Source organism: Chamaea fasciata, unplaced genomic scaffold, assembly GCF_029207755.1.
Source record: "Chamaea fasciata isolate MVZ Bird 193981 ecotype frontalis unplaced genomic scaffold, bChaFas1.0.hap1 SCAF_1, whole genome shotgun sequence".
NCBI classification, from domain to species: Eukaryota; Metazoa; Chordata; class Aves; order Passeriformes; family Sylviidae; genus Chamaea; species Chamaea fasciata.
In genome coordinates, this window is record NW_027094086.1 from 10,882,954 (window position 1) to 10,955,042 (window position 72,089).

Below are 72,089 nucleotides of genomic sequence, written 5' to 3' on the forward strand. Positions count from 1 at the left end.
GGTTTGATTTCACTCACACACATTTAATGGAAAAAGGCAGCCGTGAAGGGAGTGCGACATCTGTGCTCCATGGGGGTTGCATGCAGTCCATGGCCAAGGTGCTGCCTGGGATCACAGGGTGCCCAAAAGGATGAAGGTGAATCTCCTGATGCCATTGTCACAAGGAACGGGTACCACTGTAATAGTGAAACTACTGTAACCCTCACAGTGAGTTATTCCAAGCATGATTTCTGCCTAGATGGACGTAAAGGTTATTATTTGCTCCTGTCTTGACACTGGGGATCATCTCCCTTTGATAGCAAGGACTGCTTTAATGTGCAGAAGCAAAACGTGCATCTGGGACAGGAGGGATCGGGGCACTCAAATGAGACTCCCCTTACACTTCTCCAGTGACATGTGCTGCAACTGGACACGGCGATGAGTAACCCCCCCTTCCCCCTCCCGTGCTCTCCAGAGCTGCAGTTGATGTGAAACCAGTGCTTGTTATGGCCAGTGGAAAGACTCCCATGAACAGCAGTGGGTTTGCATCAGCTGGAGGAAGGACTGAGAAAGGTTTGGTGCTGGATTGGTGCTGGCTTTCAAGTTATGGCCCCTTCCTACTTTTATCTTTTCCTTCTCCAGCAAAGCCTTTTGCATAGGCCCAGACTAGCTGCCTTTTAGTCTGGGGAAATCTCTCCTACTATGACCAAAGGCTGCAGGACTGAAATGTGTTGTACTGGCATCACAGCTAGCGACATTGTGGGGCAGGAGAAGGACAGTGCACTAACTTACGAACAGGAGAGAAACACTAAACACTTGTACAAAACCCCACTGCAACCAAAGGAGCTGCAGATTACAGAGACACAGCTTAGGCTCCTATTGCAGCCTTTTTTGAGAATATAAATATTATGTCCAGCAGTACCAGTCTCACCCATTTCAGCTCCAAACTGCATCACCACAAGAGCTCTCACAGAAGAATGGCAGACGGTTTACCCCAAGAGTCAAGCGTCATCAGTCCAAAGAAAAAAAGGAGGTGGGGAGATCTATTTGCTCGTCATAATTATCAGTTTGATCTTTTAAAACATGTGCAGCAGCTTCAGAATGTAATGGAGATTCCTTGTGTTTGCAAATGTGAAACCTAAACAGTTTCAGGCATGGAATCAGAGGATGCTTTTGAGATCTCTGCAGGAAATCTAATAGGAAAATTCAAATGAGGTCATATGCTTTGCTGCTTGTCTACAAGCTTCTCCCAAAGGTCTCCCTGCTCTCCCAGCTTATGAGCCTAATTAACCCCCTGCACCTGGTTGCCAGGCATGGAATTTTAAGTCATTATAGGGATGTGTGGCTTCCTTAGCAGCACGTCAAACTCTTCATGTCACACTCCAAGTGCTGGAATTTGCCTTGCATTTCTTTGTTCAGTGTTGCAGGAGGTGGCCAGCTATCTGCACATGCAAAAACTCCACTGAAGGGACCAATTTACAAGCAGTCTTTGGACCAAGGGGGATAACAATTCCCCCAGAGGGTCTTTCAGGTTTCTGCAGCACACTGGAGCAGGAGGTTTTGAGTCTGAGTTGCCCTTAGATGTTTTAAACTACTTCACAGGCATTAACTATGCCCATTTCATACACACAATCCTACCTTAACCAGCTCCCCTGAGCAACACGGATGGTGTGTGAGCTTTCTGCATATTCAGCTGGCAAGGGAGAGCCTGAAGAATCTACACTGCTCCCACAACTCTTTACACATTCCTCATTAGAGAGCCTGGATTGAAGGAATAAAAACAGTAACCAGGAAAAAAATTCTCAGGGCAGCAAGCAGAGATCCAGGAATCAGACAGGAGCTTAGGCACAGGCTGCAATGGAGGTTGCCCTTTCTGAACTGGTCTTTCCATTGCAGCAATGAATCTCTGGCTATCCTGTGACTTGGTGAAGTGTAGAAGGCACATTTGCTCACCCCACTGCCCTTTTAGACTCTGTTACACCCTGACGTTCAAGGCTTTTTCATGGAGTTCAGAAGTCACAGAGTCAAACCTCCTCAGGTGGAGAAGGACTTCAGACCTTCAAATCCCACCTTCTGACTGGGTGCTTTCACCACAACATCAACAGGCAAATTATGTCAGAAGTATTCTAAGAGACTACGAATATATGATCTTAGTTTAAGAGTAGTTTCAGACTCTGATAGCAGGACCAATAAGCCCAGATGACTGTCTCTAAAACTTCTTTTTTGATTTGCTTCTTGATTGGCTTGGAGGACCCAAAGCTCAGCACATTAGAGGTAAATCACATGGTACCTATCACAAGTATTTATTTTTCCCACCATTCATTACAAAAGGAATTGGGAAGTTGCTCAGTAATGTACTAAACTTACGCTAATTTTACTGCACTGTATTTTAAGTAGCGTAAATTCCCAGAGCCTGAGCCTGCTTGGAGGTGCTGCAGTCTCAGTATCATCATGCCCAAAGAAGAGCAACAGAGCTGAAGGGTCTGGAGCACAAGTCTTCTGATAAGCAGCTGAGGGAGCTGTTGGGGGGGGGGGTGGGGGGTGGGGGGGTGGGGGGTGGCTAAGCCTGAAAAAAAAGAGGCTCACCAGGCGCTTATCACTCTCTACAACTCCCCAACAGGAGATTGTTGCAAGGTGTGGGTCGGTTTCCCAGGTAACAAACGATAGGACAAGAGGAAATGGCCTCAAGTTTCACCACGGGAGGTTTAGATTGGATATAAGGAAAAATTTCTTCATGCAAAGGGTGGAAAAGCACTGGGACAAATTGCCTAAGTGCTGGAATTACCGTCCCTGGAAGCATTCTAAAATGTGTGCTGTGGCACATGGGGACATAGGTTAGTGGTGAACAGAGCTAGGCTAACTGTAGGACCAATGACCTTAGAGGTCTGTTCCAACCTTAAAAATTCTATGATTCTACCATTCTATACAATGCAGACATGAAGCACTCTCTGTCTAAATTTCTCTCTCCGCCTTAAGGAATATTTAGGCCACTCGTGTATAGCTGGGCATGGTAGGTTTCTATTTCAAGAGGAATCCTTATGTGTTGGAAATCCTCTCTGGTTGCTGTCACAAAAAGGCATGCAAGCCTTTTACTGAATTTGAAGACTGCCTTGTATGATGCAATCATTGCAGCAGCCTTCATGACATCTATTTTGATTTAACTCCCCTTTGCATTTTGTTGTCCTTTATATTGAGAGAGCAGTAGATATTTCTATGGCCAGTAATGCACTCTTAAAACAATCAAGTGTACTAGAACTGTTTTCAAAATGATCAGGAATAAGCTGAATAAAAAGGATGCCTCTGAGTAAAAAACTTAGTAAATAGCATGCCAGTTTCTTTTTATGCCAACATCTACTTTTTAACAGGAGATATCGCCACAAATTCTGACAGCACACAGCCTATGAAAGTTCCTAAAGTTGAACTCTATAGTTATGTGTATCTTAAGTTGGTCTCTATGAAGAGTTTGGGCTACTAAATGTTGACAACCATCAGAGATGCAAGTAACTCTTTATGGGTTTAAATATCTTCTAAGAAGATATCACTGTCCTATAGCATTCTGATGTAATGATTTGATTAATCAGTTGATTAACCATTTATTTCACGCACCTATTAGTCCTGTGACCTGCTGAAGAAGGCATATACCTTGACTCAGGAGTTTGCATCCACAAATCTTACTTAGTGATGACTTTTCCTTTCTCTGGTTCAGTTTCTGCAGATATAAAACAGGGATAATGATAATGACCTCCTTAGTAATGCCATCAGGGATTTACTAATAAGCTAACCATTATTGGGGAATAAAACTTTATGTGAGGAACCATTTATTAAAGCATCCCCATGGCCTATTCACACTCCAAAAGTGATTTATGAATGAAGCCTTAGAGGGAAGGTTGATGACAAATGCACCAGTCCTAAAGCGGCAAAGATCCAAAACTTACGGTCACAACTCCAGCAAATATGTGAGTGTCAAGGCACAAATGTGCACAAATGCTCAGTGGCTCCTTATCTTTATGTCCCTCCTCAATGTTCCTCAGTTGCTACTTTTTCTGGAGGAGGAGGAGGTGAAGGGTTTTTCTTTAATCCTTTTGGTGCAAAAGTATGGGATCCTTCCGTATTCAATCCTGTCACCAAATGAGTGGCAAACACTTCCCCTGCAGCTGTTTTTGCAATGTTACATCATCAGTAACAAGGTAAAACATGAGGAGGAACTGTCCTGGAACAAGAATATTGGATGCAGGAGGATGGTGGTGCAGGTGCCTCATATGGCCTGGAGTACACACCAAGACCTTTCAGACCATGACAGTGATGACCAGTATGCAGAAACTTCATCTCCCACCTTATTTTGCTTCTACACAGACAATCTGAAATGTTAATAATGTGTTCCTTTTTCTTTTCCCTTCTGCCTACTGAACTCTTTCTCTAAAAACTCTTTATCATGCATTCCCATTTAAGCCTCTGCAGAACACTTGGTCTTCTCAAGTGCAAAATTTACTTGGACTGTGAAACCTTGAGATCTGACTGGGTGCCAAATATGGCTCCTACCATCCCCTCAAATAAAGATTTTGGTCTCCATGCTTACTTCTAAAAGTAGGAATTCATCACTACAAATTACAGTAAGGTTGCAGTTGAACATTTGAAGCACAAGTAGTGTTCTCCTCTGTCCATCCAGTTGCAGGGAATGATGGGGAAAGAAACAGGAAAAATAGCAGCCCAATACCTGATTCTGAACCTGCTGTCACTGATTGAATTTTGGGTTTTCTGTTCATGAACTGGTCTACACTACACCAGGCCTGCTGGCAATATTGGGAGTGTTTGTCTCAAAGAGGGAAAAGGAACTGTGCAGGGCTCACTGAAAGACCTTCAAGCTAGAGTTGAAGGGGAAAAGAGATAAAACCAGGATCACTAGAGATAAGCCTGGCATCATGCCAGTGTTTGAGGGACAGTGTGCTAGCAAGGTCCTACAGTCTGCTGTCTCAGTGGAGGTAGAAATGGAGATCCATGTGTCAGCAAAGACACAAGGGGTATTGATGTGATTGAAACCGCAGAAGTTCCTGAGGATGGTCACATAGGAATTAGGGTTTCCCACTCAAAAAAGATGGTGGGATCAATAGCCCAGCTTGGCCAACAAGGCCAAGTGCTGAGTCCTGTACTTGGATCACAACAACCTCCTGCAGCACTACAGGCTTGGAAAGAGTGGTTGGAAAGCTGCCCAATAGAAAAGGACCTGGGTGTATTGGTCAACCAGATCAACATAAACCAGCAGATGATGACGAATGCCAGTGGTATCCTGGCTTGTATCAGCAATAGTGTGACCAGCAGGACCAGGGCAGTGATTATCCCCCTGTCCTCAGCACTGGTCAGGCCTCAAGTGCTGTGTCCAGTTTTGGGCCCCTCATGCAAGAAAGACATTGAGGTTCTGGAGCTCCCAGAGAGACGCAACTCAGGAACTGGTGAAGGGTCTGGGACATAAGTGATGACGAGTGGCTGAGGGAGCTGGGGGTGTTTAGCCTGGAGAAAAGAAGGCTCAGGGGAGACCTTATCACTCTCTACAAGCACCTGAAAAGAGGTTGTAGCCAGGTAGAGATCAGTCTTTTCTCCCAGGTAAAATGGCATGGCATCTTCTGACCCAAAAATATTACCTCAAAATCTGTGCATAGCATCTTCATCAACTGAAATTGCTATAATCAATCTGGAGGAGTTATGAAGGTCTATGACCAGTGAAAACCGGCTTAGATGGAACTACTATTCATTTCAAAGTTCATATGTATTGAATAGAAACCGACATTCAACTTCACTGTAAAACACTGGCCTTTCAAAGCTTGGTGGTATGAGAAGTGGCAAAGAGGGTCTGGCTTTTCACAGAGGCCATGTGCTGCAATTTGTTCAAGATGAGAAGACTGCTCAGAGTGAATGGCATTGGAAAAGGAGGTGTCTGGGCATTGTGCAGCCAGGTTTGCTTTGCAGCCACGTGCTGGACAAAGTTTTCCCAGTCAAGGAAAGGAAAGGAAAGGCTCTGATTCCCCATACTTTACACCAGTGAAAGTAAAATCGGCTGTGAACATTGGCAAAGAGAATTCAGTTTAGATGAGAGCTAGTCCAGAGAGAGGAAATTTGTCACCTGACAGTCTGCTCTGCAGGTGTTTCTTCTGTTAGAGATGTACAAAGCTCTCACTGCATTGCAGTTTGAATCCAACTGGGCCCAGGTAAGAACTGCTGTAAGAAACACAACTGCCTTCTTCCTTAGCTCACTGACATGCTGACAACACAGAGTTGTGTTGTCGGGATTCCCCACAGCACTCTTGGTAAATGACTGGGGAGGGACACCTCATACAAATTCACAAGACAAATTATATCAAAAATCAAGTGAAAAAATAACCTGCTCGACTGCGACTTAAAAGAATAGTAGCTGCACTGTGTGTTTTTCAGTCACTGGTTTTATGGCTGAATGGCTGCTGGAAATACTAAGGGACTAATTTTGCAAATCTCCCAAATGCAGAATCCCTGGGAGTTAGGACCACTCTGTCCTGACTGTGCAATTCTTACCCTCTCATTTCTGCTTCCTGCTTATATTGCAAGATGAACCAACAGCATATGTGAGCAAGCCCCAGCTGGCATCTTTTGCCCAAGGCAGGTGTTTAAGTGACACAAAAACCTGAAAGGAAGCACAAAAGCTCTAACTGGAAATCTTACTCAGGTTCCCATTCAGGGCCCATTTCTCTGGAGAGAACTGTTTTTCTGTGCTTTCTAGTCTGGTAGCAGTTACACAATGGTTTCTGCTTGAATGCTGCCTGTCTTGGAGAAATTGCCTTCACCATCAGCAAACTCCATACCAGACAGACAGAGATCTTCCCCACTTATTTCTGTGTGTCTATAAAATATCCCTCTGCACAAGATCACTCAGGCACTTCTTTTATTTAAAAAACAGGTCCCAAGATTTCTCTGTGCTGATAAGATATCCTGTGCTAGTTTCAGAAGCACAGAAACTGTGCTAGTTTCAGGGGGACTCCTCTGTGCTAATGAGTGTACCAGTATCTAGCTGAAGGTTTTTAGTCTTCAGAAATTGCCTGCAGCAAGGTCCCCATGCTCTGTCCTTCCCGTGATGCCCCTCTCTCTTAAGGAGAGAAGCTGCCCTTTACCCATGGGATCCTGCCACAACTCCAGCAGTCGAGAACATTTCTGCAAGAGAAGTTGATCATAAAAGTCACCTTGAATATCTTCTTAATCACTTGCCTCCACCATGTACCTGAGAATCCCATCTTATATGAAATCCAAGGTCCTGATGTAACTTCATGTTGAAGTACTAAAGGATTTTTTAAACTGGTGACTAAGCATTCATGAGAAAACGAAATGATGTTGGGAGAAAGTAGTGTAGGATCTACCCTTATTTTAAAATTCAATTAGCAGCACAACCATGAAGAACAGCCCTGTGGTTATGTAGATTTAGTAAAGTCATTAAGATCTAAGATTACATGGGGTCCTATTTCCCCTTACTCTCCCTTTTGCTGCCCCCAGCAATCCTGCCTGTTTTCAACCTATCACAATACAAACGGAAACAAATCACCAGGGGTTAAACAGTCTAAATTGGATTACAGTCACACTGTTCAGAAAATAGAGTATTGCTGGTAATTGCATTCTATTGAATAAATATCTCTACACTAGTTTGCATCACATTAGTATTCTGACAATGATTATTCTCATTGTAATTTCCCTGTCCATGAATAAGTGTAACACAGAGCTCAGAATACAAACAATTGATGTGTTCTGAGTGCTGGTGTTTGTTTTGAAGACTAAATAGCATCCTGGTTGGACATTAATAAAATCTTAGAATGAAAAAAATCCTAGACCCTTTTTCTTTCAATCTTGTTGAAGATTTATCAGCCAAATTACTCAAGGCCCAAACTTGTTCCTGGTGAAGTCAATAGGAATTCTGCTAATTTTGCTTGCTTCATGACCCTCAAAATTCCTTTTATTTGTATCACAGTTGCCTCCTAAACTTGCTGGTTCCAATATATTTATGGATAGTCTGTGATACCTATCTCAATATGAAAGAATTCCAATCTAAAACAGGCTGGCAGAGTTTTGGGTAAACTTCACACTTGATCACTTCTCAAGTATTTTGTTGCAGCTTCTAGATAACAGCCTGCCTTAGAAGTCTCCATACCTCCAGCTTTAGTGGGACTACTGACTGCAGCCTCCAAGCAGTTCAACCACTTTGATTTTTTTCAGTGCCTGCTATTCTTTAGTTTCTCAGGGACAGAGACAATGCCCTGACAGGCAGATAAAACAGGATATAAAGAAAAAAAATGTAAAGAGCAGTTTAGTCTGGCACTTCCCTAAGTTTCATGAGGTCATGGGAAACACGTCAAATTTCTCAGTTTCTTTGTTCCTCCCACTGACTTTAAGACATTTGATGTTGCCATGGGGAGTTTAGGGTCCCCAGGTTCAGCAGGTTGGCTATCTAGCAACTAAGAGTATCACCAATGTTTATGGGCCAGCAAGTTCTGGTGTGGAGCTTAAGAAGATAAGAGAAGGCAACACTGGCAGGTAGACATACTGAAATACCACTTCATTCTTTCTTGTCAGCTCAAGAACAGCTACATCACCCCACTGAGCACATTCTGTAACATAGCTTGTAGCCCTCCGATGAAAAAAAACCCAGTGGCTGGATATCTTAAAGTGGGCATTTGTGCTAATTATTCCATCCTTTCTCTTGCCATAGGTCCAGTAATTAAAAAATATCCCAGGAGAACTACAACATTTTTTTCTCTCTGCCACTGAGCAGCAGCCTGAGCTATCACTGACATGAAGATTCCATAGTATTATAGAACTGGCCCAAGTGACTATCTCATCTATCACATCAGAATGTTTTAGGCATTGATATGTCCATGTTTCCAGGAGAATATCTTCATGAATATGACTTCTTATGGCACTACTTTGCATGGAAAGTGGGTTTTCTTTGGAAGAGATCAGTTTTCTTCCATAAAATGAAAGAAAAAAAGAAAAAAAAAGACTGTGAGGGCAGAGGAAAAGGGGACTGACACGAAAGAACAGAGAAGAGTATGAAGAACAAAACTTGAATTAGCTGCACCTGTATAAGTATAAAGCTGAGAAGCTGGTCATTGCTTACAATATAAACATAATATTAGAATAAGGCTATCAATAATGGACAGCCTCTGGGAGGTAAAACCTACTGTGGCTGGCATTTTCCAAAGAATTATGGCACCTTGGAGTCCAATTTCCACAGTACTCCAGCCTGTAATCTTGTTGATAAATCACTTCCCACATGTAGGACTTGATGCTAAACATTGAGAACAATCCACATTTTACTGCCAGTTCCAAGTGCATAGGGGAAGAACAAAGCACTCTGCAAAAACTGTTATGAAACTGGAAACAGGAAGCAGTAAAGGGCTGCATGAAAATGAAGTGCAGCAAGGAGCCCAGCACTTCAGTCTTTTTCCTGGCAGCTGGCACCATATATGCCAAAGACTGAAAGTGGCTCTGTGCAGTGTTGAGTGTCTGAAAAACAGGTACAGGACAGGACCCACACAATCCCTCTCAGCAGCATCTTATTCTGGTGGCACTGGTGGAAAGACACCATTGCTATTGGTGTGAAGTTGAAGTGGAGAGTGAAAGACATTTCAGGGCATGGCAGAAGGCTCCATCCTGGCATGGGCACCACAAGGGCCCTTTGGCAATGCAGAAGCAGATCATGATGTTTGGAAACTGGTAGGCACAGGGAGGACTGCCCCAGAGGACTAAGGATGGTAAGGTAGTGGTGATGCTCTCTGAGGAATTAGCATTGCACCCTTGAACTTCAGGAACATGAATATCCATTTTTTTATTATACATTTTGTTTGTAAGTACATCTCAAGATCATGTGCATTTGAGGCTGGGGGAAATGAGCATGTATCTGTTCTCCACATCATAGGTCTATCTTCTTCCAGGCTTCCAAAGGGTTAAAGCAATCCTGCAAGATCTGTGAACATCAGCAGAAAACTTTCCTCTTCATGTAAGCAAAGGGATAGATACACCCTCCTGAAGGAATTCCACCAATCTCCTTCTGCTGAAACCTAGTACAAGCAAGCCCAGTGACAATCATAAAAGCTGGGGCCATGCTTCCCTGAATGGGGCATAATGCAACATTAATTCATCCTGGGTTTTAAAGAGGAGAGCTAATAACTTCAGTCAGGAATTTACGAAAATTGAACTTAGGCCACTGACCCAAGACACAGCAATTTGGAAGCTAGAAGAGAGATAAGAAGAACCTATTACATGGCAGCAGCATTTCACTATAGCAAGAGTGCTGATATCTGAGTCTTGGATCAGTAGCTACAGATACCATAAAACCACCATGTGCAATTAGACACAATCTGTGATGTGCATTTCATAATAAGGCCAGCAGTACCACAGCATGGTTACTGACTTCATTCACAAACTGCAAGCACAATTTTTCCAGGTCACAATTAAGGTCATTTTTAGAAACAGCAGACAACATTTTTGTTTCCTGACAGGTATTTACAGTCTTCTGAGGTCTTATTAATTAGTCAGATTCTATTTTGCTTATGACATTAGCCCTGGGGAGGGGAGCAGTGGTGAACCACAGAAAAAAGAGAAGGAAAAAAAAAAACAACTATTCCAAAAAAGAAAAACCCATAAATCTGATCATATTCCATTTTTTCATTAGTATGCAAAAATAAAACACATTCTAAATTTTTACTGAAACACAGTAGCTGGTTTTGCTATCTTCATTTAAAACAGCCTAACCTCCCAATATCTTAGTGGTAAGTACTGTTTTTCTTTTTTTTTTTTTTTCCATAGAGTTACAAACAAAAAATCAGATCTGACCCTTCCCTCCCCAAAACCATTATCAAAATCACATGCAAAACTGATCCTCCTGAAAGCCAAATTTACTTGAAGCACTTTTGCTCCACTTGGCTAAAGAAGAAGCAATAATCCATGTGCTGGTCTCTCTTATAAGCCATTTCTAAGAAACAAATACCTTAATCTTAGCAACAACAGGGTTTGGTATTTCTAACCAGAAGCTTTTAACAGAGAAACCCTTTTGGAAAAGTTAAAACCTAAGCAATCAACTTTTCAAAGCCTCTTTTGTGGAGTGAATAAGGCCAGCTTCAAGCCTGAGGAGCCCAGACATGCACAGCTCTCACTGCCTTCACCCCAGATGCCACCCAGTTGTTCATCACAAGCACTGAACACAGCAGTACCAAGGAGACCACAGCCCTTGAAAGCCTAGCTCCCACGGCCTTGCCTGCAAGAGCAGCACCTTCTCACAAGCCTGTTTAGATCAGTGAAGAATGGAAGCAACCTCGTGCCTTAAAGCATGCATTTATTTGGGATTTGTAATGCCTATCTTTCGTAAGACCTGGCACTGCAGTCACTTCAGTACTGTGTTGAGCTTGGATTTCAGACTTAAACTCATCATTACTAATATGCCAAAATTTTTGTTGGGGAAGGGAATTCATGAAACCCTGGGCTGCATGAACCCCTGACTGCTCCAGCCTGTCAGCCCCACCCTAGGGCAGTGACAAGGTCCCCTGAGCACCACCCAAGGTAACTGAGAGGTTGCTGTTTCTCATAGATAGGGTGCACACACAGCTCTGCAACAAACAGCTAGGGGAGAATCAGAGGAGCAGTTTGGGGTCATTTGTTCAGGTGACCCAGTATATCTGCAAGGATAAGGAAAGTTATATTCTCAGGCATCCACAAAGACATTTCCAGGCAGAAAAGTACTTCTGCCTTAGAAGTCCAGGAAATTCAGATAAGTATTTAGACAAGGAGAGCCTCGAGGATTTCTTTTCTCTTCACAGAGTTTCAAACTGCGCAGAAGATTTTATCTAGTTCTTACTGAATCAGACTCCAGGATGGGATGGAAAGAAACTGTAAATTATAGGCACTGGATCTGGTAGGAATTATTAATAAGCAGATTTTTGTGACCTGTGAGAATCATAGAATCATAATCTGTCCTGAAAGAAACCTCCAGAGGCCATCTAATTCAACCCTTTGCAAAGGTCTGCTTAGATCAGATTGTTCTGGGATGGATCCAGATGAATTTAACACTTTCAAAGACGAAGACTGAACAATGTCTCTGGGCAATTATTTCCATATTTGACCTCTCCCATGGTAAAAACCAAAACCAAACCAAATAAACAAACAAAAACCCAAAACCACCCAAACCTCCATCCCTTTAATATTTAAAATGGAATTTTCTAGATCTCAGCTTGTGTCTGTTGGCTCTGTCACTGTCCTTCTACTGCTGGGGAGCCCAGAACTGAAGCAGCACTCCAGATGCAATTTCATAAGTGTTGAACAGAGGGGAAAGATCACTTTGCTGAACCTGCTGGCAACACTCATTAATACAGCCCAGGACACAGTCTGCCTTGGAAAGGCATGCTTGAAATCTGGCTATTACATGGCTTTAATTAGTCTGTACTGGAAATCTAGAACTGGCAATGTTTCCCCTCTGGACTTTTAAAAGAAAGTGCAACAGAGACTGTGACTCAGGCCACAAATTGTTCAGTTTCTCATGGATGAAGAGTGAAATGAAAAAAAATCTAAATTGAAAACAAACAAAATACTCCAAACCAAACCAAACAAAGAAAAAAGAAACAAACAAAAAACCCATATTCACTAGACTGGTGAGTCTTGCTGAGTTTCATTAATACACAGAATTATTCTGTGTGGCACAGTCATGCAGGCACTTCTTTAGAGGATCCAAAATCAGACTGATTTGTCATTTTTTCTGTTGTAACCAAGCTACCATTCATTAATCTATCCCACAGTCATCATCTTCATGTGAATTTACCGTTACTTTGAACAAGGAAATGGTATAGACTGTAGGAATTGTTTTTGCCTGATCTATTCTCTAGCACCAAAATAACACTGTCTTCTTTCTGATTACTTTTAGGACCAGTGGATTGTAAATGTTAAAAAGAGAGGACACCCAGTAGAGTTAGACCATTGAATCAGTGTATCCCTGAAAGACCACAATGCACACAATTTTTCTTCCTTTGAAGTAATTTGGAATTTTTCCCTCAAATTGACCATGGGTTGGATTTACTTTATAGCGACAAAGTGTCAGGTGAAAAATGAGAATCTGAATCTTCCATAGAGGAATGTTTTCACACAGCTCATTCTGATACAAAAGTGCACTGAAAAATAGCTTTGCACTGAAATCACTTTGAATTTAAGGCAGTAGAGATTTAAGCTGATCATTGCAGACATTTGTTGCAGTAAGTGTTTTGGTCCCTTGACATGGTGGCCTTGCAGCCTTCCAAAAAACTGTGTTTCTTATCTTTTCCTACAGATGACTTATCTTTACCCACAGCTTTGCTCATGCTATTATCTCCTTCATGTGGAACCACAAAACACTTGAATCAGAGCAAGAGAACACCATGTTACACAGAAAAAGCCAAGAAAAGGGATTTGGTGTTGAGCTGACAACTTCAACTTATACAGAGGCTGTCTGAGATGAAGCACTGCCTGTAAGCATGAGCATCAAGCCCAGTCTTCAGCTGGTGTCACATGTGAAGATGGAAAGCATCATCAAACTACTTGGAGTGCTGCTGAGCTGAAATGAATTCAGAACCCTGCCTGAGCCTCCTCCTGTGCTCTGATAGATGGCAGAGGAGGAGGAACCCAGATGGCCAAGGGGCTTCCCTGAAGCAGCTGATGTGATCAGTCAGGTTCCTGCCTAAAAAAACAGCCCAGGGAAGGAAAGAGGGAGGAAAGGAGGGAAAGGAATAAAAAAGGGAATGAAATAACAATGAACAGCACATTGCTCATGCTGTCCTGTTTCCCCAGTTGGAATCAACCCACATAACCAGGCGGGAGAACATCTGTCTCCAGAAAGACAAACACATAGGGCTGTCAGTTCTAACAAGTATGAAAGTCATTATTACCAACACACACATTATTATCCAGAGACCACTTTATAAATCCAACCCAGCACTGCCATCCAGCAGACCAGAAGCTTCCTTGACAGTAGATCCTACTAGGAATATGCTTTTCATCTAACTAGTTCACAGAACTGAAGGAATAAACCATCTGCTCCTTGCTCTCCTCCCACAGGCACTATCAGAAAGGTCTTGGTGGAAGATAAGGATAATACTGATGCTTTCTTAAGAAGCAGCACAGCAGCATTTCCTCACACTTATGTGCCTTCCGCAAAGGGGCACCAATTGTTGAACACAGCAGATGCTGTACCTGCTATTTGTCTACAAGCTGAGGAGGTTTTCTCAAGGTGTGCATTTAACTGAGGTAGAAAATGGTTCTTGGTAGCAGGCAGTAATGAATGAATCCACAGGAGTCACTCCAGCCTGCCTGGGCTCGGCTGGTCTCTTGCAGCCTACAACAAGTCAGCAGCATCATTAGTGAGTTACAGGAGAGGGATGCTTGCAGCTGACTGAGAAACACCTCACTGGAAGGTGTTTATTGCAGGGAATTTCCTGCACATCATTTCCAGAGGCAAGCCCAGGTAAGGAGTCAGGGCCCACCCCAAGCACTGTGGACATCAGCAGGCTGATTCAAATTTGGATACTCCTGCTCCTTGGAAAAACGAGTCACCTTCCTAGCAGTCTCCCTCTCTGCCTCCATGGGCTTTGTTAGCAGGCACTCTGAGCACCTCAGGACCCTAATGGTTTTATTAATTATTGCAGCTTTTCAGTGCAACAAGTAGGATTAGCTGCTATTCACAAATGGAGACCAGAGCCCTGAAAGCATTGATCGTTCCATTTCATTTCATTAGAAGTCCAAATTCATTGCTAAAATACGCTTGGTGCTCTCAAGGGTGTCATACTGCTCATATCCAGCTTTGCTGTGCCTCAGTCTGATGAGGATGTGTGCAAAACTGCCTCAGACTGATGCAAACTGCAGCCCATGATCTTCTCCCAGCTCTGCTTCAACAGTAATGCCCCAAAGCAGATTCTTCAGCTGCCTATTCCCTCCTTGTCTTGCTCAGCAAATCCTCCTTCCACAGGCACACCCATAACACACCTGGGCCTGATGCAGGTTCATTCTGTGCTTCCATCTGTGGTGAGGGCTGTGGGAGATAAGCAATGTGACAGGAGGCTTCTGAGAGGCCTACATGGAGGACAAGCTGTGCAAAAGCCCTTTCCCAACCTCCACACACACACACCATGAGCCAGGTTAGCCCAAGGCCTTCCTTGGTGCAGGTGGCTGTGCACAACCCCACAGCTGCTACCTCTGCAGCACTGCAGCCTCAGCAACTGCGACCAGCCAGAGGCTGGGTCCTGTTCTGCTGGATTTGGAACAAGTCCAGCAGACAACCCTAAACATCACCTTCACAGATGGGTGGAGGCTTTGCATCTCTGTTGCTTTCCATTGGCTACAGAAGAAAAAATATTAACCTGTTTCTCAGTCTAATGAGTGAATGACAAGGTGGATTATCTGCTCAGCTACTGCTCCTGTACTTTGCCATGGATCTGCAGTTGTGGGGAGCAGCCATGGCCAGTATTTCTGGGTCAAGTTACCAAGCATCCAAAGTTGGGCTGAAGAGAGCAGGCGTAACACATTCCCAGCTATGTTACCACCTTGTGTATGGCCACATGGTATGACCTCACCAGCCTCCCATTCTGGCAGAGGCACCACCCTCAGGAGACTTTTCTCCACGTTTCCTCTCTTCCACCCCATTTAAATGGGGGCATAAGCACATAGAATGGTTTGGGTTGGAACAGAACTTAAAGCTACAACCCCACGCCATGAGCAGGGGCATCTTTCACTAGATAAGGCTGCATGAAGTCCTGTCTGGTCTGGCCTGAACACTTCCAGGGATAGGGCAATCACAGTTTCTCTGAATTTCCTGCAGTTCCATCACATATTTGCTGGAAAGAGTGATGTGTTTACCTCATATTAATACTTTCATGTTTCATTAGCAGTATGGCTACAGCCAAAGAAAAGACTCCTTCCCTTTACTAATGGCTTCTGCTTAGGTACTGCACACCAGGAGCAATCATCAGAAGTTTCTTCCATCAGAAGTCCCACCCCTTCCCAGCTGCAGGGACGTGCTGTGCTATCAAGGCAGCCAGCAGTCCTGTGACGTGCTAAAAGACACATCACAGGAGGAGCTTCCAGGGCAGAAGCTTGGCATGAGACGAATGAGAGATGCAAGAGATGAGCAGTTCTCATGCTGGAAAGATGTGTGCGCTGTACCTCCTTCCTTGTTAAGTTATGCTTGAAATATAGTTGCTATTTTCTGGTAAAAAAAAAATTCGGACTACATTTTAATTAAGCTTTTCTTGCTGCTCAAGTTGGCTTGATAGCAGTTCCTATGAATCCAGGCCCCTACTGACACATGAATTACTTCATTTTCATTTGCTGAAACGCACCAATTAAAAACTCACAGTGGAAGAGCTTCTGAGATACAGCTTGGATGTCTCAGTTAAAAGCTCTGTAGCTGTGGCAATCTCAGCAATTTATTTTGCCACAGATCACATTTAGTCACAAATTACAGTGCTGGAAGTAGATAACAGAGCCATAAACTTCTAGTAAAAGTTTTTTAAAAAAACCCAGAATTTGCTCTCTGATGTGGGTCTCTCTCCTATCTGCAGTTTGTCTAACTTTCATTTCTTGAATATGTGGTAAACCATGCTATAAGGAATAGCAAAGATCATATGTGTAGAAGCACACAGATGTCAAACTCTACAATATAATCAAAGATTTACAGGCTAAATGCAGATAAAACTTTCCTGACACCAGAGGCTCATTATCTGTCTCATGTCAAATATGAAACTCAAGATTCAGAAATACCAATATTCTACAAATTTCTCAACATTTTGAGGTACATAAATTTTCTGGTTCTCAAAATTCCTGAATTTTCTCCTAGAGACACAAGCAGAACCACCGAGTAGTGCCAGCGTATTTCCCAGAGAAGCCCAAACTCATGCCACAAACTCTCACTTCTGCATTCATGAGGCCTGGCCCAGCAGAGACAGCAGTATGGTAGGGCTCCAACACAACAGAAACCAAGAGTAGCTGATATCTAACAGCACCTGAGTTACACCAGCCATGCAGCATATATGAGACCCAGAGGTCCAATCTCTTCCTTCCAGGGTCGTCATGAAGAAAACTCTCTCATGGCATGTCCTAAACCCAAAACTTTCAGATCTCTCTGGTGATTCTGTCTGAATGGCTCCTGATGAAGATACTGCATGACTGTGAGACATCTGAATATTCATTAGAGAGGACCTCAAAGCACTCTCATCCCCTTCCTGCATCTAAGAGATGTTGTCATTCTTTTCTTTTCTTTCTTTCAGATTGAATGGGTATTTAATGAGCCCATACAAAGCTGAACAGGTTCAGTGGGACAGAAAAAGCATGACTTGCTCAAAAAGAGCTTACAGTCTATTGGCTTTCAGTACCCTCCAGGGAGGTATCAGTTGAAATTCCTTCAGTGAGGTAAGAGACTTCAACCTTGGTCTTTCATATCCCAAGGAAGCAATCTTAAATATTAATACTTTTTATTAACTGACATGACACCATTTCCTCTTGTGTGTGAGAAAATCCAACCCCATTAAAGCATTTAACCTTGGGAGAGTATTAGTGTGACACAAGTGAAAGGAAGCACCATACTCCAACAGCTGTCAGGACAGCTCTGTCCCATTCCCTACCAGCTACTGCTGACATGCCAGGTTTGATGAATCTAATTTTAGGCGGCATTCCTGGCTTTAGAGGACCTTGGTGCCTTACTCAGGGATGCAGCTTCCACTGAAGGACAAAGAGGTCACAAAAGAAATGCTACAATTCTGAACCTAAATATCCTTGGAGGACTTAGCTATGGCTGTCATGGAAGGACACCATCCATCAAGTGACTCTCAGGTCATACACCTCCCACAATTTAGTGCATGATTGATTTCTACAGAACCCCATGGAAGAACTTCCATGGACTTCACTAGAAAGTGGTTTATTTCTCCACTGCCCCTAATTCCACCATGGTGTGTAAGCACTCTGGATCACTACGTCTATGATGTACGGTGCTTACATGCCAAATGGAGCATAGTTTATCTCAGTTCTCATAAAACTCTACTGCAAAAAAGAAATGGAGGCTATTAAATAATTCAAGGGTGTCATAGCCATCAGCTGGCTGAATACCTGTGAAACAGAATGTACTTACAGAATATGACACTAAACCTTGTCTTACTCAGACGCACTCCTAAGGGGAAAAAAAAAAAAACCACACAACAACAACAACAAAAAAAACCTACATAGCAAGACTTTTTTTCTTCCTCATCCTGGTTATCGTTTAACAACATAACAATGTGACCACAGCACTTCATATCCAAGTAAGGATGAATTGTGGTTTCAAATCAACATCACCTTTTCAATCTCTGGATGTAAAATATGTGGAGCAACAAGATAATAAACCATTGGGACAACAAAATAACTGTTGCATCTAATTCTCAAAATTAGCTTTAAGTTTAAAGCAATCACAACAAGCACTACAAAGGCCCCTGGATCATACCAGCTACATAGATTAATAGAAGTCACTTGCTCCATAGATGTCCCACAGTCTCTAAGCCAAGAGGTGCAGTCCTCTCTGTATATATCAATGGACTATATGGCCAAGCAGCTTTGGCCTCCCAGAGAGTCCTCCAGCATGGCAGGTATTTTTGCCCTAAAAGGGGCTATCAAAGTTTCAAACATATCAAATACCATACAAGCCATATTGAGACCCACCAGAATGGCATTTTTACGTCAGGAACCTGTAGATATGTCTTGCTGCATTCGACAATAGATTGAGAGCATATGGATGTGAAATTCAGCTGTGAAAATGCTGTAGGGCTCTTGTAGAGCTGAGCAAGACACATCTCATGTAGATGCAACTCTGCTTCATTGCAGTCTTTGTGGGGACTCAGATAAGGGAGCTGCTGGAATGAACCCACTCCAGAAGCAAAGCTGTGTTTTGTCTGGGGTGGAGCTTTCTCCAATACAGAATTTACAAAGAAGATATACTTCTGCATTCTGAGCAAGAAAACCACTGGAACCTGGGAGTGACCCTAGGGAGGTATGGTATTTAACAGTGTGGGCTTCCCTGTTGACTTCAGTATGTGTGCAAGCACAGCTGTATCTGTGGCGTCCATGTGTTCCCTCTGCAACATGTTCACAAAGTTCAGTACCTCAAAATTGGGTAACAAATGACAGTGCCCTAAGCAAGGACTCGCCTACCTGAGGTCTTGCTAACAGCAAGGTCAGAGGTGTGCCTTTGTCTCTGGTTTTGTGCCCAAAAAAGGAAAATATGTTTATTTTATTCCATCTACTGAAACCCGGTTGGGGAGACCTTTTCTGTTGTAACTCCAGAAGGGAGGGGGGTAATTGCCTTCTCTGATAACAAGCCAGCTGTTAAAGACCGCGTGGAGCAGTGTTGCGTATCTCTGCTCAGTGGGGCATTGTTTCTTATCTCTGCTCACCCTCCCATTCCCTCCGTGGGGATATCTTTTCTTAATGGGCCATTAAAGCTCACCAATGACATAACACATTACATAATCCTATTGTGAAATGCTCTACCCAGGGAGGAGGAGCCAAACCATTTCCATCCAGATAAAAGGAGCCACAAGTGTCACCAATCATTCAGTTTTCCACTGGATTCCTGGAGGAAGACCAGACCCATCTCACCATAACTGGACCCTTTTTCTACAGGACCATCTCTACTTCAACAGAACCACATCTGCCACTCCAGGAGGGCTTACTCTGGACTGCTTCAACACCCTGACCAACAGGGCATCATGCTGTATTTCTGACTCTGTCAGGGTTTTCTAGGATTCTTGTTTGTTTGCTTGCTTATTCTTCTATATTACAACATTTGTGGTTTTATATCCCTAGTAAAGAACTGCTATACCTATTCCCAAAATCTTTGCCTGACAGCCTTTTAATTGCAAATTTATAATAATTCCGAAAGGGGGGGGAGAGGGGCTTACTTTCCAAGGGAGACTCCAATCTTCCCTGGCAGATACCTGTCTATCTAAACCAAGACAGCCTTCAATTCTGCTCTGCTGCAGTTTGGGCTCCTAGCTCAGGAAACGCACAACCCTTCCTGCCTCCACTTGACATCCAAAGGCTGCATCATCTTTAGCAGATAAGCACAAAAGTTTTTGTTTGTGGTTTTTGGTTGGTAGGTTGGTTGGGTTTTTTTTTAACACTATACAAGACGTCAACTCTCTCTCTCTAAAACCACAGTCACTGAGGTAGCATGCACTGTCCCAGCCACCCTGCCACCCATTTGCCTGCAGAGTTTAGCTGCTCTGAGGCTTAGAGGTTAAGCATGAAGAAGTTTAGGCATCATAATTTTAGGCAGTAGACAAAATGATATACAGGCACTGCAAATTCTTTGTGGATTTTCCACCCAATTCCTTACCTATGTGTGCACTAAGCCATTATGGATGTGGTTTATGATACAAAAATACTCACCAATGGTTTCTTACCCTAGAAAGCAGCTGATTGAACGGACAATGTGGATACAATGGAGCAGTCATGGCAAGGAAACTGAAAGAGATCAAAGAGATTAAAGCAGCAGACAAGGTGCAGAAAATTAGGCACTGAGGTGAATCGAAGCAGACAAGAGAAAACATGATAGAGAGCTGAAAATCTTTGTGGATATGCATGAACATACAAGTGTCTGCCTGGGCCATACTGAGTTTCCACTCATGCATGGACACATCTTACCATACATTGCAGAAGACTCAAAAAGAAACTTGGCCTTGAACACAGAGCTGCCAACCATTTTAACAAAGAAGTGTAACTGGTCCAGAGATAGTAAGATACAGTGCTGAGACAAAGCTTCAAATGGAAATGGGAGAACATTAAAAATCACTTCTATGTTCAGTTTAGCACCCCCTTTTAGAATATTCTCACTTTCACACATACCCATCTTTAATTAGCAAAGCAATTTCACAATGCTCTGACTATGAAGCAGGGCCCTCTTTTGTCCAGCAGCAGCTATAGAGGAGAGGAACTGGAAAGGGAAACATGCAGTGCCCAGAAATCACATCTACATTCAATACATTTTGGGCATTTGCTCAACTAGCCTTGATCCAACCCTGCCGCATGAGTACATCAAGTTTGTTTGGATGTGAGAGAAACGTGCACTGTTTGAAAACACACTGGGATGAAAACCAAAGTGCATGTGTGTCAGGGCTGGGTGTTTGGGAGGTTCATTTCAAAAATGCTCCCATGGACATAGCCACCAGCTTGAATCCAAAACAAAAAGGTTCTGATCTGGCTGTGTGTCACTGCTGCAATTGCTTGCAATGCCCCACCATCCCAAGCAGCGCTTATCTCCCCAGTCCCAGATGGAGTAATTCTTCCCATCCCAAAGGGCAGGTCTACATCTGAAAACACAGAGATGTAGAATCTGATGGAAACCGTATTCTTCGAGCCCGTTGGCAATACCCAGGGCCCTAGTAACACTACAATTGTTCCTTCATTCACCGCTATTTAGCGGATACTCAGAACAGCAATTGCAGTTGGGCTTATAAATTACAAGATAACAGACAAAGGGAATAAATGAGAGAAAATTAAAGACATTACTCCTACATCCCATAAATTATCTCTGTAGTTTATTTTAACAGCGTGAATATACCAGTGTATGTTAAAATATTATGAAAAATAAACCCACCTAACATACTAACTAGGCATTAATGAAAAAGCAAAATATTGTTTTGTGTTCTCCAAAACACAGAAAACAAAATATTCCCACCAGATCTCATAATGCCTTTCCAGGGGAGAAAAAAATCATCTTCTATATTGAAAAAGAGACTGAGCTCTTGGAGTCGGAAAGAAAATAAATTAATAAACTTAATTACACACTCCGCGCATGGAGGAATCGAAGGCGCTAAATCAGCCCAGGAGAACCGGGCGCTTTGATTGCGTTCACTTTACAACTTCCCCGTCACTGTGCGCGGCCCCAGGGAGGTACCTCCCGGCGCTCCCGCGGGGGCTGCGCGGGGCGGGCGCTTCCCCCGGGGCAGCTCCGCGCCTCTGCGCGGGCACCGCGGCGTTCGCACGGCCACGCACCGAGGCTCCGCTTCGCCTCTCGGCGCCGTCCCGGGCAAACTCCGGCTGCGGAGCCTCCCCCCAAGCACACCGGCGGGCTGGGCTGCTGTGGCACCGCTCCCTTAAAGGCGCCGCGCCTGTGCGAGTTGGGGCTGAGCGCGCTGCACGCCCGCTGCCCGCGCAGAGCTGCGCAGCGGCGGCGCCGACAGCCCCGTGCTCGACCTCCGCCCGCCACCAGCCTCGGCGAGGAGCAAAGCGGTTGGCATGTACGAGCGAAGAGAGTGAAAAGGTGCGGGGCGGAGGGAGGTGAGAGGGAAGAAGCCTGGGGGGGAAGGAAGAGAAAAAAAAAGAAAAAAAAAATCTGCCTCTTTAAATGCTGGGGGCTGAACGCTTGCCGGGGCGTCCGCGGTGGATCCAGCCTCCCTCCCTCCCCTCGGCCGTGCCTCTCCGGCGCTCGTGCCCAGCCGCGGAGCCGGCGGCGCGGCGCTCGGGCGCTGCCGCTGCGCGGGGAGCAGGAGCCACGCCGGGCCGGGGCCATGATCCAGGCGCGCCGCCGCCCCGCCGCCCGCTCGCCCTGAGCCGCTCCCGGCGCCGCGCAGCCGCCGGCCCCGCGGGGTAAGTTCGCGGCCGCCCGGTGCCGGGGAGGGCGGGGGAGGCGCACCTGGCCGGCGGCCCGGCGCGGCTCACCTGGGCGGCGGGGGGGGGGTGCGTTCTCTGCCGTCCCCAGCTCGGACCTCCCCACCTCCCCAGACGCTCGCAGCCCCTCTCTAACAGGTGGCTGGGTGCCTGCCCGCTCCCCGGCGGCTCCTGCGCCTCTCTCCTCCTTATCGCCGCCGCCTAACAGGTGGTGGTGCCGCTGCGCCTTCCTCCGTACAGGTAGGGAAGTGTCGTGTACCCCCTTCCCCCGTCCCCGACGGGCTTCCGCAGCCCCGGGGAGCTGCGAGAGACTGCGCTGAGCGGGGAGAACCGGGGCGCCTGTGGAAGGGCGAGCCGCGCTGCTTCCCTGGGAATCGCTCACCCGCGCCCGCCCTCATGGCCCCGCCGTGTGTCTGTCGTTGCAGCGGGCATGGGGAACCAGGTGGAGAAGCTGACCCATCTCAACTACAAGGAAGTTCCCACGGCCGACCCGACAGGTATGGACAGAGATGAAGGGCCCAGGATCGGGGTCTCCTACATCTTTTCGAATGACGATGATGAGCTGGAGCAGCAGCAGGATTCGGTGCATGACCTGGGGGGCGAGAACCCTGCCCTGCAGCCCTACGATCCCCAGCTGCACGAGGTGGAGTGCTCAGTCTATTACCGGGATGAGTGTATTTACCAGAAGAGCTTTTCAGAGGAGGACATGCATCTAGAGGAGGGCGATGAAGGAGGTGGGGGGCATCTGAGCACCTACACCCCGGAGAACCTGCTGAATAGGTGTAAACCAGGTGACTTGGTGGAGTTTGTGTGCCAAGCCCAGTATCCGCACTGGGTGGTCTATGTCGGGGATTTTCAAGTTGTGCACCTGCATCGGCTGGAGGTGGTGAACAGCTTCCTCACCGATGCCAGCCAGGGCAGACGGGGCCGCATTGCCAACCAGCTGTACCGCTACAAGCCCCTCAGCCCGGCCGTGGTGGTGCGCAATGCCCTGGAGCAGGTGGGTTGCAAGGATCGGGACTTGAGCTGGAGAAACTCGGAGTGTTTTGCTGCCTGGTGCCGATACGGCAAGCGAGAGTTTAAAATCGGCGGGGAGCTGCGCATAGGCAAGCAGCCCTACCGATTGCAGATCCGGCTGGGTGACAAGCGCAGCCACACGCTGGAGTTTCAGAGCCTGGAGGATCTGATCATGGAGAAAAGGAGAAATGACCAGATTGGTAGGGCTGCTGTGATCCAGGAGCTCTCCAGCCACTTGCAGGCTGCAGAGGAGGAGGAAGAGGAGGAGGAAGACCATCATCATCCAGGTGCTCAGACTGCTGTGGAGTAGCAGCCTCAGCACCACCATTCTGCTTAGCCTGGGTGATGGGGATTAAAACTGAAGGCTTCGAAATTGAGCTGTTATAAGCCCTTTGGGCTGCTTCGGTGCAGCTTCATTCCAATCACATGTGAAAGGAAGGGGGAAAGCTGATTAAGTGTCTGTGCTTTAGTGCTTAACTCCTTCAGTGCTTGATGATAAAACCCCTGACTTGTTCGTAGAGTATAAAACTCAGGGCAATTCTATCCCTCTCCTCTCTCACTTCTTTCCCTTCCTTTCTGCCATGTTCACACATAGCCTTTTTGTCAGCCATCTGCCAGTAGGCCTGACCCTACAAGATGCTAAATGCCTTTGACATCTACTTATCAACAGAAGTTAATAGTATTTAATACCATTAAGAAGTAGCCAACAATTTCCAGGACACTGACTGCCTAGCTCTGAGCAGGAGGATATTGTTTTCCCTTCTCTGCTATTGTTTCTCTTCAGCTGTGGCTTCTGTTGGTATTGGAAGGAGCTGCTTCTGTCCTGGTTCAAGGCTTCATGGGTTTGGTAACCACTTCCCCAGGTGTAGGGCTGAAATCTCCTCTGATTTTAATGAAATGGGTTTGATGTGCCTGGTGCCTTCTTAATTGATAGGAGGTTGCAGGTGGGCTGGGGAACCTGCTCCTTTGCCATCAGCATGTGGCTTTGGGGACAGAAGATGTATTTATTGCTGACAGGTCCCAGGGAAGGAAGCTTGCCACCCCAGTTATACTCTGCACACTGGTGTGTGTTGGGGCTCCTACAGGCAGGTGCTGAGCTTTGTACAGGCTGCCTTGACTTTCTCTAAAACAAAAGACAGAGCTCCTGATTACGCCTGTAATACAGAGGCAGCAGAAGCAGGTTGCTTATGTGTAAGAGTAGGTGTTGAGTAAGCTGTCCCTCAAGAGGGTGACCTCTTGGCTGGGTACTTCTGGCTGTGAGCGTGCCACGGGTTCTGCACCACAGTAAACACAGCTGTGATGGAGGAAGGTGATGGAGGGGAGCACAGGCTGGAAGACATTGTAGGCAGGGGGTCTTGGGTGTTCCAAAGCCGTTTCCTCTTCATTAGGGATTTCATGTTTCCATTTTTTTCTAATTCTATGTTATGCAGCTGAGCTATAGCATTAGAGGAGGGGACATGCCTCCAAAGTAGTGCAAGTCCCTCAGGAAGGGGGAGTGCAGTGCTGCCTGCCGTGAATATTCCCTGAACTTTTATTCAGCTATTGAACTGATCTCCCACACAGGCTGCACTGTCAGATCTTTGTCCTGGGAGCTGGGGTGTGTAAACAAGTACTGATTTGGAGTTTCTAATTCAAAATTCCTTCCCCCTAAAACCCAATATGATGATGTGAACTTAAAGATAAGCTTGAGTTCATTTAAATAATGGAAACTAACAGTGTGATGTAAACTTGAAGTATAATTAATATGGTCTTCCCGGTAGTTGTTTACAGTTACACCACAAATAGCAAAGTACTCCATGTCCTTTCCACCCCTGTGACTGGAGCAAAGTTTGTTGTTTAAGAATAGGTAGATAGCAGCTTTTGATTAGTTAAAATTATATGAAGCAACTTTGCCAATTTGAGCCAACTGGATTGTGGTGTCATGTTTTCTGCCTAAAATATACAAGCTAGGATTTGGCCCGTGAAACACCCAAATCCAGGGGAGGGTTTAACACCAAGCTCCCTTAGAATGCTGTAGCTCAGGTGCCTACACTAAGTGTGTTTTCACCAATATGCAATTGAGTTATACTCAGGTTACTGTGGTTGTCGAGCAGATGTCTAACCTTGCTTTGAAAGCATATCTACCCATATCTGCCCGTGATAGGGTTAATATGTGGATGTCTGCACACAGGTTTTATACAACTACTAGTAACTACTAAAAGCTGAAATGATCACTGAGACAGTCTGAAAAAGAGTGAAGGAGAGTCTCTCTGTTGTACCTCTGACTGATATGAGACAACAGATTTATCTAGACCATGAGCAAATGTCTAGCTCTGGTTTCTTTCACACTGAAACCTTGTACATAACAAAGTTTATTTCACTGTGTAATATAGCTATGTAAAATAATATTTTCCTAGAGATATTTTTGGAAGTTTAGAAAAACCCTTCATAACCTTGCTTTTGAAAGTAAATTGTTATGCACGTTATTTTCCAGTCCTCTGAATGGGTTTATTTTTCATTCATGATCTAAAGTGTATTCTAGGTCATAAAGTATAGAAACTGCTATAAATGTCAAATATTATGTATCTACAGGGTACTAAACAGTAAACTAGTTGTGAAAATATTTTTCCCTTGTGTCTGAAACATCGGAACTATGACACTTAGCCATTTCTGAGATATCCTCCATAGTCTGGCTTTGTTTTCTATTCTTTTTTTTTTTCCACTTCTTTTTTTGTTCATTTGTTGTTGCGGGGGGGGGGGGGGGGGAAGTGGTTTGTGTGTGGGGGGGTTTTTGTTGTTGGTTTGGTTTGGTTTGGTTTTTTGCAGGTTTTTCTTAATTAGAAAAAGGACCAAATCTGCTTGGGAATGGAAAGCAAAGCTTCTTTGACCAGCTGAAATCATGTCTTGTGCTGGTCTTGGTGCTTCTCTGTACCGGTCATGCCTTTTGGGATAAATTCCCCCACAGGCACAAGGCCTTAGCAAAGAATTCCAGAGCTTGCAGTGCTTTACTAGGACAGAGAGTGAAGGGAGAGCTTTCCTCACAGCAGAGTTTGGCATGCATTTTGCTGTTACAAAACCTCTGTGCTCCTCTGACACCTGGGCTACAGGTGTTTGATATTTGGAATCTTAAAATTTCCCTGCAAGCTATGTTTGGGAATTTTTTGTCCTCTGGCATTCCATTATGTGTAAAAGTAGAAGAGGGTGGAAAGTTTGGCATTTTTAAAATTTTGTCTGAAAGAGGGCTACTTCCATACAGGGATTTCTTATTCCAGCAGATAAAGACGCAACCGTTGAATCTTTAACAGGCAGGTCCTTCTCCCCTACCTGCTGATTAGGCAGTGTTATTTAATAGGTGCTACTAAACACCACTGCACATATTTCTAAGCAGTCTGGTTTTAAAGCCATGGACCTGTTATGTCCTGGATGTAAGAACAGAAATTGCTATAGAAGCACATCTCAGCTGCTTGGCTTCTTGTCTTTGCTGTACTTTGCTCAGTTACTGTCTGCAGAGTAAACTGGGATTTCTGGAGCTTGATTTTAAAAAAGAGGTCTCCCAGGAAAACGGACTCTTTTGTGTATGCTTCAGGAGTTTTACATAGATCACAAAAGAGAGGGGAAAGAAATAAAGTGCTCTTCTCTGCATCTGCTTTAACATAGAGAAATGCAGGTGTGATCCTTCTGCAGAGCTTGTGCTCCAGCAAAGGTCTTAAGCCTGTATTGAGATTAAAGTTTTGAGTAGACCTTACCTGCTTGAGGCCACTTGAAAATCAGTAAGCCTATTCTTGTGCTTGAAATTAAGTGTATATTTACATTTCTTTATGAATGAGGGTCTGGAATTTCAATGTGATGTCTCTGGTGGGAGCCTGGAGAATCTGAGGTTGCATAATCAACAGGGGAGAACAAGCAGTGCAGTGAAAGGTGTTACTCAAAGGGCCTCTTGTCCAAACTGAGTTCATGGAACCCGGCCCCAATTTTGGCCTCAGTTTCCCCCTGGAAATTCAGGAGCTGCACTGATGTGGTGAGAGGTGTTACACAGCAGTTGTAAGCTAAGCTGGTGATCTGCTGCAGATTTCTCTAGTATCTTTGTCTTGCCATGCTTGAACTTTGCCTTGCATTTTTAACATTTAAAGTTAATATAATTTGTTTTAAAAGCCCTTTGATTGTATAAACACTTAGTCTATATGAATTTACTCATTTGGGCATATCTACTGCTGTGAATATCAATATGCACATGTGAAGGCTGGCAAGGCTGAGCCCCAGATGTTTAAATGTAGCTCCAGCTAGGAAATGTAGATGAGCAGTCTTATTTCCCTGGAGTATTGGTGTGTTTGATGCAAATAATGCCTTGGAAAAGGTGTTGTAGTAAAACCTACAATTATCTGTTGATTGAATAATTTTAAAAACACAATATAGACATTCACCTTCTATGGCAGTGAACAAAGATATAAACTTGAAGACTATTTTGTTTTCCCTGATTCTGTGTGAGTACAAAGTATTGATTACAGCAGCTCTAGAACTCCTCTGGCCAATGTGGTAGGCAGTTGCAGAGTAGGCAGGGAAAATTCCCAAAAGCTACTTCAAAAACTCTATTTTCTTACTTTGAAAAATACATTCTTCTGAAGGACCCTAGACTGTGGAAGTAAACTTTAAATTGTTTTGTGTAAATTAAACCAGAGGCGAACTTCTTTTTTTCATTTGATTTCACTATTCCACTCAGTACTATTATAGGTAATATTGTGTGATTAATCTGTTTCAGATTTTGAATGTAATGGTGGTTTTCTTTTTCTCCTCTCCTTTGGTTAAGTTTTACCAAAGGTCTGTCCTTGGCTATGTGAAGTGTGTTGTCAAGTGGTTTCCCACCTGTGCTTCTCTGACAATTAACAGCAGCAACTGTAAAGCTAACAGCCATGTAGGAACAAATATTTTTGAAAGCAAAATTTTAACTTTGTATAAGAGATCAGAGACTAGAAACTAAGTAGAGATAGGAAGTATATTGTTTCTAACAGCAGTTTCTATTTGTAAGAAATCTACTGTTAATTGAGTATGCTTGACTACTCTTAAAAATCAGTGTGCAGTGATAAGGCCAGGAGTATTGTATCATGGGTTTAGACTTTCAGACTAGGCTTTTTCTTTAACTGTGAATAGGAAAAAATCAGGGTGATTTTGAACACCAGTGGTTTAGATGGTTTAAATTCCTTTGTAGTAATACTGGATTAGAAGCTTTCTTTAAATGCACACTTGAAATTCCTGACATTGTAACACTTCATGAAATCATCCACAATAAGAAGTGTAATCACAAATATGATTTTCCCCACCATGCGCATTTTCTGTAAGCTGTCTTTTGTCAGTAAATGTTGAATTGTTAGTGCAAATATCTTCTTTTCCTGAGAAAGAAGTACACATCATTGATTGTACCATTTCCTTCAAAATGAAGGGCATTGCATAGTAAGTCAAAAGAAATAAAAGATTTATAGTATCTTTTACAACCTTTCTTTCTTTTCTTTGTTTTTTTTTTTTTTTAATGCCATGTTTTTCTCCAGCTTTTTGAAAAAAGTCGTAATTTCTCACGGTGGATGCATCAGACACAAAACAATCAATATTTTCACTGCCTTTACACATCAGATCAAAATCCAACTCTTTGGTTGTGTTTTTGCTATGAAGAGAGAGGAAGAATAATCTCTATACAAGGCCAGATCATCAGATGTCTAATAGGTGATAGCTGTATTAAATCCAATGAGGATCTGGCCCATAATTTAATTTTTAAGTGGAAAATTAATTCAGCAGCAGATCATATAGTATTAGCTGGCACCATAGCTTGGCTTGTCTGCCAGCAACTGCTAAAGGAACAGATGTAGCGTCTGCTAGACAGAGAAATGAGAAAACAGAACTCACAGGGAGTTTTTGGGGAAATCTGTATAACTGTTCAGTTTGTGTGGTTCATCTCCTGGCAGATCCATGGCTCTGTGGGATCATTGTTCTACCCACACCAAGCTTAGGGACATTTCTCAATCAAGGCAAAAAGGGTTGTGTGTTGTGGTGAAATATTACACCCATAGGGTAAACATTCTTAATTCATTAAAGCCTTCCACTGGATGCATATTCACAATGGTAAAAGCAGTGATACAACCAACAAACTGTACTTGTCCTCAAGATCCTGACCACCAGGAGCTATTTGACTCTCACACAAAAGGACTGAGTCAGCTCTGAGAAGAATTTATTGAGTGAAACCATCCTGAGGAAATCTAGCTGAAACAAGATAAGACTTCTGCTGAAAGTATCGGTGTAGATTTAGCTCTTCTGTGGGTGGCAGCTGTCTGTGACAGCTGTCTTACAGGTGTGAGAAAGTGAGACAAATTTTTATAACAGACACAGCAGCTTTCAAGGCTCAAGGCTGCAGGTGTGAATCTACCATAACATTGAATTTGTAGCTCTGGTATGGACTTAGGCAACTTTGAACAAGATGTATGAGGCACCCAGCTGTGCTCTATGTGACTGCAAGAGTGCCTGAATTTTCAGGTGTCTGATACTAGATTTGAAAATATGAAGAACTGAAAGTGTGATTTGGGGACTGGATCAATATGTGAAAATCCCTGCTCAGTTATCACTGGATTGCCACTGAGCTAGCACTGGAGGCCACTGAACTCTGAAGCTTCATAGCTTGGCCTGGTTTTTTTTGTGCATGTGTGTTTATTTAGTCATAGTGTTTTCTTGAGGTTCTGGGCCTTTTGTTTTATGTACCTGAAGTTTCTCCAAGTACATAAAGCAAAGCAGTCTGTGGGTTCTCTCACAGCCTGTGCCTGTAGGGAGGGAGATCCTGCTTGCTGGATCTCCCTCCCAATGGCTGCTTCCAGAATGTATGTGACATCAGATACCAAACAGAAGCATCTTGAATAGGACATTTGCATTGCCCTTTTATGTCAGAATGCAACTGAGCTAGAAATAGGATAATAGAAAATGCACATAGAGGGACATGGACTGTGATGAGGTCTTTGCAGTCCTGGCTGGTTGCTCTGAACACTGGACTTACACAGAGAGCTTTTCTCTTCAGTTCCCTCTTCAATGCACTGTGGATCGCTTCCAGTACAACACCCATTAAGGTCCTCACTCCACAAAAATCTGGAAGTTATGGGAAGATTGAATCCCCATCATCCCCAGGCAGAAGAGAAAATCAGTTTTCAGTTGTCATCTGTCCTGAAAATCTGCTCAGGTCTCCAGGATACTGTATAAAATCCTACTGCCCACCACTAACACCTCCATTGTCATTGTAAGGAAGATGCCCAAGTTTCAATCTGAGAGTGGTTGCCTTGTGCTTTTTTCCAAAGAGCTCTGCAGTGCCAGTGGCCAGGGGAAAGGTCCCCAAGGGCTAGAGGGGAAAGGAAGGGAACAGGGAACAGCAGACTTGCATAATCATGGCAAATCCATAGTGGTGGAAGGGACCTCTGGAGATCCTCTAATTACCCATATGCTCAAGACACATGCAACTACAGCAGGTTCCTCAGGGCTGAATCCAGTCCTATTCTTCATAACTGCAATTATGGAGACTTAGGACTTCTTAAAGCAGCCTTTCACCACTGAAGGTGAAGGCTGCTTTAAGAAGGTGAAGGTTGGTTGAGTTTTTTCAAGGACCCCTTGATCATCCATGACACCTCTGCTTGGCTTCTTGCACACAGGAATGGATCATTCTCTGTTTTCCAATCCAATAAGCAGAGACTGCCTGTCCCTTCTTCAGCTGGAGGGTCAGGCTCCCCTTGTATCCAGGAGAGCATCCAGTCAGCTTCCTTTTCTTCATCTGTGTAGCTCCACAGTGTGCTGACCTCTTGCTGCAGCTCCTTCCCTTGCTCACAGAGGTGCTTCATCAGCACAGACCTGCAGAAAAGGAGTCCCAGGAGCACCCTGCAGCCTGAGATTGCACAGCTGGGTCCTCCCTGTGCCAAGGGCCCCAACCCTCCAGTTGCTCTCACTCTTACTGAGCAAGAGAAGAAGATGGAAAGACTCATGGGTTGAGATTAAGACAGGGACATCAGTGACCAATGACTGTCACAGGCAAACCAGACACATAATGGGGAAAATTACATGTATTGTCAAGTGAGAAAAAAAGAAAAAAAAGTTAAAATAAACCTTTCCTCCCTTTTCCCCATGTCACCAAGGGGCATAGGGGTGGAGATGTGCTGTAGTGAGTCTCCTGGCTGCTCCTCCCTCCTCCCCCTTCTCCCTGTCCTGGCACAGGCCCTTCCCTGGGCTACAGGAGTGTCTCTGCTCCAGCTGAGGTGCTGCCTGAGGGGGACCTCTGCTCTGGGCCTGCAGCCCCTCCCCTCCTCCTCCTCCTCCAGACCCTCTTTTTGGGGTCCCTCTGCAGCTGCTCCCTCCTTGGATGCCAGTGGCACATCACCAGCATTGCTGAGCATCTCTGTTGCTCTCAATGGAGTTCCTGGCCCCTTTTGGGCAGGTGACTGCCCCTGTCAGCCACAGCACGCTGCTGGCTGTGTGCCAGGGCAGCCACCCCACAGGTCTCTCCCAAACACTGGATCCAAAGTCCAGTGGAAATGAGGAACTCGAAGCACCCTCTGGTCAGGAAGGTCTGGCAGAGCTTGTTGGAAGGGTCTGGAGCTTGCTAGAAACCTATGTCAAATGATCAGTGAGGCTCATTTGTTTCACCCCAGGTCACTGAGAATTGCTGTCAGTCCCTATGTCAAAACCAGAATTTGTTGCTTGCATTTAGTCAGTCAGCAGAAATTAACTAGGACTATTAAGAATTGAGGACCATATAAAAAAAAGTCTATGCTCTTTATTTTTTCTTTTCTTCTGAGCTGCTTCTGTCCTGTCCTGTTCAGAAGAATCATTCTGGGACAAGCCCTGCTCTTTGTACAGTAGTTAGTGCGATGAGGTCTCAAGGTGTTTACAGGGTATTAACTCAATCACCAGAGGGCAGAGGAAATGAAATGAGTATGTTCTGGACCATGAAGTAGATGACTCACATCCATGGAAAAGGTTTAATTGAGCAAAACAAGTACACAAGTGTACCTGGCTCAACACAGAAATTGTACAGAGGAAGATGGGCCTCAAGAGAGAAAAGGATCGAGGCACCCTGACAACACACAGAGAAATGTGTGCAGTGCTTATGTAAATCCTGTCTGTGGAAAACAGGTCTCTGCACACAACTCATCCAGCTCCCAGAGAAGGCGGCTGGCAGCACTCTCCTTTACAAAGCTTTCATTAGAGCTGTTGCTCATGTCCAGTGGGGAAAAGGTGCTCTGCTGGGAAGCTCAGCACTGCAAACTGTGAGGAGCATATCCCTGATGGCCGAAGGTGTTACCCCTTTCATGCTGTTGTTTTGTCTTTGTGTTTTCTATGTTTTGTTCCTCAGCTTGTCAAGAAAGCAGTGCACCCTTGGAAGGGATGTGCAGAAGAGGGAAATATTCATTAATGAGGCAGACTGGTGTACACACTCAGCCATGCTGTTCTCTGCTACAGCCTGTCCCCTGGAGCTGGGTTCTGCAGCTCTCACTGCAAACTGAAGAAATGAGATTCCCACACCCATGCTTACAGGTAAATGGGCAGCTCACCCAGCCAAGTTTCCCTGCAGAGTGATTTCAAACCTCTGCTCTGCCTAATCCAGAGCACGGTCTTGGACATTAAACTTGAGCAAATGCTTTTACCAGTGCTTAGGGCCAGACCCATTTGCATTCTCTGGGTCATATGAAAGCAGAATAGCACTACCAGCAGTAAACAAGAAACCTCATGGAAGTCTTGCAGTTACAGAGTTCTCTGGAGAAGTGGGACACCAAGGCTTCAGTTCTTTCAGCAGTTCAGGATGGCAGTGATAGGTCTCATCTCTTCTATGTGTCCAAAAACACAGCAGCACAGCACTAAGCAAGCAAAAGAGACAAAATCCCATAGTGGACTGTTCAATGTCAGGCTCAAAGTGTCTCTGTAGTATCTGCTTAGGGTGTGTTTTCAGGAGGCAGAAGTGGCCACAGCTCATGGGCATGCACACATGCATGCAGAATGATGTTTGGAGGTGTTGGGCCAGATCTTCTCAGCCCAGGAAGCAAGCATTCCACCTTAAATGTCAGTGGACAAAAATTTGTTGGCTTTACTACTCTTATAACAAACTACAGACATGATTGAAAGACACATCCAACTATCAAAAAGTAGTTTCTGATTACCCCCAAGGATAAAATAATTTATTTTTTCTGCACACAGCTCTGCATTTGAACCCGTAACACAGGTTCTAGGGCTGTTTACAGGCCTTGTGTGTCCAGATGCATCTCAGGTCCCCAATTCTAATGAGTTCCCATCACGTGGATTAATTATGCAACAAAGCACAGGAAAGAAAGCTGTTAAATCTTAAATTAAGTTATTAAAATATTGCTTCAGAAATTTAATAGCAGCTTGTAGCCTGTGGGAAGTGAGTCTTCAGGGAAAAACACCATTTGCAGGTGAGGTGGCACTTGGAGCACCTTATCATATTCATGGGGAGGAGGTGCTGACCCCTGTAGAGACGCTACAATTATAATGAGTCTCTTATCCAGTTATCCCAATACATTTGTGATGGAAGTTGAGGCCCTAAATAAGATGCTAGCAGGATATAAATAATGAGGTGGTACATGGCTGTGTGTTGGAACTGAGCCACTAAGGCAAGATAATGGCAAAGGCACAAGCTTAACTCACATTGTGTTATTCCTGTGGGAAAGGGGGTGGGAGGATAAAGCCACATGGAAAGCTGATGCCTCAACTTGTAGTGAGTAACATAACTCCATAGACCCACTTGTCTTTGTTCAGAGCTGGAACAAGCAGAGTTGCATTATTGCAGAGGTCTAGCCCTAGGTGTGAGGCAGGATTCCAGCTGAATGTGCTCTCAAAGTCTAAACATTACAAAGGCCATTTCTGGCTTCACATAACTAAACTCATGCTGAGAAAGGGAAGAGGCTGCTGAATGCCTGGGCCTAGATTCATCAAAGAATGATTTAATCAATATCCCACTGAAAAGGATTTGAACTTATGCATGACTGCTGTGATAGTCTGAGACTATCAGAGTATACATTATTTTATGATGGTTTCTTGTTGCTATGCAAGGCATAACTCATATTTCTAATTAAACATTTTAATGTAACACACTGTGCATGTGTCTCATGGTACAGCCTTGTAAAGACTCAAGTTGGGATTTTAAAAAAATAGCAGTGATTTTTAAACCGCCAGCACCAACACTTTTCAACACGATTGTGCTCTGCCCTTACCCTCTGCTGCAAAACCTGTGGCAAGAATTCCTAACGGGAACATCAGTCAATAGTACAGCAGTGTGTGTTGTGACGGGTTTGCTCAAATATCTTTCACTGAGATAAAGGAGTTTCAAAGAAAAGTAACACTATTGTGAATTTTCCCTATTTCGTAACTCTATACAGCCAGATTTACAGATTGCTGAAATTCTTTACTGCTTTGATTAAAGGACAAAGAATTAAGTAAACTTCTCTGCTGATTTTAATGGAGAAAAATAGTTACTAGTAATCTATTCCTTTTTAAAATACATTATGCTGTTAACTGGCCTGGCCTCCCACAAGTGGAATATAGAGCCCAGGAAAACGAAATAAAAGACTTTCCATTGAGACATGATCAAGGATGTATTGTGTGTAGCTGATCACTGGTGAACTGCAGCAAAGAGGATTTTTTTTTTTTTAATAAATGAGATGGCAGCTAATGCCTTTTAACTACTCTGTGCAATATTGCATAGCATTCCTAGCATTCCCCTTGTGACAAATTGAGTACCTGAGAGCACTGAGCTCCTTGCTAACTGGAAGGCTGAGGTTTTCTGAAGTCTCTGGTGAGCCTGTCAGCTCCTCCCTGACGGTGGTCAAAAGGGACATCCCTTCACAGCCTGTGTTAGAAACCAGATATTCCATGCAGTCACATTTGCAGACCATAGCTGTGACTGGCAAAATGAGTGCAACCTACTCACTCTTCCAGTTGTGCCATAATGTGCCATAATGAAGAGTGTAGAGCTGGAGCTGAGAGACAGCCCTGGACACCTCTTTTTAGGGATCCACTTAGAAAGGGAAAGTATTCCTTTAGCTCCCATCCAAAGTGCTCCTAGATACCAAATTAAAATAAATCCCCTGTTCTCTGTTCAGTTATGGCTTTTCCTAGATTCATAGCTAATTGTTCTGACCAGCAGTTTTCCTCGGGGAATTGTTATTAGGTCTCTCTTAACCTCTTTTTTCAGTCACTTCCTTTCTACTAAGCTGATGGTTTCTCCAGCTTGAAAAGGTCTATCCACCCTCTCTGCTTTAGCTCAGCAGCTTCCACTTCTCTCAGGGCAGCAGCAGGGTTAACTCACCACTCAGTAGCTCTGACAGAGCTATTGGAACAGTGGCATTGTTGCGGGAATAAAAGCATTATAAAAAGAATCATTCTTCAAATAATACAGAGATTATCAAAATGTCTCACTCTATACACCTTTAACAATTTCTACGTGTAGACTGAGAACATTTCCTTGCTGTTCTCTAGTGTTTTTTCACCCCAAAGAGTCTTGAATATGTAGCGCACAGTCCGTCTTCTGAATCAAGCTGGTCTTGCTATAAAGTTTCTACTCCTCTCCCTGCCACCTTTTTGAACCACATCAAAATAGAATATTTCCTCTGTGACTGAAGTTTTTGAGGTATAGGAGACTGCAATTCCTTTAGGGAATGTACTTCCTTGCCTGACCCATTTAACCAGGAACACAGCTGATAGCAGAACCTGTAGGAGATATATAAATTCATAATGCTGATGAACAGTCTGTCAGTGCTGAGGGTGCCCACAACATCTGTCCCTTTGCCATCTAATAGACCTTGAATAATAAATGACATTGCAGGTGCCACAGGTGGTCCCATGATGAATATTCTTAGCCTGATTTCTTAGAGGTGTGAGCCTAAGCAACTGACGAGCTGTGCTGTTGTGTGTGTGTCCTACCTGGGATACCAGCTCTCCTTTTGGGAGAGGGCTAGGTGAGGAATCACCACCCAGCACAGGCACCAATATTGCTCACTGCTAAATTGAGCACTCTCAGTCTCACAGTCTTGCAGGTTCCACTGCAGATAGCGTTCCTTGGGCGTGGGGATGTGTGCCAGCATCCCACCCCTGGCACTCTTCCTGTGTGAGATAACCGATGCTCTTTAGCTGCTGCTTCACATTCCTGGAATAGACTGTGGTTAAGGTGACCATAAAAACACGTTAAGAGTTCTTTTTTCTTTTCTCACAAGAAATTGTCACTGAGATTACAAACATCTTTTGAAGATACTTGCCTAAATATGCCACACAGAAACAACAGATGATAAGATTGCAAAACAGATGTGTTGTCTGTGTCAAGATCTTCAAAGTACAAGATGCTCTTTCTCAGACTTTTGGACTGCTTTGCTCCAGAGACTGTAAAGGGTTGAAAGAAGTTCTCTGAAAGATTTTGATGTCCTGATAAATAACCATTTATTGTCTACCAGTAGCTGAGGTATATCAATGCTTATGAACACTCCTTTTGGCCTGGTAGAATGTAACTTTACATTGCACTAAGATTTTTCACTGAATGTGGTCATTTGTGTTTCAGGAGAGCATTTTGTGAGCCTGATGTTAGGCAGACAAATGATGCATCTGGTCTGACAGGGTTCCCTATCTATGAAAAGAGACAGACCACTTTTAGAATTATCCCATCACCCAAATGAGAAATCTTTAAAGTCAGCCTGTCTTTAGAGGCTTCAACTAGAAACAACACCTAATTTGCTGAACCTCACCTTCCCACCCAAATAAAACCTATCGCTCACATGTGGTGACTCCTTCCTCAGGAGAATTTTTACATGATTCTAAAAGGGTGTCATTTAATTAAATAAAATCTACTTAGAAGATCATAAGCAAACTGCAAAAAGCAAAGACAACAGTAGGGGAAATTCCAAGGTTCATAAATAAAGTTTACCAGGGCTGGATCTTTCTCTCTTTGCCATGTAATGAGATCAGAGACCTCCATACTCTCTTCTGAATCAGAGATTTATGTGTACAAAGGGCCTATGTGTCTTTCTGTTTTCTGTTAACACCATGCTCTCCTAAAACCAAAATGGAACAATTCTAGCTTGTCTGCTAATTAAGTGTAAAGTTGTCTGAATTTCTTTATTATACCAATTTAAGCATATTAATTGAATGGAATATATTTAACTTCCCCTTGCTTCTGAATTTACCAGATTTTACTGTATTTGTAATCTTTTCCACTCCTCTACAGATGAGAAGGAAAGGCCCAGACTATTGCATATAAAGAACATCAGTTTGTCAAGCATTTTGTGCATCCTCTGGGATTAGAGGAGCTATGAAATTGTATCATTACCATTGCCTGCTGCATTACTGAACCACCAAGCAGGGCCTGAGAGAATATGCATGCATGTTTGTGCAATGACATTTTTAAACCACCCTTTGCCTTTTCATTTCTTTACTTCCTGCATACTAATGCAGCCTCAAAGTATTCCAAGCTACTGCCTAGAACCAGAATTTCCTTCTCTGTTTTAAACAAGAATTTTTTTCAGGTATTTGAGCTATTTCACCCAGGCCCATTATTTACAGATGGGAGAACTGTTGCTTTTTGCTTAGACACATTTACAGCTTCTGAAGAGAGAGGCAGACTTGGAGACTGCTGCGAAGTGATTTGGGTTTCAACCTTTGTCTCCACAGCATGCCTTTGAAAAACAGGCCACTTGTAGACACAGAATTCTTCTCTGCAAACACTGAAACGTGCACACAAAGGTAAATTGCAACAGCAGAGCCATGACAGAATAGGGGCCTTACCTAAAAATGTGGGTAGGCCTGAAAGCACTGCATTTTTGACAAAATCAAGTTTTCCACTTTGTTACAGCAAAACGTGTTTTAGAGCTAAATAAGCCACGAGCTGACGGGAAACTTCTAAGCCTGTTAGAGAGGGCAGTGCACCTGAAAGATTACTGTGACACTCTGCAGAAGTTCCTGCTGCTTTGTAAGCCTACACCCAAAATAATGCTTCTGAATCAAGAGTCTGAAAATGAAGGATTAAGTGATAAAGCCTTGTCTCAGTGTTTGCTGTTCCTCCAGCTCTGCCTCACCAGGGGATTCTCTCCCTGTTGGTCCCTGAGGACTGCACAGAGAGCTGGCACTGAAGGAAAGCTGTCGACACTTGCAGCTCCTGACAGGGTGTGACTGTGCTTTTGGACACAGCCCTAAACAAACAGTGGTGTCAAACTTTTCATTGCTGCAAGGGAAGTCACCATGACGCAGCTAGTCACGCTAGGCTGGGCTAGGCAGGATTAACTCTTCCCAAGGCAAGGCATTTTCCTCTTCCCTGTCGTTCAAATCTGAGCGGAGGGCTCATCCACCCACTTCTCATTGTACCTTTCCTCTTCCGTTAGCTTGATAACCAGAGAGGCAAAGATTCCAGTGGGTTGATAGTATGTGGCTGTGGAGGGTGTGAGAGGTTTCAAATCCCTCATGCACTTGTGCAAAAGTGCGAGGTTAAAGCAATGTGGTCACTGCAAACTGAGCAAGCTGAGGAAACATGGTCCCAACAGCCTGCCAGGTCTGCCGTTGTCCCATATGTTTTGTAATGCTGTGGCAGGCTGGAATGTTGTTTTGAAAGATGAAAATAGGGTGATTGCTTACACTGTATCATGAAATGTAATTCTAGAGGGAATTACATAATTTCGTACGAAACTTTTCGTTCATATGTTTAAACTATAACATTATATGTAGCTTCTCAAAAACAAGGTGTGTAATGCAAATAAGTGACGTGGAATGTTAGTGTGAGAAATAGAGATCTTAAATGGAAAAAAAAAAAGGAGTTTGGGTATTTTCACACAAACATGTTTTGAATTTGTGGATGGTTTTGCCTATTTTTTTCAAGAAGGGAAATTACAGTAATTTCCTGCCAATTTACTGCCACTCTTAAGACCATTATTATAGGATGCTGCAGTTAGTGTTTTGTGATTTAATAAAGAAGCCCACCTACAGATGGGGCAAAATATATATTGTAGATTTAAAAGTGTTATGTTAGCAAATATGTTTTGCTAATTTGAGGAAAGGGCAGAGAAACTGAATTTCAGGAATTTAATTTGCCATTCATTGGTCTTTATTCTCTTTTGGCTGCAAATGAGACATCCTACTGTGGTGCATGAAAAGAAACAGAGATAGAGAATATGAGTCATTATTCCTGGTATATAAAAGAAAAATGAATGAAGTTCGTGATCTGGACTTTGATCTCAAGCAGCCATTTTTGCTTTAGATAAGTTTTCAAAAGTCTGTTATAATTTTATGCTAGTGATAACTAGTACAAACTGTTTACTTAGCAAGCAGAGCCTGTTTCAAGCAATGCTGAGAGTAATTTCCGTTCAGGCACTAACGTACACTTCAGTATCTCTGGTGGAGAAATAAAAATACAGCATGGCCAAAGACAGGGGTATGTTCTAATAGAGGCCAAATGGAAGCTACTTCTACAAGGAAATGGCATGTGAAAGATATGATTATTTAGTGATAGCAGTACCCAGTATTTCGTCACTCTGAGTCAAAGATCCTGTATTGATGTGAACTAAATCCAGTGCAATCTTGAAATTAAGGTTTTCTTCTTTCAAGTTTCTTGCAGAAGGATTATCTGCAAATTGGAAAGTGGACAGGAGAGCAAATAAGATGCAGATCTGTGCACAGAACTAAAATTATGGTTTGAGGAAGGGTCAATCTTGTCCAGTGGCTGTGTGGAAGAGTCACCATGGATAAATGTGAGCAGCGTTGTGCCATTCGTACGCAGAAAGTTGATGTGAAATCAAGGAGCAATTCCAACACTCAGATTTGGAAGAAATTGGACTTTTTAAGTTAAACATTAACAGTTATATAATTCAACACAATTTACCTGATTAAAACTCTACAAAACTGAAACACTCATCAATAGCTATTCTCACCAACATACCAGGTTCTGAATAACAAGCTGAGTGCTATGAGTAAGGAACAAGAGAGTTAAACTCTTTCTTCAGCCTCTTGCCCTCCTGTGACTGATTCTGCCTTGAGACTAGGAAAGGGGGCAACTAAACACCCTTGTTTTCATGTGTCAAATAGTCACTAAATGCAATTATGTTTCTCCCTGTCTTTTAAGGCGTACTACTACAACAGTTTTATCAACAGGTAGATACTGCCATTGATTTAAGCCACGTTTTATCAATACAATTTTTCTGTATTAAATAACAACAGCCTTTGGCAGAACTGGGAAAACGTTCCTCCTTCTTGAAGAAGCAGTCATCTCAGATGAAAGCTTTAAATGCAGAGGTTAAAATGTCAACAATTCATGAAGTAGAAAGAAGATTGAGAAGGTGCCCTGTTGTGTACTCAATGTCACTGTGCCTATTGTGGATAGACAAACCATCTTATGCATTTGGGGCTTGCCAAAGTATGTAAAAACAAGTCTGGACTGGCTGGAGTTGAAAGGAGGTTTGGGTGATGTGAATTCATTTATTTGGCTCAGCTTTGCAGCACTGAGCACCATTTTTATGTAAAATTATGAAGTGTTCGGCATGGACCTTAGCCTAGCAGATCCCCCAGACTAAGACCAGAAATATGTTAAACAATAAATTTTAAAGGCAGAATTTAACTGGAATAGTTTGAAATGTAAGCAACAGAGACAGTATAAAATATATTGTTTTTCAAAGCAGACAAGGTTCCCTGAATTTTTTTTTATTCAGTTCTTTCTGCTAACAAAAAGAGTTCTGAATTCAGGAGAAATGTCTGTATTCTTGCACAGAGGCTCTGTGTACGTGTCTGCAAAAGTGGAAGTGATTTGGCACTGATTGGCAATAAAGGTGAAATCCACAGTTCATTTTCCCTGCCCACAGTGGAAGAAAGAACAAAACAAACAATCAGAATTAAAAGCCAAGCTAATTAAATCGCAAACACCTTTCATTGTAGTTAATTACCTCAGAATTAGTAGCACAAGCTAGGAAATGTATTACTAAAAATAGCCTTTTTTCAGCCTCCTTAGATTTTCTCAGTACTTAGCAAAGAGAGGCAAACACATCCAGAGGGCATTTTGGATCTTAGGAGAACTGAATTATTTGCTCATGTGTAGTCAATCTCTTTCCTTTTCTCTCTCTCTGTATATATGTGTACATAGACACGCAGTCACACACACAAGGAAAGATTTATATGTGTATATTCACATCTGCATGAGTATATAGGTTGCACACACACTTTTGTGTGCATGTGCTGACAATCCCCTTCAAGCTGCACTCTGTATCCAAGACTGTCACCCACACTTACATTGGATAAATCCAGTCATGAAAGTTTGACAGAGCAAATTATGATTCTGCTCTTTCACTGTTTTTGTGACTATGCTGGATAGAGTTTCATCTGATTTACTCAGATTTACTTCATATTAGTAAAAGGCTTTGAAAATAAACCATATCAGGTAATATCACAGAATCATGGAATCACAGAATATTCTGACTTGGAAGGGACCCAAAAGGATCATCTTTTAATAATATTTTTATGGTTTTAAATAAAAGGGGGTAGTTAAGTAGTTAATACATGGTTCAGCAAACTATCATACTTGAGAGATATGATAAGATATAATATGATATATGATATGATATATATGATATGATGAGATTTACTATCACAATGGAGGGTAAAATAGAAGTGGATTTTTAATTGGAGTAATTTACTATATTTACATCTAAGTTAAGTTATATTTTAGTATTCAGTTAATACTAAGATTAATTTCTGTATAGTTTAGTTTAAGTTAAGAATTGCTCAGTTAAATTATGTTATTCTAAGTTCTGTTAAGTTTTGGCCCTGTTAAGTTTAGGTTACTTTTAAGTTTTGATAAATTTAAGTTTTATAAAATTTAGAGATATGTAGTTACATATCACATAAAACTCCATGGTTGGAAATCATCTTTGTAATTTGGACCACATTGATGGGTATATCTTTTTCCTCTGTGTCTCATGATGGTAGACATTTTTGCACTGGGTGTTAGTAGAGTAAGCTTTCCTTTTCCATAGTCACATATGAGAGATATGTAGTCACACCTTAAGCTCATGGAAGTGAACCCAAGACCCCAGCCCTCTACAGACCAGTTGAGGGACTGGTCAGAACCTCCCTTGGAGACCGTTTGGATTTCCCTACATGTACCATGGGATCATTTTGCCTCAGGATTTCTTTTGCAGTGCCCTTAGATCAGGCAGATCCCTTCCTTACAGCCTGGCCTGTGCCCTTGGTTCTCTCTGACCCAGAGGTGCCATTTCAGGTCTCTTTTGAGCATGGTGGAGAAACAAAACCCTGCTGATACCAATGTAAAATGCATGAGCATTACTGAGCTGCATGCACCCTGCACAGTGCTCAGGGAAGGCTTAACCTCCCACATGCAGGAGAACAATATTTTGACTCTTGTTTGCAGGTCACTACAAGGCTTATGACAGAAAGTAAATATATATCTTATTCCAGTCACAGACAAGCTTGGGCTGGAGCTGTTCCATCTCAATCAGATAAACAGAAAATATTTTACCTTTTAGTAACAATATGGTTTCATAGTGTGACTGTTATCATTGAGTTTCACCATCTTTTAAGATTACTAAATATAACTAGAGATAAACAGGTAAACTCTGTCTGCAGTCTTTGCCTGCACAAGGAATACCATGAACATCAGGAGTGCCAGGCTTATCTTACTGCAAATAGTTGTCCAGTTACCTAATGCAGCTCACAGGAGTTAAGGAAATTCCTTAAATTGTGATGGCTGAGAGTCTTGAGTAAAAAGCTCTGTAGCTGCACATTATCCCTATACAAGTGGTTAATATTACATTGGAGTGATTCCTGTCTGCCCTCACCTTCTATCTAAAAATTCAAAGCTGGTTGGCTAAAGGCGAGCACCAAAATTTGGGTGGCACACACACCCCTGATCATAGTCCCTAGTTTCCATGTGGCAGCCAGCAATTTTTAAGCAGTACTGGCCAAAATCAATTCCCTCCTCTTTCCATGCAAAGGAGACTGCTGGCCTCAGAGATTAGGTCCAATTCTCCATTCAGAGTCACCTAAAGAACAAGGAATAAATATTAAAAATAATGAAAAAATAAAAGGAGAATGTAGGCAGATACTACTACCACTAATCGTAGTTGCAGTTCTCCTCATTCTTTTAACATACTCCAACAGAAGGAGATAGCTCTAGGTTATTAATTATTTGCTTTGTTTTGCTGCAGGGTAAGCCTGTATCTGTTTTGGAAATCTATAGAGACCATAACAATTTTCACCCTGATGTGTATAATTTAGATTTACACTCTAGTAGCTATGGTTAAATGTTAGAAGAGCCATCACTACAATTACCACTGAGTGGAGCTGGTTACTTCCAGTGTCCATAAACAAAATGGGATTCTAGTCATGGGAAAACAATAGATGCAACTCTTTTTTTCCTGCTTGTATGCTGCCTATTATGTCATCCTCCTCAATATGAACTTTCAACTCAGGTTATCTTATCATGCCAAAACTTTGATACTTGAGGAAAAAAAGAGCATTTAGCTTGATAAGGATTCTGTTCAGGCATAGAGGTGACCTCTAGCTACAATATAAACAGCCAGGTCACAGCCTGGAGTAGATTCTTCTCTGTAACTACTCAGAAACCAGGAGGTGCTGAAAAAACAGCCGAAACAAACAGCATAGCTGGTAAAGCTCTAAGAAGATAAAGGTTTACTGAGCATATCGAAGCTGAGATGGCTTGATGAATACATCATGAGCTGATAGGCAAGTGGCTTATTTCTGTGTCACTAGTGAGTTACTTCTCTTTTAACTCTCTTACTCCATAAAGATGGATTCATGTGTTTCCCTCTGTCTTTATAAATGTTTCAAACTGATTGCTGGAGTATTTCAGTTTTTCCAAACCTGAGCCACTTTCACTCTATTGATATTAATTTAGTATTGTAGCCCATTAGAATCCTGGCAGTGTTGCTGAATGTTTTTTCTTCTCCCCCTGTGGATGAATCAGTTTCTAGGAAGTATGGAGATATTTAGTCCAGCGCATAAACAGGATATGGCATGCATTGGTGCTCAGTGGCTTTAGTACATCAAATCTAGTAGTGGACATGGTGAACTGGACATCTGTTCTGAGATGTCCTAGCAATGCAGCAGAGAGGGGAGGTCATACCAAGCCAAAAAAATGCCCCCCCCAAAAAAAGTGAGCACTCACCAATCATTCTGAGATGGCCTTTCTTGTGCTCCTTCATCCTCCTTTCATAGCTGCTCATAACCTGCTGTATCACTTATCAGCTCATCTCAAAACGTGTCTTTCCTCTTGATTTAGACTTCAGTTCTTGATTCTTCCACCCACATCTGTGTTAATGTGCCTCCCTCATGTTGAGCAGGGAGCAGATCAAGGGCTGTCATTCTGCTCAGCTTAATCTCCAAGCAGAAAATGTACAAAAACAACCATTTCAGAAACTCACTGATTAGTCAGCAGAACCACTGTCTTGGTAACGGCCAGGGAGAACACACCTCTGTCACTGCACCCACACATGACAGTTACAGTCACCTCAAACAGACCCTGTGTAAGCCAAGACACTTCTAAGCCCCCAAGGTGAAGTTTGGGTTCTGGCAGCCTCAAATGGCTATGCAATTTTCTCAGCAGCATGTCCAACAGCACCACACAAAAGAGGGCTGCTAAGCTAGAGCTGCACCTGTACCAGGCTGTGGTGACTGTGCTATGCTAGGCATCCTTAAACTTGGTCACCTCCTCCGACTCCATTCCCCACCAGGAGGTACCATGAATATCTTTGCATATACCAAATGCTAAAGAATCCTGATAGACCAAGTCCCTGATTGCTTAGTGTGCATGATCAGCAGTACTACAGTACATTTTGTCCTGCAGTCTGTGTTGTAGCTGATATCCTCCAGTAGATATGGGCAATGGAGTATTTGGTAGAGCTGCCAAGGGTTTCAGGAAGGAAGCTGAAGAGCCCATTGTGTTCAACATGAAAAGCTTTGCAAAAATCCTGGCGAGGTAAAGGAGCAAATTGAATCAGGTATCTTGCCACAGACGTTTTTGAGGCACTAAATGACTGCTCAGTGCACATACTGTGCCGGCATGGAAAAGTGCACAGCTTTATAGTACAATCAAGCATCAGCATCATCAACCTTTCTCTTTAAGGAACACATTTGGGTTTAATTCTCATGAGGAATTTATGTGCCTTTCTCTTAAATAATGCACAACTTTGCCACTTGTGCTGTCTCTAGGAAACACTGGCAACCTGCAGTCAGGAGAGGAGAGGGATTCTTTGGAGACAGCTGTTTTCACACATTTTCTGCTCCTGTTCATGTTCCCAGTTCAGCTGTAGGGGAAGCAGATACTGTAATTGATATTATATCTACATTGCATAGCACACATGTGTGCACATGCACATCCTCACTCTAAAGAAACATTTGCACACATACACACATAATATAATATACTCACACATTTCTTGTCAGGATTAAACTTCTGGAGCAGAGTCTTTGCTGAATTTGTTTCTCTGTGCTGTCAATTGTAAAATAAAAGTGCTGTTCCACAAAATCACCTGGACATTTGTAACTCATCTATCAGCTCTCCTTTTCAAGTGTCAGGAACTTGACAACTCAATGAGCATAGATACATAAGTTATGTAGGATTTTCTATAGTTCTTTTATGTATGAATGTATCTCTACACATAAATTGACAGATCTCCAGTTGATGTATTGATTAATAAACCAATGCTGCTCTGCAGAAGCCAGGGAATCCCTCTTGATTTACATCTGTAGAGCATCTGGTCTGTGAGATACTATCATGTACACAAGCCACAATATTATGGTGCAGCATTACTTAACCTTTTAGGTATAACTTAATAAACAGACAGAGTGGGAAAACAGAAAAAAAAATGCTGGACACTAAAAAAAGATTAGCCTAAGTCTAACCTACTATAAATTCTGTATATGAGCAGCAATGCTTTTTCTTTTCTTTTTTTATTTATTTATCATTTTACTAGTATTTCTGTCATTCAGTCTAAACATAATTTACTTACCCTGATCCAAAGCAGAACTTCAGACTGAAAAGAAAATAACAGATATTTCACATTCCTCAAACTGGATCCATTGTTAAAAAGAAATCCTCATGTTGTATATCCAGCACTCACTGTGACCAGTGATAGATGAATACTCTGTTTGTTACTCATACAGGCAGAGATTAAATATTATCTGTTTTGAATTCAGTCACAGTAGTTTGAGGAATGAAATTCTGTTTGGGAACAGAAGATAAAACTTCATGAACGTGTTGATTATAAAAAAGAAAGACAGTGAAACATAGCAGCTGTCTGAAAGCATACAGAAGTTCAGAAGGTTAAAAAGGTTGAGCCACTATTTTCTCACAAATAAGATTACAGATAAAGATAAACAGAAAGCAATTTTCTCACTATCTGTGGCAGTAAATGTTAACGCCCTATGAAGTGCCTTGTTGCAATCTCAGAAACCAGGAACCATCTGTCCACTAGACCTGTAAAAATTCTCAACAGAGTACTATGCCCAAAGCTGGGCAGCATTGAGGGCATCTTAATAGAATGAGGAAGTTAAATAGAAGATTAATACCACAGCAAAAAATCAACATGAATAAGTCCTTTGAAATGACTTGGAGACCATGCTTCAGTGCAACTGAACTGTGTTAGTGATGACAGACTTCAAAGGCTTTATGTGACAAAGGGAAACAGAACTTGACCAAAGATGCTGTATGTAATGCCTAAAGAAGCAGTCAGAATGCAGGGACACACAAAGTGACTCAATAAACAAAGTAAAACATAAAACCAGCTCTGAAGATCATGAGTCATGCCCAGGTTCTTCTTGTGTAAGGGTTCATTTGATGCAAACTTGTAGATGTGAATTATCTACAAGTATCACGTCAACCTCAAAGGCAGGATCTCAGGTGGTGGTAGACATCAACTCACATCTGCCCTGAGGGTGGTCCCTACCTTCAGACAACACAAGGAAGGAGAAAAGGTAATTTTTTGTTTTGAGAAAGAAAGGCACAGGAGTCAATGTACTCTATATTGTAAATAAAAGCAACTACAACCAACAAAGCAGTGGTGAAACTAATTAGTTCTAATGGAGGCTCTAAAGGTGCTGCATTTCACTCATTAGTAACCATTCATACCAGCAGAACCAGGCTGAACCAGGCACCTATAGAGATGGGTTTGTTCCTACCCAGGTGGATGTTATCCATATGAATGCATTGGTATCCATCCCACCACAAAAGAAAAGGCAAAATTTTACTGTACTGTTAATGATGTCCTCAGGAAAACAATCTCAGTGGAAAAGAAAGAAACCAATTTACAAGCGTTTTCCATGCACTAAGCCTGGCAAGTTCATTAATTGAGCAACTCAAGACCCTTCACCTCTCTGAGAATTATAAATGTAGAAGTCCACAAATCCAATAAGCATGGCGGTCCCCATATTGAAGTTTTCCTGGAAATGGAAGATAAAAGCCAAAAGTTCTGTAAATGAAATGTGGTGTATGTGATAACTGAGGAGAAGGAGTCTGTCTGTGCAAATGCTAAGTGGGGTTCATACACCCTGAAATTTTGTAGTAAACCAGGAAAGATTCATTAAAATTTTACTTGGGTTGAGATTCACCTCATCTCAGACAGGATCCTGTGCACTTCTCAGCACTGGAGATGTCTCCCCTTAGGCACCACAGGTTCAGCAAGGGGTCAAAGTCACAGGCATCACTTCTCCGCTTGCCTCACTCCTATCACATCAAAGCTACTTATTTTAAATTATCACCATAGATTCATCAGCATCTGAAGGAATATTTTCTCTGATATGGATGCACAAGGCAAGTTTAAACCGGTCCCTACAAAACAGGAGCAGGCTATACAAAGTGAGTGCAGGAAATTATGTAAATCATTCTATTAAATGAGTACCTGGAAGATTTATAGGAACACCAATCTCAGAAAAAGATTGGTTCACACTTTTATAGTGACCAGGCATCACTGATAGCTGGGGAAAAAAAAAAAAAAAAACAACCCAAAACCCCATCAAACAAATAGCACAAACTCTTAAAGCCGGGGAAGCAGTTATTTGTAGAGCTGAGGCACAATGGGCATACACGAGAAAAATATGCCTTCATATTTTAAATGGAGAGAAAAAGTGATAGTTTTAGCAACCTCCACAACCCACACAAGCTCAGACAGATCTTTGCTGCTGGAGACCAACCACAGCACTTGACACAAGCAGTATATGAGCATAAAGACTTTCTGAGCAACATGGCACATTCACATTTCCCAGCAGCTTCCTAGAGCAGAAAATGATTAGTGAAACCCTGGCAACAAAGCTCATCCATTAGCTGTGTTCCTTCCAAAATACAGAGCAGGAATTACGACAGGAGCAAGCATAGCCCAAGTGCTGATGTAATAGAAAGTAAAACTTAATTTGTATTTATTCATGATGCTGAGAAGGGAAAATACTGTGGAAGCAAAGTCCCAACTTTCTTGTTTAAGTGGGCTTTGTCGTTTAATGATGCAGAAGCTGCATGTAAAAAGAGCTGGGTTCATATCTTTCAGATCGTGTCTCTAGATGAAACCTCCTAGACACCATTCTTCTGAGCCTAGAAAGCAAACTAATAACATGGATTTTATATCCATACACCTGATTTCCCTTTTCCAGCCCCTGTCCTCAGCACAAAATGTTCAAGCCCACAACAGCTTCTCTGCGGTGGCCCCAGACCATGGCCAGGACAACCTGTGGGCAACCACTCCCTGGTGTGGGCCAAGCCAACCTAAGGATTGTGCTCACCACGGAGGAGAACGGGCTCTGTGGGACAGAGCATGGCCGTGTGCCAGGGCACTGCTTTGTCTCTGAGCATCCAGGCAGCTTTAGACCCTCTTCAGGCTGTGAACACATTCCAGGGAAATCAGGCTGGGGCTCCTTCACAGCGCGGGATCTGAGCCTTTTTTGTGATGAATACGAGCCAGTGCCAGAAGGCTGAAAAGAGCAAGGAGTGCCTTCAGAGCAACATCCCACAGGCGTGGAGAGCTGACACTCATTGCAGGACTGCACCTGGGTGCTGCATTGAAAGTTCAGTAAAGTGGTCAGCAGGCTTATCGAAGTTAGGCATCTGTTTGGTGTAGCAGAGCCTCGCCCCTTTTACTTCCTGTTTTTATTTTGATAGGAATTACATAAACACATCCACACACACTTGCTATGCCTGGTGATGCAACAAAGTAATTCAGCATATTCTGGTGTATTATACTGGAACGTGGAGACCTTTTCAGAGGCTCTATTTAAAAACTCTCTGGACAAGGATACTTTTATCAACACACAAGCATTAGTCCTGCAAACATTTAAGTCATTTACATACATTTCTTTGACTGGATATCTGCAAAAAAATTACAAAATTTGCTTCAGCTAAGCAGATGCCATAAAATTTAGCGTAACTATGTGTGGTATTTTATACAAACACCAACAACATCTGGGTGAGAAAGGAACTGGTTAAAAAGAAAATTATTTTTTTTGTTTGCTCAGGAGATGGGCAGTTGCCTGAATCAAATGCAATGATATATTTGTCTCTGTTGAACTGATTTTTGCTTTGGGCAAAGATTTCATTTGATTTAAATTCTTGATTGAGGGAGTCTGCAATAGATGCTGCAAATAGAAGTATCAATGCTTATTACAGTTTCTGCAGCCTCATTTCAACACTGCTGGAGAAGAGAGCTGGATCAGTCTGTTTAACGACAGTGTTGACTCCTTCTTTACAGAAAAAAAACCCACAAAAATTATGCTTTTGTGTGATTATTGACATCATAAGTGAATTTTCAATTTAAGTAAGTTATCTAGGAATGCACAGAACAGAAGATGTCATAATCTGCAGCAAGCATAGCAGAAAACATATTTTAGATCACTCAGATGATAACATCCTGTTTCCTAAGGTGCCATTTAGGCCAATTCACTGTTTGCAAACCGAATGGTTCCAGTTGCTTATTCAGAGTGTACCTGACTCACGTGTGCCATTTCTTGCATGACTTTCAGCTGATTTACAAGCCAAGGTTGCATGAATACAGAACATTTCACTTCAGTCACTGTTTCTTTTAGGAGCTGTTCTGTTCCTGGAAATGGAAAGGACTCCATTTAATGATTAACCATCAAAATAGATTCCCTCTTTAGAGTCTCCTAGGGAAACGGTAAATCACTTTGACCAGTATACTTTCAGAACAATTCATTTCAAAAAAAGAGAACAGAATAGCCAGGGTCTCTAATATAGCTATAGAAAATGCAAACTAGAAAAATTTATGTAAAGCCTCTGTTGTGTTAAAAGTCCTTCTGTCCTCTGTATCTCAGGGTGTATCACTACCTCCAAAAAAACAACTCTCTGCCTCCAGCAATTCCCTTCATAGTTCTTCTAGTACTGGGGAACCATGTTGGTGAGATTGGTTTTCTTCCTCTAGGACACTTTGATATTGGAGTGTTGTTTTATGCATCTTTATTTCAATAAATAAAGTTGATCGTTGCTGTGTTTGCTTTTCTGGTTTCAGTATTTTTACTGTGTGTAACAGATGGAGCTGCTAGCAACACAGAGAGATAAGGTTGCTTAACGTTTCCCATGCTAAGTCTCTGTTTTCAGTTGCTTATTTCTCATTTTATCCACTTGGGCTACAGCATTTCATGCTTGCTTCTTGCCTTGGATTGATTTTTCCTCCCTGGTTTTCTGTACGTTAATTTGTTACTTCTGAGAATGAAAAAAAAACATACACCCCCCCCCTCCCCAAAAAAAAAAAGCCAAACCAAACAAACAAAAAAACCCTAAACCCACAAAACAAACAAAAAACCCCCACCAACCCCCCTTGAAATAAATACATTTCCTCAGTGAATTTCTTTCTTGTAATGTCTTTGTATTTGGGACAATAGTGTTGCCTTGTGGTAGGAAGATTGTGGTGGGGAGAATTAAATTAGCAGGTTCACTACTTCTAATCCATGAGTTAATCTCACTAGCAATAAAACCACTGTGAACAAAGTATGAACCTTTCTGTTTAGAACTGGCTTTTGAACTCTGTGTTTTTAGAAATATTAGTTTAAAAACAGAAAAAAAATTGAGCTAATACAATCACAGCAAAAGCAAACCAGAAACTTTATTATCCTGCCTCTTTAGTTAGTATATAGTCACACACACAAATATCCATGGACCAGATCACAGCCTTCTTTTTTGAAGACATGCAGCCATCACCCAAAGATTTTAGGCAAAATGCTGCCACCACCAAAATAGTTGGAATATTTTCCTGATGACTTTTCTGGGAAAAGTGTTGTTTCCTTGGTGAAGCTCCCTGAAACCTTACATTTTAAGTAAAGTTATGCAGCTCAGACTGCTCCTACGCAGAAAATACAGTTTTTGCCTTCCATGCTTCCACATCCTCGGCACACATGCCACTGCAGCAGCAGCTCCTGCTCTTTCCTCAGCCATTTCCAGGCTCAGACAAGCACTTGGGTGTTAGAGGATTACTCTCTGCAGGGGCAGCTGTTTTCCACATTGTTCATCTGAGCACCTTTAATACTGGCTGGTGAGAAAACCTCCAGGGCTGGCAGTGCTTTGTCCCTGAACAGCAAGTGCTGTGCCAGTGTCCAGGACATTAGCTATATATGATATATATTTCTCTTGGAAATGAAGACACCCACCCCCCACCCCACCCCCCCGGGAACGGTAGCTTTAATAATGCCTTCAAAAAAGTAAACTAATCAATTAAGATTTGTCAAGTAATTACTCTAAGAATTGGTCTACACAACTGAAATTAATCAATTAAAATAATTAGCCTTACACTTTGTGTGTCTGGCTAATTATATAAACATTTACCATGCATATTTTCAAGCTAAACTTTACTAGCTTCCATACAGAAACGCTCTCAGTGTAAGAGAAATGTACCACAAATTACAACAGTTCACGTTTAATATATGTCAATATATTTTCAAGGACATTTACATAATATATGCAAATATATTGAGGAATCTTAGCTCTTGCAAATTCTAATCCCATCCTTAACATCTAAGTCATACACAGCAATATGTGTTGTGGGTGTTTTGTTTTGTTTTTTTAATTTTAACTGACCAGCTCCTCCTCCAGTTTAACTAAATTAGTGAGGCTGCTGAAATCTGCTCAACAGGGGACCCTGCTCTGGGACTGCCCAGGCACTGGAGCAAAGGCAGGATGCATCTTGGTTATTAAATGAAGTGGTTCATTGGAGATGTGGTGAAGTTAGAAACCCACAGTCCTTGCTGCTTGCCATTTACCTTCCAGTCAGCAACCAAGGTGTTGGTTTTAGCCTATAAAATCTTGGATGATTTGGGCTTGGTCAGAAGGGATAGTGTTACTCTACTCATGACAAATAGCTGGAGTAATGCCTGGAGATCAAGCAAAATGCACAGGAATAATTATATTATATGAACTGAAAGGGATGTTGGCCTCCAGGCAGATTACTGTGCTTCCAAGCTCTCATATTCCAGAAATTGCTTTAAAACACATTGTATTAGCACATACATTTTTCACCTCTTTACACCTAGAGTTTTTGAGTTAGAGGTTTGACTTTCCAGCAATGAGCCAACTTTCAATAGCAAAGTCATGGCACAATGTCACAGAATAATAGAACTATAGATTACAATCAACAAAGAAATAAACAACCTCCTGTCAGATCCAGTATTTAGAGTCAAATGGGAACATCTCACCTTGTCTTCATTTTAAATCTCATTCAGGGAGTCAAAACTGTGTTTACAAGCCTGTCCAAATGTTCCAAATGCACTTACAATTCTCAGTGCATCATAGCCAAACCCCAACATCACTTTGAGGCCTTTGTACATTTCCTGCTATTGCTCTGGCTCAGCTGGTGTCTGTGATGGAAAAACTCTTATTAGGTAATTAAGTTATATTAAATAGAATGAAAATGCTCCAAATTTAAACTTCAAAATATCCCTTAGACTTTTCCCAAATGCCACTGGGGGTCCCACTGGGGACACCATGGTCCCTACAGTAACCTGTCACCACTGATTATTGTCGTGGCACTGAACACACAGAATTAATCTGTGGCATGTAGCAGGGAAGAGAACTTCAGTGCAAGCCCTTCCCCAGGCTGCAACTCTTCAGGGACAGCTGCTCCTGCCATGGCTCTCCATGGCCACAGTTCCTGCAAGAAATACCCTCCTGCTATGGCATGGAGCCCTCCTTGGGCTCCAGCGTCTCTCTAGGGATCAGTTGTGGCCATTCCTGCTACACTCCAGAGTCATGCAGAACATTTTCTCAAACAGGGGAGGAGTGCAGCTGCTCATGGAAAAGCTCCATGGATCCACATGGATCCAGCTCCACAGGAAAGCTGGGGCAGGAGACACTTGGAGACGTGTACCTGGGTCCTGCAGCAGTTCCTGCCCTCTTCTACAGACAGAAAGGAGGTGCAGATGTGTGGCTGAGTAGGAACCAACAACATCAGAGAGAGGGGGGAAGAATTAGGAAGCACTGAGAAGAAGGAAATAATCCTCGAGTGTGGCCGTAGTTACAGGCTGCAGAAAATGCCACAAATCAGTACATTTCTATGATTTCTTTACACTAGACTGGGCTCAGTTGCAAACACAGGGCCAGCCATCACTTATATATTTCAAACTTACACAGCATCAGTCACAGATTCCTTATTACACAAAGTTATTTTCCTTATCCTATCTGCCACAGACGATAAAACTAAACAAATGGATGAATATAATTCATTCACTGGTTTACGAACCTGAAGCCCCACAGAGACAGTAGGATATAGCAATCCAAACTGCAGTGCTGCTAAAACTGAGGGACAAAATGCAGCACAAGATCAGAGTGTACCAGCTTACAAGGATTTATTCCAGGGAACCAAATGTGCTCTGAGATTGGTCTTATTTCACTTTTTCTGGGTTTGTTATCCTTACTGTAAAACATTTACCTATAAATATCAAACATCAAAAAGACACCATGATTTCAAGGCAATACATGAACTCAGGATAGAAATGGATAGGGTTTACCTGGGGCTTTGAAATGTTTTGAGGTGTTAAGGTCAATGGTCCCTTTTAATGGAAAAGCCTGATCTGCCCCTTTGGACACTGTAATGGTGTAATGGATATATACACAACAAGAGTATTTCCTCTCATCACTGCATCACTGTTCCATCTGCTTTGGGCTGCACTGCTTGTGTAAAAAGGGAATCCAAAAATATCAGGTGGGCTGTAGATTTGCTGTCCAACTGAGATCGTTGTTAGTTTGCTGTGAACTTTGCACAAAAATGGTGACAAAAAAGATAGCTGAGTGACACTGCCCTGGCTCACTTTGGGAATTTTTACATTAAAAAAAAAAAAAAGAAAACAAAAAAAACAGCTAAAGAAGAGCAAGTATCCCCCAGTGCTCAGACAGAAATTGCACAATGCAGGAAAGGGAGCTCATTGGAAAAAGCTCTTGAGGACATCGGGAATACCCAGACTGACACTGAGGACATTTGCAAATGCAAGTTAATGCCTTTCAGGATTAGTTTTTAAACACACAATGATGCAAATGTTTATTTATCCACAGAGCGGCAGATTGTTAGTATTGCCTATGCCAAAATACGCTTTGGCTGCAATCCAGTGACAAAGCCTTGTCTGAGAGATACTGATCAGTCTGGGGAGCTGAAGTGACACAGAAGAGATTTAAAAATCAAGGGGGCTTGCTCTCTGAGGCATACAGAAATTATTCATTAACTTTTATCAGCATGTAATTCTCTCCATGCTGTCTCTTGCACTGCAACTATATGGGAAATATTTTGGGGTGACAGATATACTGGTTACCCTGCCTCTGGAAAAGGGTTCAAAAGTTCCTGACCCGTGCACAGATTTAGGGTCTAGGAAGCAGTTCAGAGTGTTCATCTTTACTTGCACTGTTTCAAAAACAGCACAGCACACCTCACCTACACATACGGATTTTATACCATCACACCTGCATTTACTGTTCCTGCAAAAATAAGATGATGTTGTGGCACTATAGCTGCCCTGCCACGCTGACAGTGAGGGCTCCCCAGGCTGGAGCACCTCACATTCTGCTTAGCCAAGCCCAGGGGAAATGCAGTTCATGCCCAGCATAGATCATTATCCACCTCTGCCTCAGCTGCCTCCATCTGCCTCAGCTTTCAAGACTAGTTTTAATAGTTTTGCAAGTTACAGTGAGGCTTGCTTCATTATGCTTTTATTAGTGATTTGTAATGGTCCCTAATTAAATATAACACTGCTGCAGATACAGTTGAAAAAGTCTCTACCATCCCTTCACACTCTGGAGTATTGAAAGTGTGCAAGTCTGCAATTTTCTTGGTTTGATCCCCATAAGTGTGACATAGAATTTACGGTTCATCACCAAGACTGAATTAACATCATACATTCCCCAAAGGTGCCATGCACAGATTTCAGATTTGAGTTTTGCCATTGCTTGAAAGACCAAGAGATTTCCCCATGGGCTGAGGAGCAGTTAAGCAGCTGATGGCAGACTGGAGAGCAGGAAGGAGTAGAGTGACATGGCAGAAAAATCTCATGGATGTAAAGAAACTTTTATTGTTATTATGTATTTAGACTTGGCATCTTTGCTGATTCGAATTCCACTTTAAAAAGTCATCAAGCCTTCTTTACCAGGAATCACCTACTTACAAAGCTTCAAGCTATTAGCTTTGTTACCATGTTATCATAATGGAAAACACCGACCACAAAAATGTATGTAGATATTAATGAGGAACATAATATTGAAAAGTGGCAAAGCTTACTTAAGGTTATCAAATACATGAGAATAGTTTGTATTGTCTGTCCAAAATTACTGTTAATCATGAAAGTCCACAATCTCATTACTAGCTAAGCAGTCCGCCATCATCATACTGCATTAGAAAGAATGTTGGAGGAGTGTAAATTCAGCTGCAGGAGATTAGACAGAGTAGGGAGGACGGGTGTGCACAGAAAGCTCTCTATATGTAGCTTCATCATTAAGATTTCCCTAGCATGAGAGGAAAAGTTATTAAATTCCCAATAAAAAATGTTTAAATGTCATTAAAAAGTTTCAGTTCTATCATAATTCTCCTTAATGGTAAAAATTTCAGTGTTGGTTCTCAGTCCCAAAATTGCGTTTTCAAAGAACCCTGTGCTTTAAGTCTCAAATTGCCTAATTACCATATTTATTGCTGGATTCTGTTTTCTAATCTCTGATGACTTTGTCAGATATATTTATGTTCCCTTCGTTTTACTCTCCTGCAAGAAGAACATGCAGGAGTTAGTGAGGATGGCATGTTGCAACCTGAGTTGGATAGGTGGTTGTTATCACACCATATTAATACCTATTTAGCTACACAATATTAAAGACTCTGCAAACTACACAGTCCTGGGTGTGAAAAATCATAGCAGTTACATTCTCCTTAACATTCTTTCATGTTATACTCACGGGATGGTCATTATAATTGATATAAATTAAACCTCTAGAGTAAACCATTCTGTCTCACGTTGACAGCACCAAACCCCATTTTATTTCAATTGAAGATCTGAAGAACAATTCTTCTGCTTCTCAGTTCCCTTTAATTAAAGCATTGCCACGCAAAATGTAATTCAAGGGAAGAGGCAGGATAAAATATTAATAAAAGCAAGTATCCAGGCAGTCCAATAGTAGAAAAATCTTTAAAATGTTCAAAGAAAGGCTCTAGCTTTATTTGGCTCCTGTAAATTTGGAAAGGGAAGTAGAAGAAAAAGAAATTATTCCTGTTCTTTAAATTAAGGTTTCATTAAACTACAGTTCTCTTTTAAAATGGAGTATATAAAACCACCATGATAGTATTACGCATTTATTGGCCTTTCATATTTGATCAGCAACAACCACTCAGCCAAATTTTCTTAGCTTTTAACCTTGTCAGCACAATGCACAGTCTGCCAGGCTAGATGTTTTTCCTACCTTGTAACTGATTGCTGAAATTCTGGTATTTCTTGTCATCACATGTTGGTGATAAAATTCAAGATAGTAGAATTTCTGCAAATTAAAAATGTTGGAGAGGTCAACAGCCAATCTCAATCATACATGTCTTGTTTCAAATTCACCCTTGTACTAAAACCATAAAACATTAGCTGAACCATTAAAAAAAAGAGAAAAACTAAAATTGAAGTATTGAAATAGTAAGTATCATTTTGGCATTTTTAAAATACATAATTGAAGCAGAATATTATTTAAAAAATACTCTCTTGCTTGGAAAATGCAGGGATTTGTGGCCTTAAGAAGATCTGTCAAGGGACCTACAAACAGCTCTGTCTGTTAAAAGCTATTCAATTGCTATCAGAAACTAAGATTTTGAAGATGATCATGAACTTAGTGGTCATTACAAGCTACTCTGGCAGTGACACTTAGCAAAGAATAAAATTAATAAAAAGAAAATAAAATCCATCACCTATTCATGTTGATACACTAATTTTCCAAATGTGAAGGAAGATAAAATGTACTGTTGTCATTGCAGTCAACAGATTTGACACTGAATAAACAGAACACATCTCTCATGCTTAGGTTTCATTTCTAACTCTTATTTCAGTACAGACCATTTTTAAACCAGAAGAGAAGTCAATCTGTGGTATTTTAATATGATAAATTAATGGAATACAAAATATTCAGAATTTGGGGGTTTGTGGAGAGAAAGAACAATTTGTGGTGGAGGTTTTATGCTGTCCCGCAGTGCTGACAGTGATCAGAATAAGGTGGTTAACTTCTTTATTTGAAGTTCTACATGAACAGATCTGTACTTCTAATAATTACTAAATAAGAAAATATATGCCAGAGAACACTTTTAAAAATAATAGAAAATGAATGACAAAGCATGAGAAGTAGGAACATTAAAAAAATCCTTCTTGGAATTTTAGGGGGTGCACCTTAGGGGGTGTTTTTTCTTACATCCTATTCCAGCAGAAATCTGCTTCATGCTACCATTTAAATTTCTTCAAATTTTAGTCAAATATATGTGAAAATGATAATATTTTTTTAAATAAACTGAAAGCTGTGGGTACTTTTTAAAGTTCTGCAAGCATAGTTTAAACAATGCAAAAATGTAAAGGATATAGGATCTTATTGTGCAAAAAAGAAGCTCATTGTTTTGGTTGGACCTTAAATAAAAATAGTTGAATACATTCTATCCAGAATATAATTATATGAATCACATATCACTTTTAGCAGATCAGATCTCCTCCTGAGTCTCACAGACAGTAAAATGTATGAGTTCAAGCCAAACTATTTTCTTGTTTCATTTACCAGGGAAGTAACTAGCACAAAGGCAGAAGGTAGTTCCTCCTGGAAATAACAATCCCCAGTAAGTAAAAAATCAATCAATCACTCTAGTTACAAGCACCTTTTTGGTGTCAAGCATTTTAGGCATTATCTGCTCCTTGAATTTTCCGGCAGTGGGCTGTATACGTAGATAGTCACTAATTTTGGGAGCTGTGCTTAATGCATGACACCAGCATACTTTCACTGTGTGAAACCTGCCTGCTTAGCCTAGGGAAATAAATACAGGCTTTTTGTCCAGAAAACAAAACTTATTAAAAATGGCTAGTATGAGAAAATACATAAAAACTAGTATAAAACTAGATAATTTTCCACTGTGCTAAGAAACTTGAGAGGACTTTATTTTACACCAGCTTGAAAAGTCAAGAAGACCCAAAACTGGGGGCAGCTTCAGTAAATCATGTAAAATTCTGTCTGCAGACAATTTGGTATAGAGCCAGCAATCAAGAATTGGGATATCTTAGCTGTCCAGTCAGTGAAGCTCCCACAGCATTTTTATGAACAAAGATGGATAATCCTACTCCCCTAAATTAGCTTTAGTGATGGCTTCACTTTCTCAGGAATCTCAGCTAAAATCCAATTTTCATTTCACTGATGTTTTTAAATTGGCAGAACTTAGGTGAAATTTTATATTCACAGTGTTTTCATTTAACAGACAATGCATTTAATCTTGGATGTAGTTAATTTCAGTGAGATCTTCTTGGTGTCAGTCTTATGGGTTCCTCTCCTACCTCATGGAAGAACTGGAGGTTGTCAAAAGAAGGAGAATGATGCTGGTGAAGGGTCTAGAAAATAATTGTTATGAGAAGGGCTGAGGGAGCTGAGGTTGTTTAGTCTGGATGAGAGAAGGCTTGGGAGGATCTTATCGCTCTCTACAACTCCCTGAAAGGAGGTTGTAGCCAGGTGGGGATCAGTCTCTTCTGCCATGTATCAAGTGAAAGGACAAGAAAAAATGGTCTTAAGTTGCACCAGGGTAGGTTCAGATTGGATATTAGAATTTTTTTTCACTGAAACAATGGTCAGACATTGGAATAAGTTACCCAGGGAGGTCGTTGGAGTCCGTGACTCTGGAATTGTTCAAGAGGAGTCTGAATGAGACACTTGGGGTTAGGGGTGGTTATGGTGGTGCTGGGTAGATGGATGGAGAAGATTATCTTAAAGGTTTCTTTCATCCCCAATGATTCTATGATTCATATGGACCTTAGAGGATGCAAATAAGAGCAGCTTGCAAAGTGGATTGAAAACTAGATGAAGGCTCTCTGAAGTGAATTATTATTAGAATAAGAAAACTAGCCTAGATGGTCAAGGTAAAAAGCAAAAATTGCATCTTGCTGTTAAAAAAGAGGTTATAGAAACTACACAAACAATAACTGAAACAATTAAAGCTATAAATAAAGCTAGGGAGGAAAAAAAATGCAATCATGATAGCACACAGCCATTTTGTAGTCATCCGATGTTAGATGCCTAAGGCAGGGCACAAGTCTCAGGAGGCTCCCTATGTGGTCAATGAAGAGAGAGAGCAATTCAGCCAAGTACTCAATTTACGTGCCTAGATAAGCCTGGAAAGGCCAGGCAAGAGCTCCTCTTCCTCCCCTGATTGCTCACACAGTGAAGAGGAAAAAGCTTTCAGATTTAAACATCTCAGCTGGTTGTTTTGTGTCATGCAGCAAAGATCCCCCAAGGACCTGAACTACTGTAAGGGTCCAGCAACAGTGTAAATGATACAAGGATGTATGAAACAACCTTTCCCCAGAGCATGCACAGCCAAGACAGCAGCCAGAGCAGAGAAAAAAAGGATGTAATGGAGGTGGGAGGACAGAGGCAGTGATCCCAGCAGGTACAAAGACCTGGCATGGTTTCATGAGTCACTGCTGATCTGAGCACCATTGCAAGAAAGAGTGCTTGAATTAAAGATGTTTTGTCACTGACAGGCTCTTGTTTGCATGTCAAGGCAAGCAAATATGAGTTTGCTGCTTTTTGGTTCCAAAAAAATCTACATCCTATTCAATTAGCTAACAAAAACCTGAACAGAGGACTGGGTGGATTTTTAAATTCTATTATACTCCCCTTTCAATGGCTAGGGAAGTACCTTAATACCTCAGAGAGAAAAGGTCCCACTGTCTGTGACAGAGCATATAATTGAACTGAACTCTCTGAAATCTGAGAAATCTGTCTCACTTCTCAGAGTGTGGGCATTAATCCTTTGCTTATGAAGGAAGCCTCCTTTGTAAAAAGCTCATGCAAATGGTAAAAGGTACCACAAAGATAGTTTTGTGCTCCTCACTACAAGAAGGAGGTGCTGAAGCATGTCCAGGGAAGGGCAGTGGAGGTGGAGAAGAGAGCACAAGTCCTATGAGGAGCAGCTGAGGGAGCTGGGAGTGTCGTGTCCCCCCCCCCAACGAAAAGAGGGTGTAGGCAGGTGGGGGTCTGTCTATTCTCCAAAGCGACAACAGATAGGACAAGAAGAAAGAGCCTCAAGTCGTACCAGGGGAGGTTTAGATTGGATATCAGGAAAATTTTTTTGTGGAAAGGGTTATCAAGCACTGGAACAAGCTGCCTAAGGTAGTGGTTGAGTCACCATCTCTGGAGGTGTCAACAAGATGTGAAAATGTGGCACTTAAGGGCACTTAAGGGCAGTTGGACTTTGTGATCTTAAAGGGTTTTTTCCACCTTAAATGATTCTATGATTCTAAGAATCAAAGAAGTGGTTTTAAGAAAGAATATTATTGAGGATGCCAACGCAGATGATGCCATCTCCAAAAGAATCTAAAACTTACAAATCTAGAACAAGCAGTTCCTCACAAATTTAAATCTATCAACTATCCCACACTAATTGAATTTATGGCATAAACTCAAGGCTCAGTAGCTTAAAATAAAAATCTCCATGTTTTCAGAATTTTTCTTATATTACTTAACCCACAGAGAACTATGTTGTCTCAAGAAACACCAATTAAAACAATCACACAGATTTTTCCAAGACTTAATCTGAAATAACTACATGACATTAGATATAAGCAGAGTACTTTCATATCCATATATCTACCCATACACTTCATTTAGTGCTCACATTTAGCAATAAATTACTTTTCAGGATATTAAAATGTGTCTTATTTTCAAATTGTGTGCTGCATTTTCTGCTGAGTCAAAACATCTAGATCTTCTTCAAGTCAAAAGTTTGATCATTACTTTTGGTATTGATATTTAATCTTCACAGCGACATTATATAAGATCATGCTAAGATTCATGCTTTCACCAAGAGGATTAGCTGTAACTCAAAACCCAGCAGAGAATAATCATAAGAAGCCCAAGTCCTTGTAATAAACACTTCATTTTTTAGTCATATTGCATAGATGATTTTGAAACACAGACTGTAAGATACAGAGAAAAAGAATAAATGATCATTTTGCACATTCCCACAATTACAGCTTTAAAAAAAACCCCACCATAATTCACAAGAAATTAATTATGCATGCAAATAAGAAATATTATAAAAATATTAGTGAAGAGAGCATAACTAAATGACAGCCAATTTGAACATGGTTTTAATCTCATCAAATTAAGCAGGTTAATTAGGTAACTCTTGAGGTGTGCTGTAACTTTTACAGAATTTTTCAGTCTCTCACCTATTCCTGGCACTATGCTGAACATCTTGGTCCTAATGTTTGGGCTAAAGAGAAAGGAGGGGAAATAAGCCATTTCACAGTTTATTACAACAATTACCTGTCAGTCTGAACATCAAGAATCACAGAATCATAGAATAGTTTGGGTTGGTCTTGAACAATTCTAGGGATGGGCAGCCACAACTTCTCTGAGCAACCTCTTCCAGTGTCTCACCACCCTCGCAACAAAGTTTTCCTAATATTTAATCTTAACTTAGTGTCTCTTAGTTTGAAGCCATTCCCCCCTTGTCCTGTCGCTATATGCCCTTGTAAAGAAGACATCAAATTGCTAAATAAACATATTTCTCAGCATGGCAGTAGATGAATAATGCATTCAATGTTCAGTAAAGGAATAATCACGTTTCAGCTTCTTTGCTATTCTTTCCTGCCCTAGCATCATTCCTCAGGCTGTGCCTATGCAAGACCTTTTGGTCCACGAGTGAATCACACTGAGGAACTGATCTGTCTGGAAAACAAACCAAGGAAAATTAGTTTCAGCATTCATCTGGCTTAGTTCCTCTAAATGGCTCACAGCACAACTGTGCAAAGATTCACTTTAGCACAGATCAAGAAGGCTCAAGCAACAGACAGAAATTGCAGATGGTAGTTTAAGCAGCCTTCCTTCCCGGGTTCTTTGGCTCTATTTTCCTTTTGAAAATATTCCCAAAGTACATTCAAATTTTGGACACTTTTTCTATTGGATGCTATGATTTGATCTCCAGTAATTAGCTCCTTCATTTTCATGGATCAAGTCCTGGGAGATGCTCCCCAGTGCACCAGTTTAAATAAGGTCAACACATTGTCTTGACAGGATACCAAGATCAGGGCCTTCGCCTTTTGTTCTATAAACCTACTTACATGTTTTCTGGATTGATGATGAGCAAGAAGGTTGAGGGTTTTAATTATCCTCTGAATCCTAGCCAGAAAAAATGTGCTAACTTTTGAAGCATATTCCTATACATGAGAATTTATTTAATTTGTGCATTTGTGTTTAAATTTGTCATGATGTAAATTCCCTTGATATCTTAAGCAGAATAAGCCCTACTATGCTTAGCTTTAAATCATTTTGTGAGATTCAGAAAATGGAATAATCATAAAAGGATATCCACAAGTGTGTGTCTAATGGAAGGGTAGCCAATACAGGCTTTGTTTTTAAATAATAACCATACAGAATCATAATTTCTCTCTGATCTTATGACCTGCTATCTTTGATATATAGCTGCTGAACATCAATAAAACCCCCACCAACTGATGCCTTGGGAAGGCTGACCTGGAACAGAGACTGGACAGAGCTAGAGAGTAAAATAGGTATTTACTAAAAGGCCTTCAGGGCACACTTTGGACAGTACAAGAGCCTGGCCAGGGCTACACCCAAGATGGACCCAAAATGGTCACAAAAGGAATGACCAGTCACAAGGTCTTACACTTTTATAAGTTTTGGTCCATTTGCATATTGGGGTTTAATTGCTCAATTACAGCTTCAGATTATGAAGCCCCATTTTTCTTGTTTCCTCTCTTCAGTTCACCATTGTTTATGCTTTTGGGCCTGAAAATTTTGTTATCCTTGGTCTCTAGCAGAAAAAGGATTTGTTTTGTCTACCTACTCTGTGAAGAGAGCTTACTAACACTTGATATGAGGCTCAGAACTGCACACATAGGCAGCACAGAATCTGAAAAACATGAAAGCTAAAACTTAAGGCGTCACAATCAGCATCTAAGAGAGAAAACCAAGGTACAACATGAAAGAATATAATTTTCCATGCATAATGTAGCCTTGTATTGCTTTGATGAGTTCCTTGTTCAGGGGAAGTCTCTGTTAACTCAGGGTGCTTCTTTTCACTGAACTGGAAAACAGAATGACAGTGTAGAAATACAATTGCTTGATAAGTTCTTTTCCTTAGTATGTAAAGCTGAAGTACATCCATTTCACTGAAACTGGTGGACTAACTGTACCATTACAGTCCAGCTTATGTTCAAATCTTTTGCGTGAATAAAGACTGCAATAGCTGTTTTACAAACTTAGGTCCTGATTTTGTAAAATTTAATTTCTTGGAGCAGAGATTGCTCCTCTGAACCCCTGGGTGGTGCTGGACCTACTGTGTCCAGAGTTCCACAGTGTCTGTCACACCAGGCAAGGGGCAAGTGCCTGGCCCAACTGAGAGTCCATGCAGGATGCAGGGCTTGCAGACCCTTTTCTGAATTATTCCTAAGTGGTATTTTCCTCTAGGATTAATTTCTTGATTCCAGGTCTCACAATTTATTGCCATCTCTTGGGTTTACTTCAAGCCCTGGTTCAGCACCTCTCCTCAGGAGAAAAGCAGCACTGAACCTGTGATAACTCAGCTTAGCAAGACAAAATGCTGTCTGTTTAGAGGAAAAGCATTCTCTTTGGAAAACACAAAGTAACCAACAAAAAAATCTTTACATTGAAGCCAATTTGCTAATATTGCTTCAAAGTTCCTTACAAGACCTGCCAAGGAGCAAGACACAGCGTCTCGTCCTGGACAGGACCATCTTTTGCTAGCTGTTTTAAACCAAAATAAACTAGGATATGGCTTCTCTCATGGTGCAAACCACCAGTGGGATTATAACCAGCACAGGGAACTGGCAAGAAATATCCCCCACTCTTATGCTAAATGGATCTCTCCAACAATTGTTTTTTAAATGTACATTAACCATCTGAAAAGCTATCTAGTTCAAAAACTTATCTGAAAATCCCAAGTTTTCAAACTTTGGCTGTTTTTACTAGACTTGTACATGTAATCTAAGGGAAGAGGGTCAGAGGGGTGTTTTTCCAATGTCTTGTGAGAATATTCTGTCACAATAGTTAGAGCAGCAATTAAAACTATAGTATTTGCACACTACAAAGTGCTTTATTGAAAGAATTGCTTTTTGGATGACTTTACAGAACATAAAGTATGTTTGCCTGTGATGGGAATTTGGCAAAGGCAAAAAATACATGTATGTGAAAACTTCCAAAATAAGCCCTCTCAGAATGCAGTAGCAAAAATTATTTCTAGACAACAGACTGCTGAAATCAGGAATCAAAAATCTGAAGAAAAATTATTGCGTTAGATTCAATTAGATGATTATTTCCATCCAGGCTAATAAGTTGGAGAATGCTTTCTTCCCAAGAGGAGAACAGTGAAATAATTGGGGATTTTCCTTGCATCACTTCTCCTGATCCAAGCTTCCCTGAACCTACCAAAGGGTCTGGAGCACAAATCTGATGAGAAGCAGCTGAGGGAGCTGGGGATGTTTAGCCTGGAGAAAAGAATGCTTGGGAGGGCCCTTATCACTCTCTACGACTCCCTGAAAGGAGGCTATGGTGAGGTTGGTCTCATCTCCCAGGTAATGAGTGACAGGAAGAGAAGAAATGGCCTCATGTTGCTCCAGGGGAGGCTTAGATTAAGTATCAGGAAAAATTGCTCCTTGGAAAGGGTTATGAAGGATTGGAACAGGCTGCCCAGGAAAGGGGTGGAGTAACCATCGCTGGAGGTATTTAAAAACCTACGGATGTGGCACTTGGGGACATGGTTCAGTGGTGGCATTGGCAGTGCTGGGTAAATGGCTGGATGCAATGATCTGAAAAGAATTTTGCAAATTAGATGATTCTATAAGTCTATGATTCTACAGTCCAGGTGGATTTTCATGGTATTAATGCAGGCTACAGGAGTCTATCAGACTTTTAGAAGATCCTTAAGAGGGATCAAACTTCTTTTCCTGCTATAGAAATCATTCAGAAAGCCACCAAGATGATACTAAAAGGCAACCCCTTTACACAATATTCTCCTCAAAGCTAAAATAAGATGCCACATTATCAGTCTTTCAGTAGAGACTGATGCTACTCTTGCCATCTGTCTAGAGAGGTGACAGAATGATGGCAGCTGCACATCCAAGTGGCTGTCAGGGGAGCAATGATGCTGAGCAAGAGGGAAAATGGACAAGTTGAAAGCAATGTGAGAAGCAGAGCTGACAGACTGGGAAAGCAGTCCTTGCAGCTACATGAGATTACACTTTAGTAGCTTTGAAGCAACACAGCAATTTACTCCCAAATTTCTATTAAAGCTGTGGCTTTTAATGCATAGCTCTAATGAAAAAAATCAGTGTCCTAATAAAAGTAAGGCTTTAAGCTACTTCTGAGCATCTCTTTAGAGCTAAGGCCTAATGCCTGTAAGATTAACTCATCTGCAATTTCTAAATCTCCTCAAATACAAGCACACAGATATAACATGAGGCATAGGTCTTCAATATATGCAATAATATTCCTACAGAAAAGAAACAAATAATGGTGATGAAGGTGAATAAGACCCTTTCTGAATATGTGAATGACTTCTTTTGAACGGTCAGAATTCTGTGAAATTCTCTTTTTCTGCACCATGGGACACCGGAAGTTTCTTGCCTGCAATTTTCAGGTTACAGGCAGGAATCCTCCACTGGTAGAAGGATTTAACCATCGCAGTCTGAATACCATTTGTATTCTCACTTTACATAGTGCTTGGTAGAAGAAGCCCTGTCTCCTGGAATTCTTGAGAATGATAGTCCTTGTTTACAGTGGAAAAAATGAAATACTGAATCCAAAAGGATCAAAATCCTAAATTTGAACAGTTCAAAGAGCAACTAAAAAGAATACACATTTAAAGCTATCATTATTTTTAATCCATTTGAGGAATTTCATGATTTAGCCTTGGGGTTTGACCATATCGGTTAACAAACTCAGAAAAAACACCACGTTACAAAGAACAGCCCCCCCCCCCCCCCAAAAAAAAAAAAAAAAAAAAAAAAAAGAGAAAACCCAAACACATGAACAAACAAAACACTCTTTAGAGAAATAAACTGCATAGAGAGAATTGAACATCTTACATTTAGTTTTATTTGTCTTTAAGGATAGATTACAAGCACTTTTGTTACTGTGTTGAAAATTGATACAGTACTAGAGACTGCCCTCTGGAGCACCAGCTTTATTCATTTCCACTCTTGTCATATTTAAGTGAGTTTAATCAAACTACCAATAACTAGATGCCTAGTTATTTCTGGGATCATCAGATTGATCCCGCATTCAATAAGTGACTAAATACTGATAAACTGGTTGCTGACCTTGAGTTAACCTTCTGAAATTGTTAAACCTTTGGCTTCTATTCACAGCCTACCATGACTGAGGTCTTGTGACCCTTATCCTCCTGGCCTTTTTCCTGCCATTGAAAAGGCACAGTTAGGTAAATAACCCTTCCAGCAGGCAGAATGGAGCAACATCCTTCATTTTTGCTTCCCATCTGCAGCAGAGGAAGACTTTTAGGGGATAGCTGGCATCTATTCCTGAGGCCCAGTGGCTTGGAATAAAAACTGACCAAAACTCAGAGGATATTGCCTTTCAAAGTCCTATTTTGCAGAGTTTTTCCTTGCATCTAAGTGGAATAATTCAGATTAAAACTTCATTCTATTTAAATCTACAAAGTAATAGAACAGTCAGGAAGCATCAAATCACTGAGAAAATTGTTCTTTGTCAGCAAAGGAGGAACTCACCTTGCACAGAGAAAAAAAATGTTTTTGTCTAACTTGTAACACCCTAGGTTCAAGGAAGGAAATATCATCCCTAACCCACCAGGACCCATACTGGGAAGCGCACATGGCTACTACATGTACTGCAGCTGCCTTATAGCCTGAAAGGAGGTCTCACTCTGCTGGACTGATTCTTGTTTGCAGACACAGCCACACTGCAAGTAAAGAGAATGCAAAGAGAGCTGCACTTTCCTTGGAACCTATAATAGATATTATTAATTAATGAATAATCTAAGTCTGCTGCCACTTTTCATCCATTTGAGTGTGATGTGCCTTGGAGGCTGTGCCCATTCTGCCCTTTCGCTGGTGGACTCATCCACCAAGACCTGGCTCTGACTCTGTTACTCCACCTCCTGTCTGCTGCCAGATGCACACCAGATGGTGACTCTTCATTCTGCACATGAAGAGTGCTGTTTTTTGGGGAGAGGGGATGACTTTCTGGCTGGTTTTGGACAACCAAAGCACAATGCAGTTCTGGATACTGATAATTTTGCTAGCCACTACAACCCATAACACAAATCATAACTCTGAAGCTGGCTGTGATGGATCTAACATCCATCCCCAGAGAGTGACTGTGAGGCCACATGAATGGCTTCACAGCTACAGAAACCTCCACACTGCTTGAGAAGCCTATTAGTGACAAATGTGTACAAATTGGCAGTTCCTACCAGATTTTCCAGCCTGTTAGACGAACAAGCTAGTTAGAGTAAAATTTACTCTAAATATGTGAAACCTGATGGTTGGAAACTGAGATGTTTTCTGGAACAGTTCAGCAGCTTGTTATAATTGTACCATGATTCAGTGCTTGGGCATCCTCCATATCTCAAGTGCTGTCTAAGCTACCAGCAGAGCTTCCAACAGGAGCTAGCCAGAATGTCACCCTCAGATGAACATCAGAGCAGTTATTCTTCCACCAGGCAAAGATTTCCTAGAAGAATGCTTTGCTTCCTGCAAGGTTGAAAACACCTGATGAAGAAATACAGAATACCTGCTACATCCTTCTTCCTGACCCCTTCCTAATTGTTATAGGTATTTTCCCAATCTTATCATTACCATCATTTTTGAAAACTTCGCCATCATCACTCCAGAGGGTAGGACACTACTGGGATCCACACGTTCCATGTAGGGAAGTGGGACACAAAGTAGGGGTGCCTCTAGGAAGACTTGAGACCTACCAAGGAAGGGAGAGTAAACCCAAGTCCTGATTTAGTGACCCTCTCATTAGGTAAATTTTCCTAATAAACCATTTCAGTCCTGTTGTTCCCATTTCTTTTCACAGCATCTGGAACCATTGTGGTTAACTTCTGTGTTAAGAGATGGAGCACAATACATTGAGCTATGTGCATTGTGCTTTCAGAGGCATTTTATCACATTCAACTTTGCCTTTTCCGCCCATTTCCATTGCAATCAGATTTCAGTAGAGATAGAGGGCTATTAGAAGAGACACCAACATTTACAGGTATGTGTCAGATCAGAATACCAGCTTCAAACGCTGCATGACAGTGTCTCTAAGTGGGTCAGTTCATAAAATATCCTCTGTTCAAATGATGCCTATGCTGCAGTTAAAAAAAGGAGAAACTGCAGCAGTAATTGAAAATTATCTGATTTTAAAAGTCTTGGACCTGGTGCATGTTCATAGAACATTTCAGTGTTCCATTAATAATGCTTCTAGGACACAGGAAATTTGAAAAATGTTGCTCCTAAAGATCATGAGTTAAAAGGAAAGAGAAATAAAGGAATTTTTTAAGAAAATTCTGTGTCTGGGTCTTGCGACATTATTATTTGCACATTTCCTTTCCTTTATTTTTGTAGATAATGGGCTTTTGGGTGCATCCTTTCCTCAAATACCTGTTCAGTGTGCTAATGAGATAAGAAATATATAAAGAATATGAATATGTTGTGCAATAGCAAAGCATCAACTATTGCTCCATTTCCATGTATTCTTAAGTAACGCACATTCTAATTCAGCAGAGGAATATCTTACTGACCTTTCCACTTATTTCTAGTTCACTGGTGTGTCTAGAGCTATCTTGTCACTTCGTAACTCATTTTTGTTTTAGCCCAAGTGACTGCTCAGAAGCAACAAGCCCTGCTGGAATGTCAGGGACAAACTCCACTCTGGAGGCACTGAAACAAACACCACAGCCACTGGGGAGCTGGGAAAGGGGCAGAAACTTGTGTAGAGGAAGTGACCCATGAACCAAAGTGAGACATGCTCCTGCAGTCTGTACCAGCTGAAGCCCTGGCAGGCAGCATTTCATCGCTGTTGGGACTCTCAGTACTGAAGCCTGGAGGTTGCAGAGGTTGGGCTGCATGGTCAAGTCTGCTACTGAGAACACAGGATATTATTTTCTGCCCAAGCACAGTGGGAATTTTTATTTTTCTTGGTGCATCTCTCTGAGTATTCTATAACCACCAGTCTCAAAATGAGGTAGGCTGTGAGAGATGATTCCCTAGAGATTGGAAGTAATAGAAGAAATTCTTCAAGTTTCTTTCACTTTACAGAAGTCTGGTTCTCTTCTGGGCCTTGAAAAGAAAAAACCCCACTTTGATAAATTAAAAACTAGTTCAATTCTCCTGCTTAGCACTCTTCTAGAGAGAAGGGAGAAAATTTTATATTGACTTCAGATATGGACAAACTCTCTTCCTCCCCACACTTTATTTGCTCTTTTGCTGCTCTTGGACCCAGTCAATGATGCTATGAGCAAACCCAGTCATGTCTATGTGATGCTAATGTGTCTCTCTGACTTCCTGGGCAACATTTATCATGCTGATAAACTTTCCAGATCCTGTGATCTTTATCTGATACTTCAGAAGTTACTCTTTAAAAAAGAAATAACACTTAATTGCTTGTGTTCACAGACTAAAAGAATCCAAGGCATTGCCACACACTTTGTTTATTTTTTTTTTGTTTAAGCATTCCTGGGCACAGAGCTTTCGGTCAATGGGAGCATTGGTTTGATTCCATTACAGTGGAGCTGAAACAAATAACCTGGAAAAAGACTTAGAAACATACTCCAGATTTTTTTCCTCTGGTAGCATATTGGATTTGGATAAACAAACAAACAAACAAACAATATTTTTATATATTTGATATCTTTTGGACTCTATTATAACAGATTGCCCAGGACTGCATTGAGCCAGATTTTGAGCATCTCCAAGGACTGAAGCTCAACAACTTCTCTGGGCAAACTATTTCAGTGTTTGACCAATGTCATAACAAAAAAATCATGTTTATGTTTAAAGAATTTTCCCATATATCAGCTCATGCCTTTTGCTTGTTGCCCTTTCAATAAACATAACTGGGAAGAGTCTGACTCTGTCTTCTCCACTGCCCCATTATTTGGTCCATACTTCACCAGTTTATCTATGAACGTTGTGGGAGTCAGTCTCATCTTAGCATAGAAGGATATCAGTTTGGTCAGACTTGATTTCCTCTTCATAAATTCATGCTGACTACTTCAGTAACCTTCCTGTCACTGATAGGTTTGGGAATGCTTTCCAGGGTTATTTGGTCCAACAACTTCCAAGGGATCATGATGAGGCTAACCAGCCCAGAGTTTCCCAGATCCTCCTTCTTGCCCCTAGTGAAGATAATTTATTAACATTTAATAACATTTATTTCTTAGTATATCTAAACTGATCATTCTTCTTCTCTGAGGAGTTAATGGGAACAAACAGGCACTTCTAGGGCATTACATTGCACAAGTTCATTTGACATTTTCTTCAATAACATCAAGAAACGTGCAGGAGACTTGTCTTCTCTTTTTGACTCTAAAGGAAGGGCAGATGACTAGGTCACAAGTGGATGCCTATATATACACACCTACATCTGGCTCCATAAACCCAAAGAACTTAAAGACTTTTCCATCAAGGACAAGCAGGCTGATGATAATAAAGCTCATTTTTCCCCACAAACAGAAGCCTTCCCCTGCAGCGGAGTC

At 41.8% G+C, this 72,089-nt stretch overlaps 1 protein-coding gene across 3 annotated transcripts; it reads left to right on the forward strand.

Annotated features, from left to right (window-relative positions):
- The first annotated feature begins 21,970 nt into the window (after positions 1–21,970).
- LRATD2 (LRAT domain containing 2) lies at positions 21,971–26,374 on the forward strand. 3 transcript variants are annotated; one of them, XM_066176044.1, is made up of 2 exons: positions 21,971–22,285; positions 23,058–26,374. In XM_066176044.1, exon 2 carries the CDS (start codon positions 23,063–23,065, stop codon positions 23,957–23,959), a length of 897 nt encoding a protein of 298 aa, XP_066032141.1. In that variant the 5' UTR covers positions 21,971–22,285; positions 23,058–23,062; the 3' UTR covers positions 23,960–26,374. The 3 variants fall into 3 exon arrangements, with proteins under 3 accessions (XP_066032141.1, XP_066032131.1, XP_066032121.1); XM_066176034.1 differs by lacking the exon at positions 21,971–22,285 and adding an exon at positions 22,523–22,611; XM_066176024.1 differs by lacking the exon at positions 21,971–22,285 and adding an exon at positions 22,724–22,872.
- Positions 26,375–72,089: the final 45,715 nt, after the last annotated feature.

Coding starts and splice junctions, on each gene's coding strand:
- LRATD2 (XM_066176044.1), top strand. CDS start 23,063: ATGGGGAACCAGGTGGAGAAGCTGACCCATCTCAACTACAAGGAAGTT.